This window comes from Bubalus bubalis, chromosome 6, assembly GCF_019923935.1.
Source record: "Bubalus bubalis isolate 160015118507 breed Murrah chromosome 6, NDDB_SH_1, whole genome shotgun sequence".
Taxonomy (NCBI): domain Eukaryota; kingdom Metazoa; phylum Chordata; class Mammalia; order Artiodactyla; family Bovidae; genus Bubalus; species Bubalus bubalis.
The window spans coordinates 48,895,334-48,965,508 of record NC_059162.1 but is presented as its reverse complement, the minus strand read 5'-3'; the positions used below and the strand labels follow the sequence as shown (position 1 = coordinate 48,965,508).

Here is a 70,175-nt window from a genome sequence, read left to right as displayed (position 1 = left end):
AAGCCTTCCGCGAATAAAGATTTTGGATAGGCTCTGAGGGCTTCCTGAATGCTTGTATTTTTATGTTTAATTATACTATGGACTAGAAGAAAAATCTTCTGTGAAGTTGGACATCAGCTCCTCACCCCAACCACTGTCATCCTCTTCCTTCTCCTCCTCTTTGGTCTATTCCCTGGGAGATCACGCTGAGAAATAGATTAATAAGAAAGAAGGTGTTTGACATGAGTGCTCAGGCCCCACACCTGTGAGGGAATAAAGGCAGCAGGACCGGGCAGAGGTAGAGACCAGACTGCAGCACCGTCATCACACGTATCTCAGTTCAGCCCAGCAGGAAGTGCTTCTCTCTCTCTCAACATCAAGGTAACGGTCTCAGGAAAGGTCTGTGATTGGTGCAGGTTGGGTCATCGCCCACTCCTTGGGTCCAATCACTGTGGCCAGGAGATGAATGATTATGATTGGCCAATCCCCTGTCACGTGGCCACCACCAATAGGAGGGTGATGGAAAAGCTTGCTAAACAGGCAAAATCAGCCCCTACCACTTACCTCTAAAGCTATCTACCTTTCAAAGTTACCGAAAAGATTAGGGAAGACATACGTAAGAGCCTAAAAGAAGACAATCAATGGTCACTGCGGTTTCCTCCATCAGCATCAATCAGTTCAGTTCAGTTCAGTCGCTCAGTCGTGTCCGACTCTTTGCGACCCCATGAATCACAGCACGCCAGGTCTCCCTGTCCATCACCAACAGTGCCAATACAAACCACACTTCTTCTAAAGTCTCTAGGCAAACAGGTGCTGATAAAATCAACATTGACTCCAACCTCAGCCCCAAATTTGAACTTCTCTTGAACTTTTCTGAAGATCTGAGGATGTTTAGCAAATACTTTCCTCCGGCGTATTTAATCTTTGTGCGTCTTTGTACTTTCTGAGCCAGAACGGGCCTGGATCACCAGAACCATCATAAGGACGCTTATCTCCCTGACAGCTTAAATGGTCTGAAAGTATTTCCCGTAAGAGACAGTCACCAGTGTTTTTCTAACCTTTCGTACAGCCAGAGCGTTTGGATGAAGTGGAGAAATTCCTGTCTCTGAACTGTCTTGCAAGGTCTCTTTCCAATGATGGATCCTTTATGTTCTTCCCAACCCGCAAAATGATAAGCCTCTCCAGAGCCTCGTGATGATGGAGGACAGAGTTCTGGGCCATTGGTGGCAAGCCCATCAGCCCAACTCCCCTGTTACAGGGCTGCACTGCAGCCAACTGGATGGAGGTGGATGTCTAGACACTTCCCAAACGTCTGGACACCCTGCCCTCTGTGTCCTTAACATGCTGTTCCCTCTGTGGAGAACATGCTCTTCCCACTTCCTACCCGAATAACCCACCTCTCAAAATTCCTCCCATTTTTCAAGGTCCACCTCAATGCTATCTCCTTCAGAAAGTATGTCCTACCCCTTCAGCCATCTGTGGTCTTGACTACCTTTTAATCTCTGTATGGAATATATATTGTGCCTTATGCTGTGTTGCCTTAAATAATAATTCAGTTAAAGGACATTTATCAAGGACATTATCAATTTACTATGTGCCGTGCCAGACACTGGAGACAGAGAAAGTCTGTCTATAGTCTGTTTAGTTGCTAGGTCATGTACGACTCTTTTGCAACCCCATAGGCTATAGGCCACCAGGCTCCTCTGTCCATGGGATTTCCCAGACAAGAATACTGGAGTGGGTTGTCATTTCCTTCTCCAGGGTATCTTCTTGATGCAGGGATTGAACCTGCATCTCCTGCACTGAAGGCAGATCCTTTACCACTGAGCCACCAGGGAAGCCTCGAAATGCATGAGATAATATTAACCCAGCCAACATGAGGCTCTTAGAAGACAGTTAGTACCTATTTCAAATGATGAATTTCGAGGATATTGGCTCTTCCTAGTTCATTCTTTAGCTAATTCATTCACTACCTGCTCCAAGCTTGGGTGTCCTCAACTACAAAGCAAAAAGCTTTGTACTATAAGGTCACAGAAGATCTTTTCTCATTCAACAATGGGTCTCATTTATATGCTGTCGTCACTTTGCTAGCACTTCAGTGGTCAGTCTGCTCCTTTATTATCATCCAGAAACACAGTGTCCTTCTAAGTTTCATAGAATTGAAGGCAGAAGTTTGGAATTAATCCATGAGTAGCATATCTTTATTAGTTGAACATGGTCAGCACTGTGGTCAAGTTGATAACAAGCCGCACCCTCTGTCTAGAACATAATCTTGTCAGTAAAATGGGATGCTTGGAGTAAGCCCCTGCCAACTCTGATGTTCAGTGATTCACAGGCATTCTCTCTCTTGCTCCCACAAAGAGCACATCATGTCCTACAAGGATGTGGCCACCAAGCCACCTGCAAGTGAGAAACAGATACTCAGCTATGCCCACCCTCACCCCAGGGTGAGCTGAATTTTGAAGAGGCTGTGACTGAGTCCAGAGGGCTTGAATTTTAGTCACTTGTCCCCATTCTCTGTATAAGTTGTTGTGGGAACCAGGTGAGCAAATTAAATCTCCAGAGAGGAAAGGGTAGTCGCTAACACTACCTGATGGAAAAGCTCCCCCTCCTCACCTCATGTGCCAGCTCTCTTCCCCTGTGCGCTGCTTCTGGTCCCAGCCACGTGTCCAATTATGGAAGGAACTATGGTCTGCCTGCACCACTTTGACCTACCCCAGACTCGGCACACTTGTTAGCCAGGTACCCATCACTCAAAAAACTTGATGTAAGATGAGAAATCAGTCAGTGAATTCAAATTTTTTCAGATAGAGAAGAAGCTTTTCTAATCTCCTCCTAGCCCACTATATTAACCATGAGTGCAAAACAGAGCTGTTGGTTAGTTTATGAGGAGTTTGCAGTCAGTTTTGGCATGTGGAATAAATATTGGTATTTGGTGAAAGATAATAAATATGTAGAGATATTCAGCATGTAGATTGCTCTGCAGTGTCTATATCTTCTTGTTCCCTTTGAAGAAACCAGAATCGAAAATTGTAGATGAGATACTATGGCTGGAGTCTATGTAAGAGAAACAATACAAGTGCCAATCAAAAGGCCCCATACTCAAAAAAAAAAAAAAAAGCCTTAAGCCAATATTAAAACATTGGCTAATATTGTAGCTTGTAAGTTAAAATACAGCACAAATGATACATTGAAATCAGTTACTTTTCAAGTAGCAGACCTAATAATATAGATGTAGAGTGTTCCGTCTGGGGCTCAAATATTTGATCAAGTTTTTCAGTTTATAGTTTATATTCAGATCATAGGGTGTTTCCATTGTGTTTGTTTTTATTATTATAAAAATTTTTAAGCATGTATAAAAGTAGAGAGAACAGTAAACTTCAATATTTCATCATCCAAACTGTGCTCTCCATGCTTCATCTATTTCTTCTTTTTCCCTTTTTGTCATGCTGCTGCTGCTGCTGCTGCTGCTAAGTCAGTTGTGTCCGACTCTGTGTGACCCCATAGACAGCAGCCCACCAGGCTCCTCCGTCCCTGGGATTCTCCAGGCAAGAACACTGGAGTGGGTTGCCATTTCCTTCGCCAATGCATGAAAGTGAAAAGTGAAAGTGAAGTCGTTCAGTCATGTCCGACTCTTCGCAATCCCATGGACTGCAGCCCACCAGGCTCCTCTATCCCTGGGATTCTCCAGGCAAGAATACTGGAGTGGGTTGCCATTTCCTTCTCCAATGAATGAAAGTGAAAAGTGAAAGGGAAGTCGCTCAGTCGTGTCCGACTCTTAGCGACCCCATGGACTGCAGCCTACCAGGCTCCTCCGTCCATGGGATTTTCCAGGCAAGAGTACTGGAGTGGGGTGCCATTGCCTTCTCCGCCCTTTTTGTTATATTTTAAAGTAAATTTTAGATATTATGTCATTTTATCCCCACTTACTTTAATACCATTTTCTTTAGAAATGTTTAGAACTTTTTCTTGTCTAACCACATCACAGTCATCATATAGAACATAATTAGAAACAATTCTTTGCTGTCATCTGACACTTTGTACATACTCAATTTTCTCAAAATACCCACCAAATGTCTTTTTAGTATTTGTTTAAATCCTGGTACAGATACAATGCCCACATTACATTTGGTTGTTATGTCTCACGTGTTTTTAAATTTAGAACAGTATTTCCTCACTTTTCCCCCCTGCTATTAACTTGTTGAAGAATCCCAGCTTTTATAAAGAGTGATGTGTAAAGTTCAGCAAAGAGCAACTGACAAGGTGTTAGTGGTGAGCAGTCTCAAAAAAACAGCAGATGAACCCCCAGTTTTTCAGGGTGGTCAGGACGCTGATGCTGTCATGGCTCAGGGAAAAGTTTCCACTCCTCTGGCTGCCAAGAGCAGGAGACTAGGTTGAAAGATGAAAGGTTTAAAGTTCTAAAACAGATTTGAACTCTCAAAAAAACAAAAGGTCAAGCCATCAAGGAAATGCAAATGAAAACCATGATGAAATACAACTTCACACCCACAAAGATGGCAATAATCAGAAAAAGAAAATAAACAATGCTTGTTGAGGATGTGAAGAAATTCAAATCTTCATAAACTGCTGGAAAGAATGCAAAATGTTGTGCTGAAATGGTACACTGGGAAAGTCTGGTAGTTCCTCAAAAAATTAAACAGAGTTCACCATATGACTTAGCAATTCCACTCCTAGGAATATACTCAAGAGAACTGAAAATGCATGTCTACACAAAAATCTGTTCATGAATATTCATTGCATATAATTCACAATAGCTCAAAGGTAGAAACAATCCAAATGTCCATGATGAATGGCTAAGTTAACATGGTACAACCGCACAATGAAATGTTTTTCACCAAAAAAGTGAAGCACTTTTACATTCTACAACATGGGTGAGCCTGAAAACTATTGTGCTAAAGTGAAAGAAGCCAGCCAGAAAAAACACATACTATACGATTCCATTTATAGAAAATATTCAGAATCAACTGAGTAGATAAGAGAAAGAAAGAAGATTAGTGGTTGCCTAGGTCTGGCTGGGGGTGGGGTGGGAAAGGTTATAAAGGGGTGACAGCTAAGGTGTGTGGGATTGCTTTTGGGGATGATGAAAATTTTCAGAATTAGAGTGTGGTGATAACTGCACAACCCTGTGAAATGACTGAAAGTCATTGAATTGTACACCTTAAATGGTACATGACATGGTAGATCTCAACAACGCTGTTATATGGTTACATCTCAACAACGCTGTTAAAATATACACACGCAAAAGTTCAGGGGTTGGTTATCAGCTGGCTTGGAGCAGGGACAAGGACCCTTCCTGGGTAAGGCCACTTCTCCAGATGCAGGGGGCTGCCTGCTTTACCACTTTTGGCAAGTGTGACTCAGCCCCACGGGGCCTCCCTGCCGGCCCCCAGCAGGCTTCTGAAGCGGATCCGTCCCGGGTTATGAACCAGACAACCTCTTGACCCTGCTTTCAGTAATACCACAAATGGAAGCCCAAGAGGAACCTAAAGGACATTCATTTTTGCTTTCACCCACCTGATTTTGCTCCAAGCTGACCATTTCCTCTCAAGCCTGCACACATTCTTGGAAGACAGCAAGACCAGATGCAGGTCTGGATGCTAAACCCTCAGTGGAGGAGGGGGTGGTGGGGAGAGGTTGCCCATCAGCCCCGCCACCATGGCAGCCTCCTTGCCCCCAAGACCTGGAGGCTGAAAGCAGGCTTTCCAGGCAGTGGGTGAGATGAAGATTTCCTTTCCACATGGTTTCAGAGTGAGGCTCCGTGTGATTGGAGGGGCTGTTGAGTAATACCCAGAATGAGGTTATGGCCAGGGAACAGTGGGATGTTGGTACAGAAGTCTTCCTGCCTGACTGAAATTCTCTCCAGGCTGTTTAAAGTGCTGGTCTTGTCAGATGTGGACATCTGCCCCGGCCCACGCATCTCCAATTATCCCTCCAGCCACAGGATCCTTTGCCCATTTTGGCAAAGGCACAGGCCTCAGGAGAAGGATTTGGGCCCATGGAAATTGCAGAGGACCTGAGTCTGCCGAAAGGCCTCTGGGTCTGCTGGTAATAGAGAAAGCTCCACAGAGGGAAGTGCACCGTGGGTGGGCCGGGTTCCCATGAGGCCAGGAGCAGTCTCCTGGCCACCCACAGCCATGACGGCCCCACCTTTCCCTTCTTGCTCCCATTGCTCGCAATTTCCGGTTCCACTTCGAGGAAAAGCGGCCACAGGCCACAACCGTTCTGAGCAGCTCCAAGGGAACAGGTCAATAAACAGAAGACAAACATCAATAAGAAAGAGTGCAACTTACAAAGCACATGTTTCCAGGGAGAAGAATCCAGGAAAAACAGTCAAAGGTTATCTGGAGCCCTCATCCTATATGCTAAGGAAGTGCCCTCTTAACCCTGGGGGAGCAGACACTCCATTCCCTATTCTTCTCATTTCTAGCCCTGTGACTCCAGGAGCCTTCATGCCTAGCACCCAGGAGCTTGTCTCTCTGTACCTCTCGCCCCCAACATTTGTCCTCTGTCCCTTCCATCTCACCTTCTTCTTCCATATAGTACCCAAGCCCTGCAGCCAGGCAGGTGGGAGTTAGAATCCTTGCCAGGTGACGGTGGGCAAATCTCTTGACCCCTGTGCTTCCCTTTTATGTCTGCATGTCCTGGGAGTAATAATAGCTCTCTTTGTGGAGCTATGGTGAGGGTTAATGAGGAAATGTGTGCACTCAGCCCAGAGCAAGTGCAGGAATTTTTTTTAAAAATTCTCTTTTCTCTCTCCTTTTCCCTTTTTTTCATTCTTTCCACTGTCTTTCCTTCCTTTTCCTGAAGTTAACTTTTCTAGGCTTAAACCTCCATCTCAGCCCCAGTGGTATGCTGGGTGATCTCCACTCCCAGCTGGTTTGCAGGCTCCCCGATGTTGTAAAGAGCAATATTGCATAGGAACATGGAATGTTAGGTCCATGAACCAAGTCAAATTGGAAGTAGTCAAACAGGAGATGGCAAGAGTGAACGTCGACATTCTAGGAATCAGCGAACTAAAATGGACTGGAATGGGTGAATTTAACTCAGATGACCATTATATCTACTACTGCGGGCAGGAATCCCTTAGAAGAAATGGAGTAGCCGTCATGGTCAACAAAAGAGTCTGAAATGCAGTACTTGGATGCAATCTCAAAAACGACAGAATGATCTCTGTTCATTTCCAAGGCAAACCATTCAATATCACAGTAATTCAAGTCTATGCCCCAACCAGTAATGCTGAAGAAGCTGAAGTTGAACGGTTCTATGAAGGCTTACAAGACCTTTTAGAACTAACACACAAAAAAAGTGTCCTTTTCATTATAGGGGACTACAATGCAAAAGTAGGAAGTCAAGAAATACCTGGGGTAACAGGCAAATTTGGCCTCGGAATATGGAATGAAGCAGGGCAAAGGCTAATAGAGTTTTGCCAAGAAAATGCACTGGTCATAGCAAACACCCTCTTCCAACAACACAAGAGAAGACTCTACACATGGACATCACCACATGGTCAACACTGAAATCAGATTGATTATATTCTTTGCAGCTGAAGATGGAGAAGCTCTATACAGTCAGCAAAAACAAAATTGGGAGCTGACTGACATGATCTGGCTCAGATCATGAGCTCCTTATTGGCAAATTCAGCCTTAAATTGAAGAAAGTAGGGAAAACCACTAGACTATTCAGGTATGACCTAAATCAAATCCCTTATGATTATACAGTGGAAGTGAGAAATAGATTTAAGGGACTAGATCTGATAGATAGAGTGCCTGATGAACTATGGAATGAGGTTCATGACATTGTACAGGAGACAGGGATCAAGACCATCCCCATGGAAAAGAAATGCAAAAAAGCAAAATGGCTGTCTGGGGAGGTCTTACAAATAGCTGTGAAAAGAAGAGAAGTGAAAAGCAAAGGAGAAAATGAAAGATAGAAGCATCTGAATGCAGAGTTCCAAACAATAGCAAGGAGAGATAAGATAAGCCTTCCTCAGCGATCATCGCAAAGAAATAGAGGAAAATAACAGAATGGGAAAGACTAGAGATCTCTTCAAGAAAATCAGAGATACCAAGGGAACATTTCATGCAAAGATGGGCTTGATAAAGGACAGAAATGGTATGGACCTAACAGAAGCAGAAGATATTAAGAAGAGGTGGCAAGAATACACAGAAGAACTGTACAAAAAAGATCTTCACGACCCAGATAATCACGATGGTGTGATCACTGACCTAGAGCCAGACATCCTGGAATGTGAAGTCAAGTGGGCCTTAGAAAGCATCACTACAAGCAAAGCGAGTGAAGGTGATGGAATTCCAGTGGAGCTCTTTCAGATCCTGAAAGATGATGCTGTGAAAGTGCTACACTCAATATACCAGCAAATTTGGAAAACTCAGCAGTGGGCACCAGACTGGAAAAGGTCAGTTTTCATTCCAATCCCAAAGAAAGGCAATGCCAAAGAATGCTCAAACTACTGCACAATTGCACTCATCTCACACGCTAGTAAAGTAATGCTTAAAATTCTCCACCAGGCTTCAGCAATACGTGAACTGTGAACTTCCAGATGTTCAAGCTGTTGTTAGAAAAGGCAGAGGAACCAGAGATCAAATTGCCAACATCCGCTGGATCATGGAAAAAGCAAGAGAGTTCCAGAAAAACATCTATTTCTGCTTTACTGACTATGCCAAAGCCTTTGACTGTGGATCACAATAAATTGTGGAAAATTCTGAAAGAGATGGGAATACCACACCACCTGACCTGCCTCTTGAGAAATTTGTATGCAGGTCAGGAAGCAACAGTTAGAACTGGACATGGAACAACAGACTGGTTCCAAATAGGAAAAGGAGTATGTCAAGGCTGTATATTGTCACCCTGCTTATTTAACTTACATGCAGAGTACATCATGAGAAATGCTGGGCTGGAAGAAGCACAAGCTGGAATCAAGATTGATGCGAGAAATATCGATAACCTCAGATATGCAGATGACACCACCCTTATGGCAGAAAGTGAAGAGGAATTAAGAATCCTCTTGATGAAAGTGAAAGAGGAGAGTGAAAAAGTTGGCTTAAAGCTCAACATTCAGAAAACGAAGATCATGGCATCTGGTCCCATCACTTCATCATGGGAAATAGATGGGGAAACAGTGGAAACAGTGTCAGACTTTATTTTGGGGGGCTCCAAAATCACTGCAGATGGTGATTGCAGCCATGAAATTAAAAGATGCTTAGTCCTTGGAAAGAAAGTTATGACCAACCTAGATAGCATATTCAAAAGCAGAGACATTACTTTGCCAACAAAGGTCCATCTAGTCATGGCTATGGTTTTTCCAGTGGTCATGTATGGATATGAAAGTTGGACTGTGAAGAAAGTTGAGCACTGAAGAATTGATGCTTTTGAACTGTGGTGTTGGAGAAGACTCTTGAGGGTCCCTTGGACTGCGAGGAGATCCAACCAGTCCATTCTAAAGGAGATCAGTGCTGGGTGTTCTTTGGAAGGACTGATGCTAAAGCTGAAACTCCAATACTTTGGCTACCTCATGCAAAGAGTTGACTCATTGGAAAAGGCTCTGATGCTGGGAGGGATTGGGGGCAGGAGGAGAAGGGGATGACAGAGGATGAGATGGCTGGATTTCATCACTGACTCGATGGGCAAGAGTTTGGGTGAACTCTGGGAGTTGGTGATGGAAAGGGAGGCCTGGGGGTCGCAAAGAGTCGGACATGACTCGGCGACTGAACTGAACAGAACTGTGCAACACATTTCTGCATCCTGTTGAGGGATCTGATCTTCCCCCAGTTCCCAGCTCTGCCCATCTCTGTAGCCTCCTGAAATGCTGTCTTGGGCTGGCCGTCACACAGGAAAGTGGTCCCTGCAGGGTTTAGCTCGTCATCAGCCCCACATTGTGACTTGCAGTAACTCCTACATTAGATGACATTCACTGTGTTAGATAAGGAAACAAGGGTCTCCTTTCAGTTCAGTTCAGTTGCTCAGTTGTATCTAACTCTTTGCAACCCCATGGACTGCAGCATGCCAGGCTTCCCTGTACAGCTAAAGCATCTCCTGTAGCTGCTGCCTCTCCAGGGCCTGAGCATTGTTCCCCAGAGCAGGCAGGAGGGATGCATTCCTGTGAGGGATGCAGCTCTACTTTGCTTCCTTTTCAACTTATTTGGGCCACAGCACTGTGCACCTGTGAGGTGTCCCATGACAATTACAGGGACCCAGTTTGGTCGCTCTGAAGCATCTGAGCAAGCATGAAGTTGGGGAGAGGGGGTCCTTTGGTCATCTGTAGAACTCCGTAAAGAATCCAGTCCTTCACTTTGGAGCCTGCACATCACAATGAACCAGCCAAGCCTTGTAATCTCCCCTCCCACAAGTAAGAAGCAGTATCCTAGGAGAAAGGGTGGTCATCCCCTTCCAGATGCCTAGAGAAAGCCCTGGCTCTGTAAGGAAGCACTCACCAGGTAGGTTTCATGCATGGAGGCTGCTGCCCGTCACCACGATGGCTCCTGTCTACTGACAGTAGCGACCAGTTGGGGGAAGGCAGTCTGCCCTGCCTTGGCACCACTTCTGTAGTGGTTGATGGAGGTTACCTTATTATACAAGGTTCTCCAGTGAGATAGAGCTGGTAGGATGAATGGATAAGATAGATGGATGGATAGATGGATAGGTAGAAGGATAGATAGACAGATAAATTATAGATAAAGTAGGGGAGGAAAAATAATTGTTTTCCTTCTACCCTTCTAAATGCTCAGTGGGGTCTCTGTAACAAAATGGATTAATAAGAGAAAAATAGAAGTTTATTTAACATGTATATCTCACGGGAGACACCCAGGAAAAAATGAGAAACTTGCAAAGAGGTATGTTAGAATTCTGGTTCAAATACCATCTTCAGCTAAATCAAAGAAACAAGGGTGTAGGGGAGTCAGTTACATAGGAGATGAGGAAAAGTGTAAAAGTACAGTTTGTTATACAGGCTTTAACTGATGTCTTCTCCAATGATAAGTCTCTAATAATTTGTCACCCTTCTCTTTCAGGAAAAGAGAAGGAAACACCCTCACAGAGTCTTTTTTTTAATGAATGTAAATTTCCCTTACAGAAGAGTAACTTATATTGTGTTTTGATGGCTTCTCCTGTGTTTACTGTTTCTCAGAACAATCAGCTCAAAATAATCTCTATGCCAAGGGTGTTTTTTGGGGTGGCCTATTCTGGTCTCCTATAATAGGTAGATAGAAATTTATTTATAAGGGTTAGCTCATGAGATTACAGAGGCTGACAAGTCCCAAGATCTGTGGGATGAGTCAGCAGTCTGGAGACTAAGGAGAGGTGATGGTGTCATTCCTGGCAGGCTCAAGACTCAGAAAGAGCCAGTGTTTCAGTTCAAGTCTAAAGGCAGAGGGGGAAGATCAGTATCCCAATTTGAAGGCAGTCAGGCAGGAAAGAATTTTCTTTTACCTAGAGGAGAGTCAGCTATTCACACCTTCAACTGATTGGATAGGGCCCACCCATATTAGGGAGGGCAATCTGCTTCACTCAGTCTAGTGATTCAATGTTAAGCTCACCCAAAAACACCTTTACATAAACAGCAAGAAGAATGTTTGGCCAATATCTTGGTACCCTGTGACCCAGCCAAGTTGACACATAAAATTAACTATCACACACCATTCTTTTGAGCTTCTAGAGCAGCTTTCTGCAAAATATGTGCTTCATGGAGCCCAGTCTTAAGAAATGCTCCACCAAAAAGAGAGAAAGGGGGAGGGTGAGAGACAGAGTGAGAGAAACACTGCATGGTCAAATACATTTAGAAAATATGATAGATTTCTCTCTACCCTTGCCCAGCTCCTCGTCAAGTCTTAAAGGGTAGTAGCAGATAAAGACAAGTGAGAAGTCCTGTAATCAAGACAACTGTTTAAAGGTGTTTGACCCAGTAGTTCCCAGAATGATGGAACACCATTTAGGAAATGCGGCTCCAACAGTGCTTTTGAGCTGGCTGGACATTTGCAGCACATGGGGAGCTTATTAAGTGCCAGTTCCCATACTCTCACTGGAGTGAGATCTGGAAGTCCTCATTCCTAAACACTCACCTTCCAGGATGAGGAAGCTGGGAGCTGCTCCATTTGTCATTCACCCCATTCACTTAGGTGGGTCCAGGGAAGGGGAACCACTTGCAGTGAGATCTCCTTCTCCTTGGCCTGACCCCCTGCTTTGGTGAGGATATTGTGGAGACCATCCCTTCCTGGAGTCACTCCTATTGTCCTCCTAACAGGCTTACTTTTGGAGCCTGTTCTAAGCCCCAGGGAAGCAGCAGGATTAAGGAGCATAATAAATGAAGGGGCTGGGTGCACACCCAAAGTGTGGCACACAGTCGTGGGTCTCAGGCCTCACCTGGCCCTCTGCGTCCTGCTCAGTCGCCAGAGCCTCTTTCTGTCTTGGGCGTGCAGCTGTGGTTAGCTGTCCTCACACACTGTGCCTGCCCTCACTGTTCCCTCTCCTCCGTTACTTGATGCCCATCTTTCTTCACTTGGATAACTCTCTCCAAAGTGCAGCCCAGTTACTGTCTTATAGAAGTTTTCTCAAATACCGGGTAGAGCCCAGTGCTCCTTGGTGCTCCCATAGCACTGCATGCAATCCCATTCTAGCATTTAGTGCATATGGGCTACATTCATGTGTTTATGAGTTCACTCCTTCTTGGACCCTAACTCTATTCCCCTCCCCTTTAAAACTGAGGGTGTGTGTATGAAAAATCTGAGTTCCCACTGCATGAACACTTTGGCTAAAAACTGGTGTTCTGCATCTAAACTGCCCACCTATTGCTGAGTTCTAAGTGGCATTTGCTAGTGCCTACAAATTCATGATTTCCAAACAACTCACTGTCCTGCCCTCCCCTTTGTGAAGGGTTAGAACATCTCCACCAGGCCTTCAGTTCTCTAAGTCAGACAGTGTATATTAAATGTCTTTGAACCCCCCAGAGCCTGTATATTATAGGCTTTCAGTAAACCTTGGTGGAAATTAACTAAACTGTTGATAACTTCTTAGGAGACAGATCTCATTTATTTGATTCATTATCTTCATGATTTCATAGGCAGAAACCTAAGCCAATGATGTTTCTTCTTTGCCAGACTTCCATATTAAGGACTCAGAGATTCACCAGGGGGAAGAAGGGATGGCAAGCTGTCTGGAAATCACAAATTCATAAGAACTCAGCAAGTACCTGGAAGGAATTAGGGACAGGAGGGGCAATCAGGATTAAGAAATGACAGTAGCTTATAGCCAAAATCATCATGAAATGAGACCTCATATTTTGCCTAAATAAAAACATTTTAATTTCAAGAAGAAAAATTTTCTAAGTTAAATATATATATATATATATATTGCTGGTTCAGTGCTCTTATTTCATGAGCAGCCTGGACATTTGAACAATATCATCAGTCAAGGCCCAACAGGAGACCAACAGCAGTTGTAATTGGAGCTGTAATTGTGACAGTAACTGAGGAAAGATCAACAAAGGGACCAATGACAAAGGTATGTGTGTGTGTGTGTGTGTGTGTGTGTGTGTGTGTGTGTGCTCAGTTGTATCTGACTCTTTGCAACCCCATAGACTGTAGCCCACCAGGCTCCTTTGTCCATGGGATTTTTTTCCAGGCTAGAATACTGGAGTGGGTTGCCAATTCCTCCTCCAGGGGATCTTCCCGACCCAAGGATCAAACCCATGTCTCCTGTACTGGCAGGCAGATTCTTTATCACTACGCCATCTGAGAGGCCCTTGACAAAGGTGAGAAGGGGTTAATTCTTGTCCAGTGAAACCAGTCAGGGATGATGAGGTGCCCAGAACCTAGCAACACTGGGAAGTTGCTCCTGCTCCTAGGCCTGAAAGGGTTACCAGAACCTGGGAATAACAGACTGCAGGGGGTTGCCCACAGGAGCCGAGAGGGAGCTGGAAGGAATAAAGACCCATCCTCACTCTCTGTCAGCCTTCTAGTCTTTTATGAGAACTCCTTGGCAAACCCAACCAGAGGACCAAGGACCAAGAAGCCTGTGGATACAAATCTCCAGCCTCCTGGGGCATAGAGCATGGTGGAAAGGAAGGAAAACCCATCTGAAAAGGCAAATGAGGATTATGCAGTGATCCCTTGATTAAAAAATAGTCACATTCCTTTACTTAATGTCCATATCATAGCAACTCAGAGCCCCAACTTCCCTCAAACTAGTCTCTTCTCAAGCCCTGAAGAGGGTACGTGTACTCAACTTCTCCAACTAGTAGTATACAACTCCTAGGCCCTTGCCTGCTGCTGGCTTTTAGCAACATCTGTGATATTGAATTATATTTGTTCTTTTTGAATCCTAAGAGAGGCTAAGAGAGAATAATTTTAGAGATTCTGGGAACTTCCTGATCACCTGATCTGTGATAGTCATGGATCCAGCTGTCTGCTGAGGCAAAACTATCTCCCATTGCCCTCACACACTGTGAATACAAAATACTAGATTTCCAGAGTACTGTAGAAAGAAGAGCTGCTTCTGGGTCATTTTACTGGACATTAAAATAGGAAACATGTCTTCATCTTATAGTCAGAGAATGGTGATATATCAGATGTCTAGGTTTTATATGAGAATTAAGGGAGAAATCTTTACTTTCAAAATTTTATGACCATTTTGGGTTAAGCTTAGGTCATTTCTTAATCTAAATGGCATTGCCTATCCTTAAATGGAACTGGAATTGTGATTTTTATGAGTTTTAGAGCCAGATTATCCACATCATCTATTATTACTAATCTTGTCTTGAACTGAAACACTACATGTTATTATAATAAACTAGTGAAATTTATTGGCACCCACCACCCCAGAGTGAGATAAATAGCTGTCTGAAAACATTTGGTGTGCCAAAAATTATAATTTTTGAAGGCTTACCACCAACATTTGAAGTCTTGAGCTCAGAACCCTGGTTTCGAGAATTCCAGTTATAGAATCACTGGCAACATTTCTCAGAACTAATTTGGTTGATGTGGGATATGTATCAATCAATGCCACCTCTTCCAATCAATACCTCCAACAGGATGTGGTGAAATTCTGTTTAATTTGTTTTCATAGCCAAGATGCCTCTTAGAATGTTTTCCCTGGGAGAGAGGGAGGAGGAGAGGAGATGCCAGATGCTTCTAACATCACCTACTGCTGGTCAGAAGCTCTTTGGGTATGAGAATATCAGGGGATTGTATTAAAATGTTTTTGCCTGCAAGTAACTGAAAATTTCAAGTCAAAAAGACTCACACAACAAGAAACATTTCTTGTTTTACATAACATAAAGCCCTGTGATAGGGTGGCTCCCAAGTTAGTGACATCACTAAGAACCCAGTTTCTCTCCATTTTTCTGCTTTGCCACCCTCTGCGCAAGTGTACTGCTTTGTCCTTATATTATTAGCTTGTGGGGATAAAATGGCAGCCACTGCTGTAAGTATCAAGTAAAAACACAAAAATGTCAAATAAAAGAAATACCCCTGTTTCTCTTTTAAGAAGGAGCTAATCTTCTCGGTTCTTACTGGTCTGAAGTGTATCACATGTTCAGGCTTACACTGTCTCTAGTAAGAGGAAGAGTAAGGGTCACTCGAAGTAGCTTAACTTCATCAAAACCCAGCCTCAGCAACCTGGGGATGGTCACAGCTCACCTGGAAGCACAGGGGCCTCACTAAGGAGTGGATACTGAATAGAACTGGGATTCAGTTAGGAAGGAGGGTGGTACCAGGCCCATGGGAGGAGGCAACCAACTGTGCCCACTGCAGACACCTAACCACATACCTGAGAAAGTGCCACGGGAAGGGTGGAAGGTGATGGGCGAGTCCGTACACTCAGGGCAGGATGCTTTTTTCAGGGGTGCTGCTGCCTGCTCCTCATTCTCCACACAGGTGAGAGGAGCTCTGTTTTAGGAAACTGTATGGGCAAGAAACAAAGGCAAACCTAGCGGATGTCCTTTCAGTATAAGCTTGCATGTGTAACATAATTTTGCATTTTTTATCTGCATAAACATCTTAAAGTATGTACCCAAAAGATGTATGTATTTTATCTGTATAAATATCTTTAAAGTATGGAGTTAAAAGGGCTTCCCAGGTGGCTCAGCAGTAAAGAATCTGCCTGCTAAAGCAGGAGACACGGGTTTGATCCCTGGGTTGGGAAGATCCCCTGGAGAAGGAAATGGCAACCCACTCCAGTATTCTTGCCTGGGAATCTCATGGACAGAGGAGCCTGATGGGCTACAGTCCATGGGGTCACAAAGAGTTGGACACAGCTTTGCGACTAAACACCACCAGCAACATGGAGTTAAAAAGATGAAAGGGGTAGAATTCTCAGTGTCAAGCACTCTCTACCTGGGCTGTATCATTTCCTGGCATGGTCTTCTACAAACTCTGACTCATTAGACGACTATGTGTCAGACCACTTGTACTAATTCTTCATTGGGAAAGTGCGATCCCTGTACCTGTAAGGAAGCCAAGAGCTTTCAGGTGCCATTTTCATATCATCATAAACTATCTCCAGGAAAAAAAGCTATGTTTGCTTTTCTGGGTCACACCTAGTCCTGCTCTCGCTGTCGGCTGGAGGACTGTTATTTCATGAAGTCTAGACTTCTTATCCCGCCCCAAGTGCACACCTGCTCACCTGTGACTCAACCACGAGAGAGCCGCCCAGCAGCCACCTGGCCTCCCACTCCAGTCTGCCTTTTGAAAGTCACTTATAGCTCCCTTTTGCCCATTCTTATCTCTTCTATTGGGCTTTCCAGGTGGTGCTAGTGGTAAAGAACCCACCTGCCAATGCAGGAGACGTAAGAGATGCAGGTTTGATCTCTGGGTCAAGAAGACTCCTAGAGGAGGGCATGGCAACCCATGACTTAGCATGCACTCACGCATCCCTTCTATCACCCTGAAGTTGGACTTATCAACCTTGTGTTGCAATTTTTAGAGTGCGTGAGTGCTCAGTTACTTCAGTCATGTCTGACTCTTTGTGACCCCATGGACCACGCATCCCTTCTATCACCCTGAAGTTGGACTTATCAACCTTGTGTTGCAATTTTTAGAGTGCGTGAGTGCTCAGTTACTTCAGTCATGTCTGACTCTTTGTGACCCCATGGACTATAGCCTGCCAGGCTCCTCTAGGCTAGTAATTTTCCAGAAACACAAGTTATCAAGATGAGTGAATGATCTTGCCAGCTAAACTGCCAGTCCTTTCATGAGTAAAGTCAATATTTTCTCAACCAGGGGTCTATCGGCTGGATACCAAATCAACTCTACCTTGAAAAGGTCAAAAATGAAACACCTTAGCTGCATGTTGCTAAGGGGCACATTGTTGTTCATTAGAGGCCCTCCAGACGTCATTTGTTAAAGGATGAATCTACCAGTAGCATGTGGCCTGTTGGGGCAAAGTCCTGCTTATAGCTGGCTAACCTCCCTTGAAGACCCTAATAGGGCCTTTCCTTCTACAAAAAGGTCCTACTTTTCCAGGGAGGCAGTATGGTTTAGAGGTTAAGGGCTCCATGCTGGAGTTACTGCATTTAAGTCCCAGTTCTGCCACTTACGTGCCATAGGATCTTAGGGAAGTAATTTCATGTCTCTGCGAACGTGTTCTCATCTGTAGGATGGTACAATAGGTGTGTCTACTTCATATGCATGTTGTAATTGTGACATGTAAAGTGATTGGTATATACCATGCTCAATAAATGTCAGTGGTTAATTTCATTATTTTTTAAATGTTTATGTTCTTTAACCCAGAAATTCTGCTTCTAGGAATTTTTTCTAAGAAAGTAATTATAGATGTATTTTAAAAAACCCACTATTTCTTTAGCATATTTCATAACTTAAAAATCTAGGTACAATTTAAATATCCAAGGATGAGGAATTGGTTGAATAAATTATAATATATCCAAAAAAATGAAATACTATTCAATAATTAAATACCAATATATCTCTGGATATGACATGAAATGATGTTCAAGATAAAAGTGAAAGAGGAGAGTGAAAACGTTGGCTTAAAACTCAGCATTCAGGAAACTAAGATCATGGCATCTGGTCCCATCACTTCATGGCAAATAGATAGGGAAACAGTGGAAACAGTGGCAGACTTTATTTTGGGGGGCTCCAAAATCACTGCAGATGGTGACTGCAGCCATGAAATTCAAAGATGCTTACTCCTTGGAAGGAAACTTATGACCAACCTAGAGAGCATATGCAAAGCAGAGGCATTACTTTGCCAACAAATGTCCGTCTAGTCAAAGCTATGGTTTTTCCAGTAGTCATGTATGGATGTGAGAGTTGGACTATAAAGACAGCTGAGCGCCGAACAATTGATGATTTTGAACTGTGGTGTTGGAGAAGACTCTTGAGAGTCCCTTGGACAGCAAGAAGATCCAACTAGTCCATCCTAAAGGAAATAAATCCTGAATATTCATTGGAAGGACTGATGTTGACGTTGAAACTCCAATACTTTGGCCACCTGATGTGAAGAACTGACTCATCTGAAAAGACCCTGATGCTGGGAAAGATTGAAGGCAGGAGAAGAAGGGGACAACAGAGGATGAGATGGTTGGATGGCATCATCGACTTAATGGACATGAGTTTGAATAAATTCCAGGAGTTGGTGATGGATAGGGAGGCCTGGCATGCTTCAGTCCATGGGGTCACAAAGAGTTGGACATGACTGAGTGACTGAACTGAACTGAACTGATGTTCATGAAATATGGTTAATAAGTGATAAAAAAACAAAAATATAAAATGATATAGTAGATATCATTTTATTAAAAAGTAGATACATTTTAAAAAATATAAAAAATAATGAGCATACATGCATGCAAGGAAAAGGGTATACCAAGGTGTTAATGGTTTTTAGGATTCTAGACTAGTTTTCCTTATATATGCTTTTAATTTATCTATAATTATAAATAATCCATGTAAAAATTCAAAGAATTCCAAACTGTGTTGTATTCTTCCTGTCCTGAGCATGACTGACTGACCCAAATCTGCTCAGGAAATTAGAGCAAGGCTGTTCTAAGAGTAGGTACCCGGTCAAGGGCAGCTCACCCATGGGCATATCCAGTGACCCATGAGGTGTGAGGGCCTCTGCCCAACACGGGGACAGTGAACATCTGACAGAACCACTCTCCTGGGATCTGGACGACAGAGTGAGGAATGGAGCGGGGGAAGTCTGGCAGTTGAAGAGAACAAACTTGGACCTGTGAGTTGGGCCAGAGGCTCTACAGGAAAGAGAAACCATGGGGAAAAGGAGCAAAGGGGATTTCCATTGCGGCCTTTGGCTCCTCATGGCTTACTGGTTCTTGGACCAGCTTTAGTTCACAGCTGTCTTTAAAATCAATCTCAGTTCTGAGAGTATTTTTGAGTGAGTTCCTGTGTCTCGCAGCAAAAACATCTGAATGACCAGTTCCCCTACTACTTCCCAAATGGATCATGCATTTCTTTAGAGCAGACAGCATATCTTCTACACCATGCACATATAGCTCAAGTCTGGGCAGAGTTTTCACTAAAGTCATTTCAGTCATGTCCTATTCTGCAACCCCAGGGACTGTAGCCTGCCAGGCTCCTCTGCCCATGGGGATTCTCCAGGCAAGAATACTGGAGTGGGTTACCATGCCCTTCTCCAGGGATCTTCCCAACCCAGGGATCAAATCCATGTCTCTTTTGTCTCCTGCATTGGTAGGCAGGTTTTTTACCACTAGAACCATGCAGAGTTTAGTTGTTCATTTAATGCTTCATGTATTCATTTCCACACTCAACAAATACGTAATGTGTGTTTATGATGTGCTAGGTACACTTCTGAGCTCTAGGGATATAAGGATACAACAATAAACAAAATAGACAAAAAAATCTCTGCCCCCTGAATTGGTAAGATATAATAAATGAAATACATATAATTATGTTTTAGGTTATGAAAAGTGCTCATGTGAAAAATAAATCAGGAGAGGGAGCACTAAGGTGGAGAGATGGGAGGAAGAAGGAGTTGTAAATAACATAGTCAGAGAAGAGAAAAACATGGGAACAAAGTCCTAAAGGAGATAAAGGAGAACAAAGTCCTAAAGGAGGCATGCCATACAATTATTTGGGGGAAGAGCATTCCAGGCAGAGAAAACAGCAAGTGCAAATGCCCTGAGGCAGAGAGAGCCTGGTGTGTTTGAGAAAGATCAGTGACACCAATGTACTGGAGCAGAGCAAGCAAGGAGGAGAGAAAGGCTCTTGGAAATGGATCCATGCCTAAAACATGACGGGACCAGAGGGCAAGGGAGGTGTGAGGAAAGCAGAGGTTGTTCCTGAGAGGGATGTGTTGAGGTGAAGCCTAGACCGCCAATCTAAGATTGGAGAGTCAAACCTGAGCCCTTACTTTGGGTCCTACCTTTGGGTAGGAGAGGAGGTCAGCGAGGGAAGAGAGGGGCTGGATCACACGGTTGGGTCATGGAGGGTGCAGAGGACCCTGGCTTCTACTTCTAGAGATGTGAGGAGACACAGGAAGCTTTTGAGCAGAATAGAGGCATGTTTAACTCGGGTTTAACAGATTACCCAGGCTGCTATGAGGGCCTGGAGGGAGGCCAGGATATCTGCGCAACACCAGGGAAATGATGGGCATACAGATGAGGGTGGGAGTTATAGCTGTGGTGAGAAGAGGCAAAGCCACATTCTAAATGTGATTTGAAGGTGGGTCATCGCAACAAACATGATATCCTAAAGAGATATGGCCCAAAACAAAGGCTCTGGCTCCAGTTCCAGGTTTAGGTCGAAGGTCAACATGTCCCTCCCAGGAACAACCATTATCTGTTCTCGTATGACTCATTTTGGTTTTGGACAACAGGGCATTTCCACAGGTCTCTGCCTGGATGAATCTTCTTTCTCAAATGATGCCCAACTTTCCTCCCTTCTGACTGCTCACCACCTATTGTCAAATAATTGAAAGAACCTCATTGTCCTTTTTGTGATCTTATCAAGTCTGGCAAATTCAGATGAAGTAGCAAAATTCCCCTTTAAAATTAATTTACACATTTTTGTTGAAGATGATAAAACAGATTCTGCATAGCCTTGGAAGTGAGCAGGGCAGGGAGACACCAAGGAATGCTCAAGGCCAGTGTTCCTAGAGAAAAGTTGCCCCTGGGTTGAAAGCTGAGAATCAACTCAGGGGGGTGATGACGGTACCTTCTGTGTCCTGAATCACTGCTGAGGCATATCAAACAGTGCTCTGTGGCCTCCAAGACTTAACATGCCTCCAAATACAGCTAATAAGTTACTGGGAAGAGTGTTAGCCCCTTGATAAACATCTCACTGAGGCTGAACAACATAACTTCTGGAAATTAATAACCAGATCTCCTCCCACAGCTTCACCTCCCACGAACAGAACACTGCTCATCAAGAGAGCGCAGACAGGTTTGAAACATACATTGTCCCCATCTTTCCAGCTATAAACAAAAGATGAATTAATAACCCAGGAGACAATTATGCTCAGAATCATGCCAGGAATGGGGCTGTTAAGTTTCTGAGTCAAACAGTACCAGAGCTAATGTCTGCCAATGCGTGTGGCTTAATTGCTCAAAGTCATTTTCAAGGAGCTGTACCAGAGGCTGACAGGCTTTGCTGGAATTATCGGAATTTTTTCAGGCTCTGTCTTGCTGGCCTACCTCATGCAGAAGTCAGATGAAATGTCAGAGGTGCAACTGCCTAAACTCCAAGTTACAAATTTCCTGCCCTGCCTGTGCTCATGGCGTTTCTCTGAAGTCCTTTGACTTTGGGATCAAATGATCTGGTTTTGAAATTTAACTTCACCACTTCTAGTTGTATGGCCTTTAACAAGAGACTTAATTAGCATCATTCAACAATATTTATTGAATACCTACTGTGTTCCAAGTACTGTAAACACTGATGAGTACACAGTTCTTAGAACCTTGATTTCCTCATATGTTGATACCATTCATATCCCCTTCTTTGAGAATAAGCTTAGCAGAGAGCAGGGTTAGTGAGAAGATTAAGTGAGATGTTTGCTAAGCAAGACATTTCCTTCCTGGAGAAGGAAATGGCAACCCATTCCAGTATTCTTGCCTGGAGAATCTCATGGACGGAGGAGCTTGGTGGGCTACAGTCCACGGGTCGACTGAGCGACTTCACTTTCACTTTCACTTTGCTAAGCAGTCAGCACAGGGTAAGTACACAGAGAATGATGTTCATTATTGTAATTTTAAGGGTGTATTCATGGGACTTATCTGCTGGTCCAGTGGCTAAGATTCTGAGCTCTCAATGCAGGGGGCCGGGGTTTGATCCTTGGTCAGGGAACTAGATTCTACATGGTGCAACTAAGAACGGGTATAGCCAAATAAATAAATATTTTTCTTTTCTTTTTTTAAAATTATTCTCCAGAAAGTATTAATATTTTACAGGGGGATTAAGAAAACCTGGTCCTCTTTGAGAATGTAATCAGAAGTCCACTCCAGAATTTCACACTCTTTTGAAGCAGTCTTTCACTGGTCCTTGCCCATGTTTCCAGGATGATTAATTTCATGGCAGCCTGATTGGACCATGGGTCCTCAAATATTTGGTCAGACATTTTCTGGGTGTTTCTGTGAGCGTATAAGCCAAGTAAAGCAGATTTCCCTCTTCCATGCTTGTGGGCCCAAACATTAACTGAAGCCCTGAATGAACAAGAAGGCTGATCGTCCCCTGAGTAGGAGAGAATCCTTTCCTGTCTGAGTGCTTTCAGAATAGGACATCATTTTTTTTTTCCCCTGCCTTCAGACTTAAACGGAAACATAGGTCCTTCTGGGGTCTTGAGGCTACCATCCTTTGGACACAAACTACACCATCAGCATTCCTGATTCCTAGGCCTTTAGACTTGATTTGACTAACCCCCCAGCTCTCCCAGACCTCCAGCTCACTGACTCATCCAGCAGACCTAGGGACTTGCTGGCCTCATAACTGCGTGAGCTGTAAGAACTTATTAACTTTTGTATGGTGTTTGGTAGAGAACTCAGAAACAATAAGAAGTTACTACCCCAATTAACTGGGCTTTCCAGGTGGCATTAGCGGTAAAAAATCTGCCTGCCAATGCAGGAGACGCAAGAGACAAGGGTTTGATACCTGGGTCAGAAAGATCCCCTGGAGGAGGAAATGGCAACCCACTCCAGTATTCTTGCCTGGGAAATTCCATGGACAGAGGAGCCTGGCGGGCTACAGTCCATGGGGTTGCAAAGAATCTGACATGACGGAGCATCTGAGCCACTTAACTTAACCCAATTAACTAAGTTTGCTTTGAAATTTTTTTCCACTTTATTATTTTCAAGATAGCCTTAGCTTAAAAAATGTATATTTTCATCTCTTGATTTTCATAAAGTGGATAAAAATATCTTACTACTTCAGATTAAATAATTCTCTCCACAGTCAAACATGTATCAAAGAGAACTGCATTCCCTTGTTTCAGCCTCTTTTAACATACCTGCCTTTAACAAATGTGTGGATTAAGCACTGCATACAGTAAAATATTTCAGTATATTCTAGCCATGAATTGCCCAACACTTAATCAGGAAAGTAAATAGCACAGGGATTAAAAAACCTCAAGCAATCTGGGTAAGTAGTTTTCATTGTACAGGATCCCTTTGCTAAGGCAGCATTGCTTATACATCACAGATGATTCTAGGGTCCACACATCCAGCTCTGGCCTCGGTGGTTTCCTGGTGTCAAGGACAGAATCCTCCTTGCATTATACAGTTTCATTGCCAGTGGGAAGAAAAACATTGTCTTGTTTTTCTTTTCTCCAATCACACCTAAACTCATGTCACATGCGACCTGTAGAAGCTGTGTCTCAGCTCAAAGAAAAGTACAGTGATGTCCCCCACATGCCTGCTGAAAATCTACCTGGATTGAGATGAGTGAAGGCCTTCCTCAACCTTCTCAATGCCTCGCCCACTTCCCCTCCAACCTCAGGGTCAGTCCCTGCTCCCAGTCTGCCTTCAGGGAGGTCTTGGTTGTAGCCAGTCCTGGGAGAAGGGTTGCTTTTTCCTGGGAGAGCTTTGGGAAGGCTAGCTGAGGCCTGGATGGCCCTCGTCCAAGTGAACATATGGTACCCAGAGTCATCTTTTGATGACCTTTGCTCAGGGAGGAGGCGGGATGTGAACAGTCCCCAGATCCTCCTTCTTTGGCTCTATGATGTGCTATCTTATGATTTCCAGATGTTTTTTTTCCTAATAATAGTTGCTTGATCTGAAGTGAGAGTGAGTGTGCATTCCCTGAACACACAGTGGACATGAGGAAATAATCTAAAAAGAGTGGGAAAATAGAATATTTGCAATTAAATACATTTTTTTTTTGGCCTGGATGATTCTCATAGTTGATAATCCACCCATGATGGTGTACCTATTAAAAGGAACAAATAAAACTATCCTTATTTTCAGATAACATATGTTTATGTATAAAATCCCAAAGAATCTTTTCTAAAAAGCCCAAAACAAACAAAAATGAAGCAAACAAACAAAAAAACCTTCTAGCACTAATAACTTAGCTAGGTGACAGGATACAAGGTCAATATTAAAATATCAATTGTATTTCCCATATATTGTCAATGACCATGTGGAAGCCAAAGCTAAAAAAATTATACCATTTACACTACATCCCTTCCCAAATAAAATATATGGACATAATTCTAACAAAACATGCATAGGACTTGTTTTCAAGAGATTATAAAATGCTGATGAAAGGAACTAAGGAAGATGTAAATAAATGGAAAAACATGCCATGTTAACAGTTTGGAAACCCAACCTAGTAAAGATGTCAATTCTCCCCTAGTTGATTTATAGGTTTTAACACAATTTCTATCAAAACCCCAGCAAAATTTTTATTGATTTAGACAAGATTATTATAAAATATATGTGGAAAGGCAAAGGAATTAGAATAGAAAATAATTTTAGAAAAGAAGAATAAAGTGGGAGGAATCACTCAGTTTTAAGATTTACTGTATAACTACAGTATTCAAGATAATGTGTCTTATGGAGGAATAAATACATAGATCAATGAAACAAAATAGAAAAGCCGGAGATAAATCCACACATGTACAGTCAACTGATTTTTGACAAAGGAGCAAAAGATACTCAATGGAGGAAGGGTAGGTTTTTTTTAAAAACAGATGAGGCAAACAATTGAATATCCATAGGCAAAAAAACAAAACAAAACGCAAACCACACACTTTATACAAAATTAATTCATAAAGGATCATAGATTTAAATGTAAAACTATACAACCTTTAGAAGAAAACATAAACAACCTTCGAGATCTAGGAAAAAGTGAAGAGTTCTTAAACATGACACTAAAAGTACAATCCATAAATGGAAACATTAAGTTACACTTCATCAAAATTAAAATCTTTTTTCTGTGAAAGATGCTGTAAAGAGGATGAAAAGACATGCTATAGACTAGCTATAGACATGCTATAGACTAGCAGAAAATACTTGCAAACCATACGTGTGGCAAAGGACTCTTGTCTAGAACATAAAGGACTTTCAAAACTCACTACAAAACAGGGGTTGGGGAGTTGGGGAGGGTGTGACTATAATGGTGAAGCACTGGGGATTCTTTGTGATGACAAAATGTTTTATATCTTGATTGAGGTGGTGGTTACACACATTTGCACATGTGAAAAGATTTCATAGACTCATATGTAAAGAAAGGAAATCTGAATAAGATCTGTGCCTTTTACTCATGTCAGTTTCCTGGCAGTGACATTGTCCTGCAGTTATGTAAATATTACCAATAGGGGAAACTGGGGGACAGTACACACAGCCTCTCTGTACCGTTTTCTGCAACATTCTTTGAATCTCTAATTATTTCCAAAGTAGAAGTCTTTAAAAATTGTTGCCTGGATGGTCCCCACCAGTAGATAATCCTCAGGATTACTGTGACTTTCCCACCATAGACAGCAGATCTTTACAGGAACGGACTGGGGCTTTTATCTCTTTATGACGTCCATATGCTGAACACAGACACGCTCAGTATGCTTCTAAATGACAGCTGTCCTTGACCTCCTTTGGTTCCCTCCTCCTACTGGGGTGTCTGCCTCCCTTGCCTTTACTTACAACTGCCTGAGATTTTCATCACCCAGTCCCAGAGGAGCTCCCCTTCTTCCAGATTCTTCAGATCTTGACGGCAACAGAAGGCTAGTCCAAATGAATTCTACACCTTCCACATGAGAGTAAGTTCTTTGAGGTAGACTCTCTTTCAGTCATGTGCACCCCTCTATCTCCGTCCCCTAGAACAGCGCCCAACACATAGTAGGGACTCCGGAAATATTTATGGACGGAGGGCCTGCCTATCCATTAAACAAATACAAAAAAGAAAGAGCAGAAACAATTTTGCATGCAAATTAAGGAGCAGGTCTACAGGTCTCTCCCCAGGAAGGAGGCAGCAACCTCTGTTACATATGTGTACCTTACATAAGGCCACCTAACACACATGCAAGGGCCACCCTGTGTGCAGCGATTACTCAGGATTCCTACAAATGCTGCAAAGAAGGGGCGCTGTGCAGTGCCCTCAGGTGAATTCTACTCAGAAGCATTTACTTAGCCCTACTGCCAACCACAGGGATTCAGAGGTGAGCAAAGCCTGCTTCCTGCCCTAAAGAAGCTCCTGGTACCACTGGGGGAGACAGACAGGCAAGCAGACCATTCCAGTAGGTAAGCCCAGGGTGCTAGGACAGTGAGCAGAGTGGAGTCCCAGTTGAACTCGGGGGTGACAAGGAATATTCCCCAACGCATCAGACAGATGGGGAGTTGGAAAGATAATCATTCCTGAGAGCATAGTGTCTCTCAGACTCTGGGCTAAATGCCTCATTGAGCCCCCTACTAACCCCAGAGGAAAGTTATTTCTTTCTACTCACCTGAATCTGGAGAACAAGTGGCATCAGGCAAGAAAGAGGAAGGAAAGGGTGCTCCCAGGTCAAGAGAGCAGGAGGTAGTGCTACATGATATCCGAGGCCTGTCAGTGCAGATGGCTTCTATCATTGGGTTAGAATTTGAGTGTGATTAAGGTGAGAATGCAATGGCACCCCACTCCAGTACTTTTGCCTGGAAAATCCCATGGAGGGAGGAGCCTGGTGGGCTGCAGTCCATGGGGTCGCTAGAGTCGGACACGACTGAGCGACTTCACTTTTACTTTTCACTTTCATGCATTGGAGAAGGAAATGGCAACCCACTCCAGTGTTCTTGCCTGGAGAATCCCAGGGACATGGAAGCCTGGTGGGCTGTCATCTATGGGGTCGCACAGAGTCGGACACGACTGAAGCGACTTAGCAGCAGCAGCAGCAGCAAGGTGAGAACGAGAACCAGGAATCACTGATGGGAGCCAGACCCTGGAAAGCTTCGTTTGATGCTCCCGTGAATGCCAACAGCCTTCAGACCAGGCCCTGTGGAAGCCTGGCATTCGAGGGACTGAGTCAAAATTGCTGCAAATGTTTGGTTCAACTTTTTTCTAAATGTTTTTAGGAGAATGTTGTAGCAGATGCTATAGCAAATACCTCCTGCTCCTTAACATTTCAGGCCATACCTGCATGCTCTAAAGTGCCAGCTCTTGCGCTGACCAAGAGCTTTTTCTGACCGCCTGGGTTCACTGAGCCTGGCCACAAGGCTGGTTGCCCACACCCCACAGACCTCAACAATGCAGTTGGTTATAAAATACCAGCTTTATTTCCCCTTGGGAGAAATAATAGTGGGCCACATGTCCTATGCTGGCTCCCAGAGTTCCCCAGTGAACTTACATTCTGTTTGTCCATGGTGGGATTTACAACATGATCTTCCCTTTATTGGCTGCCTTCCCTCCCCAGTCTCATGCCCCAGTCCATGCAGAAGTTTCCTGGGAGCACTTCCCAGATAAATAGCCGAATTTCAATCCTTATGTCAAGGTCTGTTTCTAGGGTAGCCCAAATTAAGACACACTCGTACACACACACACTCATACACACACACACAATTTCTGGTTGGAATAAAAGAAACTGGTAACAGTGAAGAAAAATACTGGGGAGAAGAACCCTGGTTGAGGATGAGGTAGCAGAAGATTTATTTGTCACTAAATACCCTTCTCTTACCTTTTGGCTTTTGGACCATGTCCATGGATTTTCTATTTAAAAAATAAAATACTTTTTTTTTTTTGAGAGTTGTGAGTTAAATTTTATTTGGGGCAAAATGAGGACTGTAGCCCAGGAGGCAGCATCTCAGGTATCTTTGAAAGACTGCTCCAAAGCAGCAGTGGGGGAAGGTCAATATATAAGGTTTTGGTGAATGGAGAGTTCAATACCATTAAGCACTCAGTTTACAAAAGGGTTTTCTGTTAGTCATGAGGCTCTGATGTCACCATGAAGGAATTTAGTGCTTCTCTAAATATGAGGAGATGCAAGGACTGAGATCATAAAATCTGTTCCTAAAAACCTCCAACAATCTAAAGACCTGTCCCACCAGATTCCCTGGAGCACAGAGTGCCTCACTCCACCCTGAACCCCCTCAGAGGGTGTTGAAGGTCAACAGCTACAGTAGCGTGGAGTTCAATCTCACAGAGGCAGATGGCAGATGCCTTTGCTGTTCAATTGTTGGCAATGCTCTTTGTAAGTGCCAATTTGTAGTTGATACGGCCCCCTTGTGGTCATAAATCAGACCATACCTTGGGGGGCATTTCATGACCATTCTCGCATTGCTGGGAAGGTTCGTTCCCAGTTCTGAAGGTTTTTGCTGATAGGCCACTCGATGTGCTAGGTCTTAATAGTCAAAGATCTCTGGACTTCTAGACATGGTCTTCTAATCATGGTCCAGGAAAGTATTACTTTTTGTTGCATCTTCCCATATCTAGAGTTACACTATTACAATCATTGATCATATATATATCAAGTCTAGTCATCATTATTTTCATTGGAGGCTCAGTCATACACTTGGTAATACAAGAAACAATAATCTTGTGAAACAGGCAAAATACAATAGTATAGTTAATGACATTAGTGGAATTAAAAGTAAATATTTTAGCCATGAGCCTCCCACACCAAACCAGTTTTTTAAAAGATCGTCAAGACTAGGGAATGGGTCACTTAGGCAGAAATATGATTTTTCATGTGGTTCATCAAGTGTGTTACATTAAAGGATGTATCAGGAATGAAAATGCAGCATTCACTTTGGATTGCAGCGCAGCCATCTCCCTGTGGTGCTGTAAGGTGTCAAGGACCTTGCAGTTGTATAGCACTGCCTTTCTCATCATAGAGATCTCAGAATTCAATACGCTAATAGCCCAGTTATTACCATTTAAAGCTTATGAAAGTTGTTAAGGCTTCGATATGGCCAATTATATCCTCCAACCTCAGTGAAGACACACACACACAAAAAGCTGCTAAATGGTCACACCAGTAGAATACAGAGCTTTGACCAATTGGGATCATACCAATGGTAGATTGGTTGGGGTTACCTCTAATTTGTTAATGTGTATGACCTTAAATTCATGGAAATCCAGGCTACACCTTTGTATCCATCCCTGTAGATATCAAGGCCATAAATTAGTGCCACAAATCCACTGAGTTCCATACCAATTTCTCTCTCTAAGGGTAATAATAGGCATAGTTCATAAAGCACCCAGCTTTGTCTCATAATATTACCAGGTTGGTCATTTTTAGTATGATTTAATTGTTCCCAACATAGAGGAGCTTTTAAATTTAAATGATCATAGTCTGGTGTTAAGCATATAGATCCATCCCATAATTGTGGGAGTTTTCCTTTTAATAGATGAGAGGTTAGTTTTTTGATTAAGACTTAGCTCTCATCACTCTGATTGAGTTTGAATGACCCTAAGAGAAAACTTAAATCTATGGTCAAGATAAGAGCAGGTATTATTAATTGGCCAGATGAGAGGATTTCATCTAGTAATATCATGAACAGACAGAACAGGACTGAACTCTCATCTGAAATAAATTTCCTAGGGCGTATCCAATCAGAGTCCTGAAAAAGGGAAATCCACCAAGGTAACCCAGAATTACTAGACACAGGTTATTGGCCACAAACTGAGATTTAAACTAGTGTAGAATCATGTCCATGATTGAAAACATTTGATTGATAGGCACAAGGAATCAAGAAAACATTGTAAATGATCATATGAATCAGGTCCAGCATCTTGGGCAAGCGGTCTACTTCTGATCTTGTCGTTTACTCACCCTAGTGTAGTGCAGCTTCCTCTTTGAGACTCATTTTAAAGTGAGTTTGAGGTCAGCAGGCCTCTCTATAGACCAGTCCAGCTTAGGGGCCTTTGGAAGTGGGAGTCAATTCAAGAGTCAATTTCCCTTCCTTTTCACTGTGCATGAGTCAGTTAACAGTATCTGACAGAAAGGTCCATCCATCCAGGTTGGAGACAGTTTCTTAAATTATGTCTCTTTCCAGTCTTGGTTGCAGGTCATGCCTGAGGCATCCAAGTTAGTCTGCTGAGGAGGCTGATGGCTGTACGGGGCCACTGCAAGGGGCTACTGCTGAAGAGGCTGATGGGTACAAGGGGCCATTGCTGGTACCAAAGCTCCAGTTCCTCGTGGAGTCCAGGCGAAGGAAGGAAGTCCATTCTGGGTCACTTCATTGTGCCATAACTGTCGACTAAAAAACATGTACAACTTGAGAGTTGTGAGTTAAGTTTTATTGGGGGCAAAATGAGGACTGCAGCCTGGGAGGCAGCATCTCAGATAGCTCTGAGAGACTGCTCCCTATTTTAAAAATAAAATACTTTTTAAAGAAAGCAACTGGTTCCAAATAGGAAAAGGAGTACATCAAGGCTGTTTATTGTCACCTTGCTTATTTAACTTATATGCAGAGTACATCATGAGAAACGCTGGGCTGGAGGAAGCACAAGCTGGAATCAAGATTGCTAGGAGAAATATCAATAACCTCAGATATGCAGATGACACCACCCTTATGGCAGAAAGTGAAGAGGAACTCAAAAGCCTCTTGATGAAAGTGAAAGTGGAGAGTGAAAAAGTTGGCTTAAAGCTCAACATTCAGAAAACGAAGATCATGGCATCCGGTCCCATCACTTCATGGGAAATAGATGGGGAAACAGTGTCAGACTTTATTTTTTTGGGCTCCAAAATCACTGCAGATGGTGACTGCAGCCATGAAATTAAAAGACGCTTACTCCTTGGAAGGAAAGTTATGACCAACCTAGATAGCATATTCAAAACCAGAGACATTACTTTGCCAACAAAGGTCCTTCTAGTCAAGGCTATGGTTTTTCCTGTGGTCATGTATGGATGTGAGAGTTGGACTGTGAAGAAGGCTGAGCACCAAAGAATTGATGCTTTTGAACTGTGGTGTTGGAGAGGACTCTTGAGAGTCCCTTGCACTGCAAGGAGATCCAACCAGTCCATTCTGAAGAAGATCAGCCCTGGGATTTCTTTGGAAGGAATGATGCTAAAGCTGAAACTCCAGTACTTTGGCCACCTGATGCGAAGAGTTAACTCATTGGAAAAGACTCTGATGCTGGGAGGGATTGGGGGCAGGAGGAGAAGGGGACGACAGAGGATGAGATGGCTGGATGGCATCACTGACTTGATGGACGTGAGTCTGAGTGAACTCCGGGAGTTGGTGATGGACAGGGAGGCCTGGCGTGCTGCGATTCATGGGGTCTCAAAGAGTCAGACATGACCAAGCAACTGAACTGAACTGAACTGAACTGAAAGAAAGCGACTCAAAATAAATACTTTGGTAGTGTAAGTTGCTCAGTCATGTCTGACTCTTTGTGACCCCACAGACTATAGCCTCCCAGGCTCCTCTGTCCATGGGATTCTTCAGGCAAGAATACTGTAGTGGATTATCATTTCCTTTTCCAGGGGATCTTCCCAACCCAGGGATCGAACCCAGGTCTCCTGCACTGCAGGCAGATTCTTTACCATTGAGCTACAGGGAAGTCCAATAAGTACTTTGCTGCTGCTGCTGCTGCTAAGTCGCTTCAGTCGTGTCCGACTCTGTGCGACCCCATTGACGGCAGCCCACCAGGTTCCCCCGTCCCTGGGATTCTCCAGGCAAGAACACTGGAGTGGGTTGCCATTTCCTTCTCCAATGCATGAAAGTGAAAAGTGAAAGTGAAGTTGTTCAGTCATGTCCGACTCTTAGCGACCCCATGGACTGCAGCCTAGCAGGCTCCTCTGTCCATGGAATTTTCCAGGCAAGAGTACTGGAGTGGGGTGCCATTGCCTTCTCCGAATAAGTACTTTAAAGAACTTTAAATCATTAAAAGTACAGTAAGTACTTTATATCATTAAATTACAATAAGTACTTTAAATAATAAAAAATTAACTGTTATTTTACATCAACATAGTCACACGTGCTTTATATCAAATACTACCATATTGGAGACCACCAATGCATTAATTTATGTCACTGGGCAAATGCTCTTTGATAGAGTGAGAATTGATCTTTTCTTATGGTTTGGTTCATGATTTTTAATATTTAATACAAGTGTCATTGATTAGAAAGACTGTATCTCTGTACAGGTGATCTCCTAAAATTCAGGCCAGTGTGTGTCCTCTTGCATCAATTTGCACAAATGCACAACCTCAGTAAACTGAATAACCAGATGCAGGCTGACAAGACCTAGTGATTACATTCACTCCCTGTGCATAATGGTCAGCTGTAGAGTCAGGATAACACTGCACGTGCACCTCTCCTGACTTTGAGCTACTTCTGATGGGACTTTCACGTTTAACATAAGCAATGAAAGCAGATACTGTTAATGATTCAATATTAGAATCAAAATTGTTCCTGCGCATTCCAGATCTCAGATTTGTTTAATTAAGAGTATCCCAAGTTGGCAAGGCAGGCTGTGTAAAAATAAAACATAAAAATGTTGCTAATTTTATTACTTATATCTTGAACCAAACTTTCTCAACACTAGGCAATAGAAAAAAATACAGGAATAAACTGATGCCAAGGATGATTTAAAACTGCAAGTGCATCATCATCAAAGAGTCTATAAATAATAAATGTGGAGAAAAGGGAACCTTCCTACACTATTCATGGGAATGTAAATTGGTGCAGCCACTATAGAGAACAGTACAGAGGTTCCTCAAAAAACTAAAAATAGAGTTGTCATATGATCCAGCAATCCCACCCCTGGGCATATATCCAGAAAAAACCAAAAACTCTAATTTGAAAAGATACATGCATCTCAGTATTCATAGCAGCACTACTTACAATAGTCAAGACATGAAAGCAACCTAAGAGTACATCAACAGATAAATGGATAAAGAATATTATACACACACACACACACATACACACACCTACAATGGAATATTAGTCTGTCCTAAGAAAGAATGAAATTATACCCTTTGCAGCACCATGGTTGGAGGTAGAGATTATCATAGTAAGTGAAATAAGTCAGATAAGGATAAAATACCATAAGATATCATTTATATACAGAATCTAAAAAAATGATACAAATGAACTTATTTATAAAACAGAAATAGACTCACAGACATAAAAACAAACTTACTGTTACCAAAGGGGAAAGGGGTGAGAGGAGGATAAATCAGGAGGTAGGGATTAACAGATCCCTAAATATAAAATAGATAACCAACAAGGATCTACTGAAGAGCATAGGAAAGTATATTCAGTATACTTTATATACTGAATATATAATAATTTTATATAATATATATAAAACCTTTAATATTTATATTTATTTTAATATATTTTAATATATTTTTATAATATATATTTATTATAAAATATATAATAATTTTAATAGAAAAGAATTTGAAATAGAATATCTATGTATATATGAATCACTTTGCTCTACACCTGAAATTAAACATTGTAAATCATCTACACTAAAATAAGTAAATAAATAAAAAGTATAAACTGCAAGTGTATCCATGACCGTGAATTTTCAAATATTTGTGCTTTTGAAATTAGCCTCATTATTCAGAGGGGCTGGCTTCATAACAAGCAAATGTTATAAACATAGCCTGTAAAGTACATGTCTACTAATAAAATAACTTTCCATCTATTTCTTCTATGGGTGTTCAGTGCAATATTTTAGTTGAAAAATGAGTTACATTTCCATGTTTGAACCTCTGGTGTGGAGGACGGCAACTAGTACAGACTGCTGCTTAGAACAGAGCTGTGGTTAGGTATGCGTGTTTCAGGCAGGCCACCCCCATCAACCGTGTGGAGAAGGGGTATCAGGGAGTGTGACCACAGCTCTCTGCCTCCTGGAAAACTACCCAGGAGGTAGCGGAAAGTCAGACTGGAGACTGATTTGCCACTGAAGCTTGACAGAGGGTGGTTGATATCTTGAGTGTGCGTGTGAGAGTCTGTCTCTCTGTGTGCTCAGTCGCTTCAGTCGTGTCCAACTCTTTGTGACCCCGTGGACTGTAGCCCACCAGACTCCTCTATCCATGGGATTCTCCAGGCAAGAATACTGGAGTGGATTGCCAGGCCCTTCTCCAGGGGATCTTTCTCCTGCATTGGAGGCAGATTCTTTACCACTTGAGCCATCAGGGATGTCCCTAGGGAAAGCATATTAAATAAGCAGAGAAGTAATCAAGTGCAGGGCCCGAGAAGCAATGCCATGGCACCATCAAGCACTCTCTCCGCAGACACAGGCGCTGAATTCACAGCCAGACCGGAAAACGCCTCCAGGACTTGCATTCTGAATATGGCAACTGTGCTATAAATGCTTCTTGGTTGATTTATTCCCAAAGGCAAAAGATTGCATTACAACTAATCCCACTGAAACAAATTTACCAAAGTTTCAATATCATATCCAAACTTGCTCAAATGTCTCCATCTAGACCGAGATAACAATTGGCACTTTAAGAAAAATTATTATGATTTTTTTAATTGGGAAAGGTCTACGTACATTGGCTACTTTTAAATGGGATCTTTTCTCATTAATGAAGGAAAAAGAGAAAAGGAAAGGAGGGAGGGACCTAGGACCACCCCAAGCATAGGCCTCAGCTCCACTGCTCCACCACTGGGAAGTTAAGGAAACTGAGCTCCAGGGATCCTCGCCTGCAGTTCCAAAACTCTGTGCCTAATTTCATATTTGTGATTTCATAGCTTTTCTTAAGGCATGCCCACATTATATAGACTCCTAGGACCCCCAAACCAGAGCCAGCCTTTGCCACCAGCTGATTTTGAACCCCCTTTCTCCTGCTGTCACCTGCCAGGATTGCTCTCCACACCTCACCCTGCTCATTTCCCAACTCACTACTTTCCCCCAGCTGCTCCAGCCACTGGTCTCCTAATTCCTCGAGCGCATCAGGCGGTGGCCAGGCCTCAGGGTTTGTGCACTGGCTGTTCCCTCCTGCAGGATGTTCCCCTGCTCCCTCCCAGGTGCTCGCCGCCTTGGGGTTGTCTCAGGCACCACGTTCTCAATGGACCTCCCCATTGAACCTGCTCCTCCCTCCCCCTGCACTCACCCTCACCCTCCCCACCCAGTCAGCTTCCCACATCATTTGTCATCTGCTAACATGTATGGATGTGAGAGTTGGACTGTGAAGAAGGCTGAGCACCGAAGAATTGATGCCTTTGAACTGTGGTGTTGGAGAAGACTCTTAAGAGTCCCTTGGACTGGAAGGAGATCCAACCAGTCCATTCTGAAGGAGATCAGCCCTGGGATTTCTTTGGAGGGAATGATGCTGAAGCTGAAACTCCAGTACTTTGGCCACCTCATGCGAAGAGTTGACTCATTGGAAAAGACTCTGATGCTGGGAGGGATTGGGGGCAGGAGGAGAAGGGGACGACAGAGGATGAGATGGCTGGATGGCATCACTGACTCGATGGACATGAGTCTGAGTGAACTCTGGGAGTTGTTGATGGACAGGGAGGCCTGGCATGCTGCGATTCATGGGGTCGCAAAGAGTTGGACACGACTGAGCGACTGAACTGAACTGAACACACTTCACCCTGAAGAAGGAAATGACAACTCTCTCCAGTATTCTTGCATGGAGAATTCCATGGACAGAGGAGTCTGGTGGGCTATGGTGCATAGGGTCACAAAAAAGTTGGACACACTAAACAACACACTTCGTAATCTAGTTCTTTACCTTTTCTTTTCTGTCCCCCATTGTCCCCACATTAGAATGGAAGTTCCATGAGGGAAGGGAAATTCAAAGTCGGTTTTGTTCACTGGTGCATTCCTAGCACCTAGTACAGAGTGCACAGGAGTCACTCAGTTAACATTTATCTCATAAATGCATGTAGGGCCTGAGGCAAGCACCCTGCCTGCTGCAGCTGGGGGCTGGCTCTGGCCAAATGAAAGGAAAGCTGCTTCTCAGAGGTGACTTGGTTTTGCGGGCTGGGCCAGGTGTCTGACCTACGGGCTGAGGCCACGGGCACCACTATATCCTGTCCCTGCCTGTCTGCCTCAGGAGGATCGTGGAGCCCTGGACAGTGCTGCCACCTAAGAGTGAGCGCTTCCCAGAAACGCTGAGGCTGGGATGGGGAGGGCTGGAACGCGGCTGTCTCGTCAGGGCGGGGGACCGTGGGCCTCCATGAGGCCAGTCCTACGCCAGTGCAGAGATGTTTATTCAGAGCTGGTGCTAATTTCCTGCCTTCGCACATCTGGCAGACACCCACCAGCCTGACTGGGGGGTGCAGTGCTGGCGCTCCTGGGAATGAGAGCCTGGTGTCATTCTAACCCCGCCGGGGACACATCATTGAGTGGTATTTGATCCTGGCGCCGCGAACAGGGCGTTTGTCTATGAGGTACAGGGTGTGGGTGACACCGAGATGTCCACGGAGCCAGGGATCCCCAGCTAGTCGGGGCCCCTCCCGCTGCAGACAATGCTGATGACATCATGACGGTCGGGGATTTATATAGCAGTTTAGGATTGCCAAAGCTCTTCGTCATAACCTCTTTCGTGTCATGGTCATCCAAACCTGGTAGAAGCAGAGACCAGGAAACACCATCCTGCTTTCCACAGGAAGAACACGAGACTGAGTGGTTGGGGGTGCGGGGATCGCAGAGCCAGCGCGCGTCACGGCTGGACAGGCTGTGCCCTGTCCTGTGTGCTCAGTGCGCTCACGGGCCCGCGATACCCTGGGGTTCTCACTTGTGGCCATATTCCCCAAAACCTTCAAGGCGGCCGAGTGCAGACACTCATCCCCAGGGCTGCGTGAGGGGCAAGTCGCTTCATAGGCTGAATAGCAACGCTGGCCTCTCAACACCCACAGCACACCCCCAGCTATTCACCAGTCTCTCCCCGATGGCAGCAAAAGAACAAAACAAAACCACTTGTTGCTTTTTGGAAAATGGTAATCAACTGAGAGTCAGTGAAAATTGAAGACGCAATTACCGGAGTAATCTTGTGATGAGGAGGATCATAGCTGTGATGGCAGGCGCATGCGCAGCTGTCTTCTCTTCCGCACTTGCCAGGAGCCAGACTTGGTGCTACGCGCTTAACACATGTATCTCATTTATGGCTTCCAACTGCTCTGTGATGCAATAGTATTGTTACTCCCATTTAACTGAGGCCTTGAGGTGCATTCCTCGCTTAAAGCCTTACAACTAGTAAATGGTGAAGCCCAGACTCAAATTTTGAGTCTGTGGTAAAGCCCATGTTCTGAAAGTTTATGTTGTATGGCCCCTCAATGCACATGAACGCTAGAAGAGGCCCCTCTTCTAGCAGCCTGTGTATGCTCCCACACTTTGGAGTAACCTGCAGAGGAGAACAGTCTCAGACTACATCCTGTCTCTTTTCTCAGTTCATTCTGTGTCTCTCCTCCCATTCCCTCCCCCAACCCTTCCTCCTCTTATCTCAAGGTCTTCTTCTCTTACCTTTCAGACCAGGAAAATCAAAATTCTTCTCTCCTGACCATGCAGAACAGTCCATTCATTCAACAAATGTTTTGGGTGACTGTTTCATGTCAGGTCTTTCCTAGACACTGTGCACATGGAGTGAACAAAACTGATGTGAATCCCTGACTTAATGATGTGATCATGCTGGTGGAGAGATGGACAGAAAATACACAAGGGCAAGCCAGACAGGTACTGCTGAGAGGGAGAGAAGGCAAGGGAAAGTGGATGCAAGGATGGGGCTGCCCTTTAAGGTGAGGAGGAGGTCAGAGGAGGCCTCCCTGAAGAAAAGGCATTAGGACTGAGATTGTAATTCAGATAGGAGCAGGCTAACTGGAGGGGATGGCATGGGGTGCAAACTGGGAGCCAGAGATGAAGCCCTAGAAGGGACTGCGGACTCCCCACCGCCCCCACGATGGGCTAAGGTAAAGAGGTGGAGTTGCAGGTGCGCAAGGTCTCCTGGGCTCCAGGGCTCCTGGTGTCTGTGGGCAGCCGGGGAGTCGAGCACTTGCCTTTGGTGGGGGCAGCTTATTTGGGTATCTGAGCTGGGAGGAAGCCTTTGGAACTAATCTGAGCCTTATGTAATGTTAAGGTTGAAAAGCAGAAAACACCCTTTGAGGTTAAAATATAAATAACCCAAGGGGCCTCATACTGGCTGATCCTGGGCTCTAGAGAGAAGCCAGACAGATCAGAGCAGATATTTCAGGGAAAGTCCACTATATACCCAAATACTGACTTCACAGATCACCTTGAGAATTAAATGAGGTGATACGTGTAAAACCCTGTGCTTCATACCTATGACATTAGATATTCAATTTTCCTTTCCTTTTCTAACTAAAGAAGTTACCTCCTTTCTTAAGTCCTGAGCCCTGCATGGACCTTGAGGGCCTCAAAAGAAAAAAATAATGAAACTATATTGGATCCCCAACAGCTTGGAAGCTCAGCTCCACATCTGGGTCTTACCTTTCCTATAAATAGTGACCCCATGAGATTACCAATAAATTGTGCTCACTGAATAGCCTGGAAATAAATGGCTTCCTTCTTAAGGTTCTCCTGTAATGAGATTTCTCATATTTGAACCATGAGAAGAGGAAGTAGGGCCGTCTGAGTGGGGCTACAGAGAATTGAGAGCAGGCATCCCCCGCCCTTCCCATTCAAGGACATTGCTTCATCTCCCAAGTGAAATGCAGGCCAGGGAAGCCTCTGGGGGGCCCAGCAGCTGCCTTATAAGGACATTTGCCATGCCTGCCAGGTGTGTCATCCTGAAGTCCAAGAGCAGGCTGTGATGGCCCCAGTGAGTCAAGGCCTGGGTGGGTGAAACAGCCTCTGGAAGCCATGTAGGGGACAAGTGAGAATTTTCTTAATCTTCCCTCTTACATGTTTCCGTATGTTTTAAATTATTAGCTCATTAACCTTGGCAATCGAGGAAACAGAGAAAAAGATTTTTGAGTTTAAAAAACAGTCCTCATAAGCTTTCACTTCAGTAGTGGAGGAAAGTCTCTGCTTTTGGGGGAAGTCAGGTGGGGGCAGGGGGTAGCAATGAAATAAAGAAGATGTAGGTCTGTGGAGAAATCCCCTTGAGAATTAACACACAGCAGCCCCTTCAAGTGGGCTTCCCAGGGGGCTCAGTGGTAAAGAATCCACCTGCTAATGTAGGAGATGTAGGTTCGATCTCTGAGTTGGGAAGATCCCCTGGAGGAGGGCATGTCAACCCACTCTAGATTCTTGCCTGGGAAACCTTATGGCCAGAGGAGGCTAGCGGGGTACAGTCCAGGGGGTCGCAAGAGTCAGATATGACTCAGAGACTAAACTACCACCACCACAGCCCCTATAAGACAAGACAATATATACAGTGATGCAGAGCTGGCCTCAGCCCCATGGTGGCCCCAGCGAGACCCGGGCTCTTTCTGTTGTCTCCCAACAAAAGCCAGCCAGGGATGGGTGGAGCGCCCTCAGAGAATAGTGGGCCTTTTGAAGTACACTAAATCCGACACAAAGAGTTGGCCATGACTGAAGCAACTTAGCATGCGTGCACAAAGCAAACGAAGGTGCAGTAGGCCTGACCAGAGGTGGCGTAGTGTCATAGTTAAGAGACTGACTTTTGAAATCTTATAGGTCTTGGCTTTACCATTTTAGCTGGGTGGATTTGAGCAAGTTAATTAATCTTCCTAAGTCTTGACTGCCCCTTGTACCTGTGAAGTACCTGTTCATTTAGCAAATATCTACAAAGCATAGCAATGTTTTACATAAACTCATCAAATTTTCATAAATAGCCTGTGATGTAGACCCTATTATTATCCCCATTTTATAGGTGAGGGCAGTAACCTGCCAAGATCACATAGCCAGTCACTGGCAGAACTGGAATTTGACCCCAGATAGTGGGGCTCCGGGCTTCCCTAGTAGCTCAGCTGGTAAAGAATCTGCCTGCAATGCAGGAGATCTGGTTCAATTCCTGGTTTGGGAAGATTCCTTGGAAAAGGGATAGGCTAACCACTCCAGTATTCTTGGGCTTCCCTGGTGGCTTAGATGGTAAAGAATCAGCCTGCAATGTGGGAGACCTGGGTTCGATCCTTGAGTTGGGAAGAGCCCCTGGAGAAGGAAATGGCAACCCACTTTAGTATTCTTGCCTGGAGAATCCCCACGGACAGAGGAACCTGGCGAGCTACAATCCATAGTGTCACAAAGAGTCAGACACGACTGAGCAATTATGCGTTGCACAGCACAGTGGGGCTCCAGGATCTGTGCCCTTCAGCCCTAAGCTCTGCTGCTGAGAGTTTATTCAGCACATGATGGGGTTCTGGAGAATTCAGTGGACCCTGTAATGTAAGAGCTCTCACCACAGTGCTGTGCAGAAGCCAAATGCCACCTATTATTACCTCCGTTTATCTACATAAGGGGTGGGAGACTACCCAGAGCAGACTCTGAGAGGAAGATTCCAGGGCTGGTGGCTTAGCAAGACAGGCCCTGGAAGAAACTGATAGGAGAGTGAGGGAATCAGGCCTGGAAAGGTAGGGACCCTAGGTTGTGAGATTTCAGGCGAAGTCTCATGAGATACAACTTATAAACTGGTCCCCATCAAAGCCAGGAGCTGGACTTTGTGCTCATAAACTGTCAGCCCTGGCTAAAGGGGGCCCTGAAGAAATGGAAACTCCCAGGCACTTCTGGGCAGGCAGTGTAGTGACCAGGTGGCAATCTTCCAAAGAGGTTGGCTGGTATGGGGCCATTAAAAGAAAAGCAGCTCCCACCCACCACTGCAGCTGGTCCCTTGGCTGGAATTGACCTTCAACTTCTTCCTCCACCATTTCCCTCTCTCTCCACCAGCAGTTCTACCAGTCTAGGTGGCTTGTTTGCTGAAATGACACAAACTTTAATCCGTGAAGGATCTGAACCCTTGGTTGCCATGCTCTCATCAGGTATCACCCATCTTCAGCTAAAACCTGGCACCAAGGTATTCCCTCCAATAAATCCCCGAATTTCCAAACTATTCCTCCTTATCCCCAGGATGCAGCAGCAACCCTACCTCCTCATGATGATCAGGGTCATTTACTCTGCTACGCTGCATCTGTTCACTGTTCTCATATCTTTTACATCTGTAACCTTGGTGGCTCCATTCACAGGCCCACTGTACCAGCACTGGGAAGGCTGAGAGCAGGTCACGTCATCCTGTCCAGCTGGTTGCTGAGTCTCTGATTCTATAGTAGAGTCTTTCTGGTGGGCATTCATATATGATATAATAATCCCTACACTTTGGGACACCTTTGTGTGCTCTTCCCCCACATCACCTCATCCCCAATCTTCCAGTCTTATTGCATCCAGACCCTTGACCCAGCAGCCAAACCACCTGCCGCAGCTCAGGATTAAAGCCACGTCTCTGTCTTCACAAACAGGATGACTGCTACAGTGCCTGCAGCTCTGCCCACGGGGAGGATCTTCTCCTGCCCTCCTACTCTCTTCAGACTCTCCTGAGTGGAATTGTGATGCAGCACAGTCTGTTTTTAGCTCACACCAACGGATCCAGTCAGCTCTCCATGAGTCAGGGCTGGATTTTTTTCCCCTCCTTGGCCAACTGGTCACAGGAAACTCCTGACCATTGGTATGAGGTTATAGGGAAGTGTCAGTTCAACACAAGTAGAGAAGGAAATGGCAACCCACTCCAATATTCTTGCCTAGAGAATCCTGTGGAGAGAGGAGCCTGGGCTTGCTGTCTATGGGGTTGCACAGAGTCGGACACGACTGAAGCAACTTAGCAGCAGTAGCAGCAGCTGATATGTGAGTCTGTTCAACTTGGTCAGAGTATTCATGCCCTCTGGACCTGGACCTGCTCAGGCCCACTCCTAGCTGCATCATGACCTCTGTAGGATGAATTATGCTGGGCCTCTCCAGCCTTATGACTTGTGTGAATGACAGCCCTCAGTCTCTGAAGGGTAGTTCTGGATTCACATGTATTTGAGGACTTCTGGCAAGATGTTCAGTCTCTTCCCAGGTTTAGTACCCTGCCAAGGGCTTCTGTTTAAAAAGTGCATTATTTCTTGCAACAGATAGCATGTCCTTGCTCTAGAACGTAGGTATCTGCACTGCATCTCCTCTAATGCAGCTTGTCAGAGACATCGCACAGTGCTCTCCTTTACTGCAGGTACCTCCAGCACTGTGGGGTTTTCCAGTTCACGTGGCCCCGGAGGCAGGACACCTTATACTGCAGCTTAGACCTGCTGCAGAGCCCCGTCTTTCTCTGGGACCAAATCAAAATTGCCGGTCATGTGAAAGTCCTCTGATAAATGGATTGAAGCTGTTGTCACAAGTGCAATATATACTGCTTCCAGTACCTGAAGGACTTCCCAAGATCTGTGCCTGCTTCATGGTTGTAAAGAGGTGCAGATGTATTAACTGATCCTTTGCTTTGGAGAGAATGTTCAGCATAGTTCAGAATACTGGAGCCTAAAAACGTTACCATATAGCTGACCCCTGGAATCTCTGTAAGGTTTATTTCCAACACTCTAGAACACGTATATCATCTTACCAGGGCATCCAGAGATGCCACTTCCAGTTTATCAAGTCTTATCAACATAAAGACATCAATATTGTGGACCGAAGGGCAAAGCACTTATAGCTTTTTAAGAAGGGAGAAGGTTGAATTTTCAGGAGACATATTTAGATGAGCATGCCATCAATGCCAAGGAAAAATGTACAGTTGTATTAGTTAACCTTTTGTGATTGGATAGAAAAGAAATTAGTGGTCAATAGGAATTGGCAAGAGTTCTCTAAAAATAAGTCTGGCCAAGAGCACATGGGGCACAAAAGAGAAATTGGAAATCAGTTCCTTTTGTCTTGATAGTGAGTACAAAAGAATGATTGAGAGGAGAGTAGGTAGAAGAGATAAAATGCATGGATAAGATGTTTATTATTTATATGTTGTATTTACCCACACAATTCTTATTCATCAATAGTTGGAAATTAAATGTAATTTGTTCCCCTTTGTTGGTGTAGGAATGGACTATGAAAACGTTATCTTGTATTTCTTGGGACTTAGGGAAAGCTGGAGTCAAAAATGCAGGACAAATTCCATATGCGTGAAGTTTTGCCACCAGGGGCTAATCTACCAAGCCAAGATGCCTCATGATGAGAAATTATCCCACATTGCAACATGTTCCCCAAATGGCAGCAAAGATAAATCTCTCATATTGCTCTTTTAATCAACAGGATGAAAAACTTTCCCCCATTTTGGCAAATTTATTGTTTTTGCTATTACAAGAATAATACATCACACTGTTCATTGTAAATTTTTCAAAATATGAAATAAAATATGAAAAAGTAAAAGTGTTAGTCACTCAATTGTGTCTGACTGTTGTGACCCCATGGACTGTAGCCCACTGGGCTCCTTGTCCCTGGAGTTTTCCAGGCAAGAACACTGGAGTGAGTAGCCATTCCCTTCTTCAGGGGATTTTCCTGACCCAGAGATCAAATCCGGGTCTTCTGCATTGCAGGCAGATTCTTTACCAACTGAGCTATAGTGGCTCAAGATCAAAATAAAGTATGAAAGTCACTAAAAAGTCTAACTTGATCCAGTGATAATCACTGTTAATGGTTTCATAATACTCTCTTATTATTTTCTTGCTGAATGAAAGGAAGGGTGGGTAGGTAGATGGATAAAAAGCTTTATAATCTGTCTCTCTTACTTGATATATTGCAGGCATTTTTTCCTTATATTAATAAAAATATCATGTAGGGATGTGAGAGTTGCACCATAAAGAAGGCTGAATGCCAAAGAATCAAAGCTTTCGAACCTTGGTGCTGGAGAAGACTCTTGAGAGTCCCTTGAACAGCAAGGAGATCAAACTAGTTAATCCTAAAGGAAACCAACCCTGAATATTCATTGGAAGGATGAAACTGAAGCTGAAGCTCCAGCACTTTGGCCACCTGAAGTGAAGAGCTTACTTATTGGAAAAGACCTTGATGCTGGGAAAGACTGAGGGCAGGAGAAGGGGGCAATAAAGGATGAGACTGTTGGATGGCATCACTGACTTAATGGACATGAGTTTGAGCAAATTCCAGGAGACAGTGAAGGGCAGAGAAGCCTGGCATACTGCAATCCACGGGGTCAAAAAGAATTGGACACGACCTAGCAACTGAACAACAACAATAGAAATGCAAAGATATAGAGATTGCTTCTCTTCTAACAATTGCATAATATTCCATTATATGGCTGTTACCATAATTTATTTAACCAAATCACTATGACAAAAGATTGACTTATTTTCATTTTCAACTGTTTTATTATTAATGGTGCAATTAATATTCTTGCACATAAACTTTGTACTCTTATCCAGTTATTCCTAGAGGATAGAGTCCTTGGACTATTGGGTCAAAGATCCTGTAAATTCGAAATTTTGAATTTCTATTGCTTAATTGCTTTCAGAGTACATCATGAGAAATGCTGGACTGGAAGAAGCACAAGCTGGAATCAAGATTGCTGGGAGAAATATCAATAACCTCAGAGATGCAGATGACACCACCCTTACGGCAGAAAGTGAAGAGGAACTAAAAAGCCTCTTGATGAAAGTGAAAGAGGAGAGTATAAAAGTTGGCTTAAAGCTCAACATTCAGAAAGCTAAGATCATGGCATCTGATCTCTTCACTTCATGGGAAATAGAGGGTGAAACAGTGGAAACAGTGTCAGACTTTATTTTTGGGGGCTCCAAAATCGCTGCAGATGGTGATTGCAGCCATGAAATTAAAAGATGTTTACTCCTTGGAAGGAAAGTTATGACCAACCTAGATAGCATATTCAAAAGCAGAGATATTACTTTGCCCACAAAGGTCCATCTAGTCAAGGCTATGGTTTTTCCAGTGGTCATGTATGGATGTGAGAGTTGGACTCTGAAGAAAGCTGAGCACTGAAGAAATGATGCTTTTGAACTGTGGTGTTGGAGAAGACGCTTGAGAGTCCCTTGGACTGCAAGGAGATCCAACCAGTCCATCCTAAAGGAGACCAGTCCTGGGTGTTCATTGGAAGGACTGATGCTGAGGCTGAAACTCCAATACTTTGGCCACCTCATGTGAAGAGTCGACTCATTGGAAAAGACCCTGATGCTGGGAGGGATTGGGGGCAGGAGGAGAAAGGGACGACAGAGGATGAGATGGCTGGATGGCATCACCAACTCGATGGATGTGAGTTTGAGTGAACTCTGGGAGTTGGTGATGGGCAGGGAGGCCTGGCGTGCTGTGATTCATGGGGTCGCAAAGTGTCGGACATGACTGAATGACTGAACTGAACTGCACTGAATTGCTTTCAGGAAGGGTTCTATAAATTTATACTCCCACCAACAGTGCAAGAGAGTTCCTGTTTTTCCCACCTCCTAGAAACAGTAACTTTCATTGTTTACATGGAGGTCAAGCTCTGCCATATGTTTCATGGCCATTGGTATTGTTTCTTTTGTAAATTGTTTTCTAAATTATCTATTGTCTTTGGTCAACTTTTCTCTTAGGGAATTTCTCTTTTTATTACTGATTTCTAAGTACAGGTTACTTATTAGGGATATAATCTTTCTAATATAGGGAGATATTTTTAGAAAGCTATTTTAATGAAAGTTCCCGGTTACTGAGGAAAAGATATAATATTATGATTAAATAATTGGCCTTTCATATACTGAGATCCTCCTCAGCTCTAGGCATAGAAGATATGTACTTCACATAGGATATGGAAGATGCACGCAGAGGCACCTTCCCTGAACGCAAGGTGCTGATTGTTTAAAGTAAGAGATAAACCAAATAACAAATAAATAAATAGATGCCGCATCACATGAAATGTCATAAGAGAGTTACAGGCAAGGTTCAGTGAGGGCCCAGCAGGAGAGGGTTGGCTCTGGTCTGGAACAGCAGTAAAGTCTCCAGCTCTCTTCCCTGGTTATCCTGGTTGTCTACCATGATTGGCTTAAGCTGTTTGTATTTTTCTTTCTTCGTTTCTTTTTTTTTTTCAGTAAAGTATTTTTTTTTAATTGAAGTACAGTTGATTTACAATGCTGTGTTAGTTTCAAGTGTACAGCAAAGGGCTGTGTGTGTGTGTGTGTTTATGTATGTTCATGTGTGTGTAAGTGGCTTCAGTCATGTCTGACTCTTTGTGACCCTATGGACTGTAGCCTGCCAGAATCCTCTGCCCATGGGATTCGCTAGGCAAGAATACTTAAGTGGGTTGTCATGCCCTCCTCCCAGGGATCTTCCCAAGCTAGGGATTGAACCCACCTCTCTTTTATCTCCTGCATTGGCAGGCTGATTCTTTACCACTAGCTCCACCTGGTAAGCTTATATATATATATATGTATATATATATTCTTTTTCAAATTCTTTTCCCACACATGTTATTTTCTTATTGATTTGTCAGTGGGTTACTCAAATGTAATATCATTAGAAATGGCATCTTGGACTCTTCTGGGATGTTTTGAATTCAGAAATATGGTAGAGTGGGGTTGTTGGGAGAGAGAGCAATTTTCATTTAACAACTTCCCCTCTTCCATCCCCTATGTCTATCAGAGAATGCACAGGCCTGGAGTGAGGCTCCCACAAGAACCAAGTCCCAGACCACTGGAATAATACACCAAGCTCAACTTAGGAATGGTGCTTTACACTGAATGAGTTTAGGCTAAATCCCCAAAGCAACTGGCAGGCTTTGAGGATCTTCAGTAGAGGGGTAGAGGGGTTGTGCCTCCTATTCATGCTGTGAAAGTGCTTTAACTGCTATGTGGAGGGTGGGTTCAAGGAGAGCAAACTGGAAGGCAAGAAGGCAGAGCTGCTGTAGGATGGAGATGCAGGCCTGAACTGAGGCTCATCCATGGAGTGGAAAGATGTTGCAGAGGCGGGAACTGGTGACTATCTGCACATGGGGGATGGTGAGGGTTAGTGATGGTGCCGTTCACTGAGCTAGATGGCAGATGGGAAGAAGCAAGTGTGGGAGGAGTTTAGTCGAGAAGAAGTTCCTGTGGGATGCGGAATGAAGATACCCAGAAGGCAACCACATATGAGAGTCCACAGCCCATGGCCAACTCTCAGCTGGAACTCCAAAACTGGGATTAAAATATACACATCACTATTGGTGGTTCAGACAGTAAAGAATCTGCCTCCAAGTTGGAGACCCAGGTTCAATTCTCGGATCAGGAAGATCCCTTGGGGAAGGAAATGGCAGCCCACTACAGTGTTCTTGCCTGGAAAATCCCATGAACAGAAGAGCCTGGTGGGCTACAGTCCATGGGGTTGCAAAGAGTCGGACACAACTGAGTGACTTTCCCTTCACATATACAAAACAGATAACCAACAAGGATCTATTGTATAGCTTAGGGAACTATTCTCAATATTTTGTAATAACCTATAAGGGAAAAGAATCTGAAACTGTATATAATATACAATAGGTCCTCCCTGGTGGCTCAGTCAGAAAAGAATCTGCCTGCAATGCAGGAGACCAGGATTCTTTCCCTGGGTGGGGAAGATTGCCTGGAGAAGGAAATGCCAACCCACTCCACTGTTCTTGCCTGGAAAATCCCATGGGGAGGGGAGCCTGGCAGGCTACATACAGTCCATGGGGTCGCGAAGAGTCAGACACAACTGAGCAACAAAAACAGCAACAAAATGTGCTGTACACCTGAAACTAACATCAACTACACTTCAATAAAAATGTAAAATTTTTTAAATTTAAATGAAAAGTTAAAAAATAAAGCTATGAGGCTGCAGCCTGTCAGTGAGCACTGACGTCCTGGAATCACCCTCGCAGCGGCAGGATGAGCAGCAGAGGCGGCCCAGAACCCTAGGGAAACCCACAGAGGGAGCGGCCCGCTGGACGACCAAGGACCCCTGGATGGATGCCGCCGTATGCGTCAAAACAAACTGAAGACTTGTTCTCCAGCCCACTTAGTGAACTCAAGCTCAACACTTTAAAATACTGTCTCCAGGATTTCCATTCCCAGTTCAGTCAAACCACGTTTCTCACGTCTACGTAAATGGCTGAAGAAACCAACCTCAGGGTGCGTGGCGTCTCTGTCACCGGGCTCATTCAGTGACTTTTGCACAATCCCAACTAGCCTTCTATTTCTGGGGCTCTGCATTCTCACCATACATCCTCTTCATCTCATGCATAGCCCCGCGGAGAAATATTTCAACATAAGGAAGCATATAATGCGGAGGAAGAGAAAACACACCCTCTAAGTGCTGATGCTTTCGTTGAAATGAGGCGCATCCACCAGCTGCGCTGGGGCTGGGGCCAGTTGGGCAGACTGGGAACCAGATGGCAATGATTTGTCTGCCAGACAAGTGTGTCTGACCCTTGCCTCACAGAAAAGTAATTTTTAGCACTGATTAGGGAGGATTTGCTCTTGCTTTAACATGATCTATTTTTCCACTAGTCAAGACTCATTCAGCTGCCCTCCCAGAGCCCTTTCTTATACTCTGGTCTGAATCACACTTTGAGAAATTAATTATTCACCATCTTGTATCATCAGTTGTGCCCCCAAATACATTAGAAGTTCCCCGAGGGGGCCAGAGACCATGATATTACTTCTCATGGAGTCTCCAGGTACCCGAGGCTGGTCTGCATCCGTGGGAGGCCTTGGTGATGTATGGTGAATCAGGCAGTGTGAGCACTGGGGCCCACAGTCTTGTTCCTCACAAGCAGGGAAACTGAACCCCATGGAGGCTCAGCAGTGTGTCCACAGAGCTGAAGGAGCAACACCAAGATTCTCGAACAGGGCTGTGACTGGTCATGAGCACAGCCATGGCCAGCCCCTCTGCACTTATTAGCCATATGAGCTGGGGCGAGTTACCCTGCCTCTGTGTCTACTTCTACAAAACAGAATCTGTGGGAGAAGTAGAGCTCAGGCAAAGCGTGAAGATTGAGTGGGCAGATCCAGAGAAAGCCAAGAAGACCGTATCATTTCAACGAAGTATTTGCTACTTCTATGTATATAGCACAAGTTCACTGAACAAATACATTTTCAATTCATCTCTACCCAGAGTGAAGTTGGGAGTGGAGCTTCTTGTTCCCCAAGCATAGGACTGTTCCCTTCCAAACACAGGAGTCCATGTGCCTTACAGCACTGTCCAGGTTGCACCAAAACTGAAACATCAGGGCAGAGACCTGCGCCCAGGCCCTGAAACTGGGAGAGAAGTGTGAAGTTGAGCAATCAGAGGCAGAATGCACTGTGAAGGAGGCAGGGTAAGCCCACGAGGACCACGCCGGGTGCTGGTGGTGGGAGAGGAAGGACAGGTTGCCTCACTCCCCAGAGCCCCTCCCACTCCTTGAATCCAGGCTGTGTTCTCTTGTAATAGGGAAGAACACGTGTGACTCCATATTGGATCTGCTCCTTTTACTTTAGCCTTTGCATTCTGTTGCTTTTGCTACAAGTACAGAATGTTGCCTACAGCCTGAAATATATAGGATAGCCGGTTCTCAAGGATCTAACCTTCAAAGGTATAACACTTCATTCAGAAATAATATAATATATGAATGGTATAACCATTCATACAGAAATTAAAAGTGACAGAACAGAGAATAACATTTGTCTTGTTGGAGGTTTACAGGAATATTGTGATCTGACCTATGTAAACAGCAGCAAGAACAAAGGATTTCCATGCCAAGAAGTTTGTAGCAACCAACCACACCCCCTCCACTCTTAGTATAAAAGAAACCTGAATTCTAACTTCGATAAGAAGGTTCTTTGGGACACTAATCCACCATCTTCTGTTTGCTGACTTTCTGAATAAAGCCACTATTCCTTGCCCCAACAACTGGACTTACTGGCCTGTCTTGCAACGAGCAGTATGAGCGTAGACTAGAGAACACACTCAGTTACACCCCTCTGCTGAGTATATAAATAAATCCCCAAGATCTGTTTATGCCACCTCTGTGTGCTCTTATCCTCATGCCCCAGCCCTTCCTCCTATTTCCAGAACTTCAGCCACTAGCATATCCTTTCTCCCTTCCACCATCATTGCTGCTTTCATTATATAGGGTTTGTACTTATCTATTTGGTTTATTTATTGGTTGGTTTTAGAGTATGCTTCATTAGCACACAGTTTAAGAAAAAACTAGCAAACTAGACCGTATTTGCTAAGGGGTGAATATTTAGGTGATACACTACAAAGAGCAGGGCTTCCCAGGTGCCCCTAGTGGTAAAGAACCCACCTGCCAATGCAGGAGACGTGGGATTAATCTCTGGGTCAGGAAGATCCCCTGGAGAAGGAAATGGCAGTCCACTCCAGTATTCTTGCCTGGAAAATCCCATGGACAGAGGAGCCTGTGGGCTAACAGTCCATGGGGTCACAAAGAGTCAGACACGACTGAGCAACTTAGCATGCATGCTAAAAAGAGCACCCATACTACCCAAGGCACCGTCGCAAGCACCACACACATATCAACTCAGAGTCAATCTTTTAAACAGCCTCATCGGCCTTCATTCTGTCATAATCTTCACAACACATTTAAAGAAAGTGAGCACAGAGAGATATGCAGAAAGTGAGTAGAGGAACCAAGAAGTGAATGCACACCTTCTGTCCTCAGAATCCATGTTCTTACCACTGCACTATGCTGCCTTGTAAAAAAACAAACAAAAACATGTGGGAATGATTGTTTCAGAAGTAAGCATAGTACTTACCTTTAGGGGAGGAAAGAGATATCAGAGAGGGATGAAGGGGAGTTGGCCAAGGTCCCCTCATGGCTTAGGTGGTGGTTGCATGCATGCTCAGTCCATCAGTCGTGTCTGACTCTTTGCAACCCTATGCACATTAGCCCACCAGGCTTGTCTGTCCATGGGATTTACCAGGCAAGAATACTGGAGTGGGTTGCCATTTCCTTCTTCAGGGGATCTTCCTGACCAGGGATCAAACCCACATCTCCTGCGTCTCAAGCATTGGCAGGTGGATTCTTTACCACTGAGCCACCTGGGAATCCCAGGTGGTGGTTACATAGGATTCGTTTTGTAATGATTTGTTGAGTTGCAGCTGCCTCTTATGTAACACACACTACTGAGAGCTGGAGGAAGGAGTGCACTGAGCTTGCAGCTGTGGTTTCTAACTTACATGGGTGGAAAGCTAGAAGCTATATCTCAGGATTTGCTTCTCAGCCCAGTCCTCCCACAGCACGTTGGGGTCCCCTGCTTCATGCTGTGGGCACTGTGGCACAGCCTCCTGGGCACCAAAGGAGCCAGCCTGCCTGAGAGGCTCATGTGATTGAAAAAACTGCTATCCTGGGCTCCCTCATCCTGGGGCATGAAGGCAGGGGAGGGGCTTCTTCCAAACTTCCCTGGGAAGTCCTCCAGAATAATCCACCAGGAAGACCAGAGCAAGGCTCAGCCCAGGGCAGCCAGGGTCAAGGCCCGGCTGGGTCCGGAGGGAATGGGCCCCCAGTCCTCCACGTGCTCATCTTGCCTGACTGTGACCTCCCAGCCTTGACCCTCCTCTCCATGCCATCTGAGACCCCCACAGGCACAGACCCCTCAGACCTCTGCCCTCATCATTGCTCTCACTTACTCTTCACTGGCTGGTGGCAAAGAGCCATTGTCCACTGCTGCCCAGAACGAGGCTCCGGCTCTTTCATGGGATTTTCAGATAGTGAGGCAGGGGACTTGGGCCTCCAACCCTAATCCCGTTTGAAGTCAGTGGGACCCTGACAAGTCACAGTGTTCTTCTCATGGCCCGTGGTTCTCAACAGGGGGGCCCCCCCCGGTGTCATTTCTCCCGGGCGGAATGACTCGTCACTTTAGGGAGCGCCTGTGTCTGCAGCTTTGGATTCTGGCACTGGGACACTGATGATGACACCAGAATTCCCCTTCCATTCCAGACTTTAAAGTCCAGCCTGCTTCCTGGCTCCCCCTCACGGGTTCAGCCCTGTGAATTCAGCAAGGTCAGCACAGTCCCCGCCCCTCACGCACAGTCTGCTCACTCCCCCTGGGCCGGTACACTCACTCCCAGATCAGCCCTGCCTCCTGACTGCCTAACACTCTTTCCCCTGCCAGTGTCGGGGGGGTTGCAATATGGGACACACCATGTCAACTCTTCTATAAATTCTCTCATCTAATCCTTATTTAAATACAGCTCCTGGCACACAGGAGTGGGCCCATAAATATTTCTTGACTGGACACCTCCTCACAATGATCTTTTATGGGAGGTACTATTAATGTCTCCATTTCATAGATGAGAAATGAAGGCTCAGAGATGTTAAATAACCAACCCAAGGTCACAATGACTAGTGTCAAAGCTCAAATTCCAAGGGCATGTCTGTTCCTAGGTCTTACGTACTCATCCCATTGGTCTTCTTGGTCTTCTACAGTTCATTCGTTTATTTAACAAATATTATTTCAGTATCTACTATGTGCCAGGAACCATTCCAGTTTCTTGGACGCAGTAGAAAATAAAATAGAGAAAATTTCTGCTTTAAGGAGCTTACATTCTAATGAGGGACACAGACATAAAATATGATAAATAAGTAACATTTATAGTATGATTAATAGTGGTAGGAGCTGATGAAGAAATAAAGAAGGGAAAGAAAGAATGGGGTGTCATTTTAAATGGGGTGAGCAGGAAGGCTTCACAAAGAAGGGGTAGCTGAGTAAAGACCTGAAGGAGGTGAGGAAGATGCCTACTAAGAAACCCATGGGGAAGAGCACCAGGTTCAAAGGCCTGAGGCAAAGAGTATTCTTGGTGAGTCCCAGGAATAGTGAGGGATCCCATGTGCTGAGAGCAGGGTCACTGAGGGAGACGGCAGTGGGGCTCAGGGTAGCGGGGCCAGGTTGCATAGGGCCTTAAGCCATTGTACATAGTGGTGTGAACCCTGAGTGCCACGGAATTCATCAGAAGACTTTGAGGGGAGGCATGCCGTGTTCTGATGTGCTTTCAACAAGATGACTCTGCCTGTAGATTGAGACTTGAGGAAAAGCAAGGCCAACACATCAGACAGCTAGGAGGCTGCAGTGCTAACCCAGATAGGATATTATGGTGGTTTGATGGGGTGGCGGCAGTAGAGGCGATGGGAGACGGTTGATTCAGAATAGAGTTTGTAGATGGTGCTGCCAGGATTCCAGACCCCCATACCCAGTTGCCTGCTGGACACCTGCAAGTTCCCTGGCACCCCAGACTCATCATCTCCCCCCAAGAAACTGTCATCCCTGCTGTACTCTAGTCTCTGTTAATATCACTCCACCTAGACAGTGGTCCACCACCCTCAAGCTTCCACATGCAATCAGCCACCCTGTCCCATCCAATCTGCTCTCTCCCACCTCATTCCCACTCCTCTCCCTCCTCCAGTGCCGCGTCCCTCTGCCCGGACTCTCAAGTCTCCTTCCTCTGGCCTGGGCTCAGCAATCTCCACGTTATACCAGATGGATCTTTATGGGAAACAGACCACATCTGTTTAAAACTCTTCTAAGACTCTCTGTTGCCTGTTGAATAAAGACCAAATTCTCTGACCCAAAGCTGTCTAAAAGAAATAGATTGTGAGCCACACAGGTAGTTTGGCTTTTTCTAGTAGCCACACTTTTAAAAGTAAAGAAAAAACAGGTAAAATTAATTATAAATATTAATATGTGGTTTAACATGTAATCAACACAGAGATATTGAGATTTATATATAGTTATATATAAATAATACACACACACACAAAGTCTTTGAAATCCAGTGTATAGTTTACATTTACAGCACATCCCCATTTGGAACAGACACATTTCACACAATCAGTATCAATGTATGGGTACCAGATTAGACAGTCCAGTTCCAGCCTTTCAGCCAGAGCCTTCTCCCATGGTCTTTTCTTCCTCCTCTCCTTTCTGATCCTTGTCCCCATTCCACCTCCCCCTGCCACTTGTTCCTCTTGCTCTTGCAGATCCTACCAGCCTAGAGTACCCCAAACACACATGCTATTTCCCGACTCCCCACGCTTGCACATGAACACAGTGATGCACAGCAACAGGTCTGTACCTGCTCTCAAGAGCCAATTCTGCACATCTCTTCCCCACGTCCCATTCAGTGATGCCATATTAGTGGCTTGACATGAGCTATGGTGGGAGTATTTAATCACAGAGATTGGTAAACACTGTAAATCAGGCTTTTGGGGAGGATGGGGACCACTTGCTAAACATATCACTGCACATAATGCCCTTGTATAAATCCTCTTCCCGCACGCCTAGTTCATCTGACACACATCATCTAGTGCACTGTCTGTGGAGGTTTGCCCTCCTACTCGTCTTCAAGTTTGAAAAAGGAGTGTAGTTTTCTGTATCCAACTCTTAGCATATGAATTCCTCCCTCCTCCTCTGTTTCTCATTTCTCTGAATACCCTATCATAATTATCACAGTATATAAGAGACCATAAAGAGAAGAAGTTTATAAGTTTGAAAATGAAACCCATCTGGGAATGAATCCTGCGTCCTCTACTTACTGGTGACATAGCCTCAGGCAAGGTACTTAATTACAATGAACACTGATTTCCATACCTGAAAAGAGGTTTAAAAATGCATCACCACGAAATTATCGTGGCGATTAAATTATATAAATTGTTTAGTCTATTACCTGGCACATACCAGACACTCAAAAACATTTAGATATTATTAAGTCTTTCAGTATTTATCACTTGCATAAAGTACTTGCTCAAACACTTTTGTTAAAATAAATGTTGAATGAAATTTCAGAAATTCTTCAAGTCTAAATCAGAGAGCGTATGAGTCAGAATTCCAGCTGGAGACAGATGGTACATACACTTAAAGAGATGACTAAGACGGGTTTGTTAAAGGACTCTTTACAAAGGTCTGAGCAGGGCTAGGTTAAGTTCAGGCTTGGCAACAGTCCGTTACCATCTCTAGACATGAAGATGTGATGGGGGAGCGCTGCCCTGAACCCAGTGAGAACCATAGCTGTAGGAAAGGCCACCTTTTCCTACAACCTCCATGAAGGAACCTAGCAGGTGTCAACCATCGAGTTGGGGTTGGAGAGACAACCCACCTCAACTTCCTCCAGCTTATCTGGAGGACCCCCAGATGGTGCTTCCCACTGGCTAAACCCAGGTCAAGCCCAGGGCAAGGAGCCCTCACACAGCTCCTAAAGAGCAGCCTCTTGGGCAAGGTGGGCTGGAGGCTCAAAAGAAGACTCGAGAGAGGGCTTTTAAATGGATTGAAGCCCCTTCAGCCTGCAGGTGTCTGGTCTTGCTTATACACCAGAGATAATAACCAGTGAGACTGGGTCTTGAAGGATAGAATCTGATAGCAAGCATTCATATGGGCCAAGTTTGTTTTCTCAAATGTAAGAGGGTTGATTTCATTCTATAACCCTCACTTGGTTGGCACCTAACAATTCTTGGAGTCAGGAAGTCCTTCACTATATCTCACTTCAAAAAATTCCCATCACAACAGAAACATATTGTATTTAAAGAATTTTCTATAGATAGGGAAAAGAACTGGTGTGTAGATAGACTGATAGCCTCAACTGAAACATCACTATAGAAAAGCCTGGTGGGCTGCAGTCCTTGGGGTCACAAAAGAATCAGACACAGCGTAGCGACTAAACAACAAACAACAAAACAGTGCTTTTACCTTTGCAACAGATCATCACAGTCCTTTTAATTTTTCCTCTGTGGTCCTCTTTTCCAACTTTCTGGTCCCTCTGTAGAAAAGGCCTGTTGAATATCCTGCTGATTCAGAAGAACTGTTAAAATGTTCGTGTGATTATCTTTGCTGTTTTTGTCCACCTGGAAGAAGACGGTTTTCTTGGAAACGGCTGGGAGGAGATTGTAATCATTTCCTGGTTTTTATCGTGGAACCTCTTCGGCTTCTCCACAAACCCCTTATTCTGGAGAAAACAGTTATGGCCACATCAACTTCACTTCCCTGCCTGCCCTAAAATATGCTCTTCTGAGTCTTCCCTTCCCTGCTAACCATTTCTAAAAGTACCGGCTGAAGCCCATTCCACACAAAGGGGCCACAGGAGCGGGTAGGCAGTGAAGGATCCAGACTCATCCAGCATTCTGACTGCTTCAGTAGAACGTAAGCCCCACGAAGACAGGGGCCACATCTGCCTGCTCGCCTGTGTCCCCAGTGCCCAATCTACTGCCTGGCACGTACCAAGTGCTCAGTGTTTTTACACACTGAATAAATGAATGAATGCACACTGTGTGCCAAACACTCTCATGTACAAAATATGGAGATCTTGTTTTTCACATGTGCAAACTGAGAGTCCAATATTATTTAAAGTGTCAGCAGTGGGCAAAGCCTCAACATCAGACCTTCTGGCTTTTGTAGTCAAATGCACCCCACTTGCCATCTAAGATCCTTCCTTCAAACAAGCCACTTTGCTTCACCTTTGCTAGTCCCTTGGCCAAGCTTAATTTTTCAGTAAAAAGTCCTGGACCACAGGGGATGCCATGATCATGAGCTCCTCTCTCCACAGTTAATTAACCCATATGTGTTATTGTTGTTGTTTGGTTTGTTGCTAAGTCATGTCCAACTTTTTGTGACCCCGGGGACTGTAGCCCACCAGGCTCCTCTGTTCATGGGGATTTTCCAGGCAATAATACTGGAATGGGTTGCCATTTCCTTCTCCAGGGGATCTTCCCAACCCAGGAATTGAATCTGAGTCTCCTGATGGGCAGGCAGATTCTTTACCACTGAGCCACCAGGGAAGCCAGTGCAGGAGACTCGGGTTCAATTTTTGAGTCAGGAACATCCCTTTGAGGAGAAAATGACAACCCACTTCGGTATTCTTGCCTGGAAAATCCCATGGACAGAGGAGCCTGGTGGGCTCCTGTCCACAGGGTCGCAAAAGAGTCAGACACGACTTAGCAACTAAGCAAGAACAACCCATATGTGTTATTGTCTCTTTAACATTTGTCTTGGCCCAGGATCTTCCCCATCTAATCCTAAGATCTGCAGCCACTTTGGGGGAGATTCTGAGTATAGCCTAGAGGCTTCTCTTTGAGTAAACTACTGTTGAGATATCAGAAACCTTAGCTGCGCCAGAGCCACCACCTGCCAGTGGTGGGCTTCACGACCCAGTGGTCTGGCAGCTTCTGGGGTATCCCTGGTCTGGGTGGAAGCCTGTCTAGTTTCAGGCTCTCCTAGGGTACCACATCAAGCTGTAACCTGGCTCCAAACTGAGATTCCCCGGACTTTCTCCCTCCAAGCACCTCCATAGACTCCTGGACATCCCTGGCCTAAGAGCCCCAGGGAGTGGTGGCCCTCCACCCCCACCCGCCCCATGCAGTGCCTCACCGTCCAGGCTGTCTCCTCACCCACAGCCAGGGCTACCTGTACCAGGACTCCTGTAGCCTCTGCCTGCCCTGGCTGTGTTCTCTTTGGCAGAGCCACCTGCGGAGCTAGCAAACCCTTGAGTGAAAGGCATGCTTTCATCCGTTTGCAGTCCCTTCTCCTCCACTAAGAATCTTACAAAACTAACTCTTATGTGCTGGCCTCAGGACAGTGTCACATTTCAGAAGCACAGGACAACAGCTAAAATATAATTTTAAAGGAATTTCTTTCTTTCTCATTCCTCACTCAAGTCATTACAGAAGCTAGACAAAGACAGGAATTCGTGAACATGCACATTTTCGCTTCCATCTCCTTGGCTCACAGTTGCTCTGAGAGGCTGTCCTCCTATCCCTGAAGAAATCTCCTCTACCCTCTGCCTCCACCCCCATTCCCTTCCTCCCTGGGACCATGTTCTATGGCTCCATGTAGCTTCTCTCCCAGCAAAAGGATCTTTCCCAAGTTGGGGAGAAGTCAAGAGTACCCAGTTAAAGAATTCTTTCTAGATGCTGGGAGGGAGGGAGCAGTGAGTACGCGCACTGACATCAACTCTCGTCCATCAGTTCAACAGTTTTCAGAATAGGAATAGCCTCATGATTTCAATCTTAGCCACTAACCACTAGAAACATGTTTCTTTCTAATCTTTCTGATGTTTAAAGTGTCACGTTAATAATTACCATCCCTCCTTGGTGACAGAGCCAGCTGGCTGGTGAAAAACACCAACTCTGTGCTTGAAGCTGGCTCAGGAGTCCTAGTTGGTTGGTTGGTTTTATCTGGTAGAGGTGGGGAAAAGCTGCAGCCCTGCATCAGGGCTCTATCTTGTGTGGCATAGCCTGTTCACTCATTTATTCAATCAGCCACGATTTTCTATGCAGCCATTTTTAGTCCTGTTCTCTGCTACTAATACAAACAGAAGAGACAGAGATGAGTAAGTCTCAGCCCTCACCTTCAAGGAGGTGACTGATCCTCCTTGAAGGTGATTGATCTCACGATTGCTGCTTTAGCAGCAGTGATCTCATCAATCATAACACAGTTCCAAGGTGTTAAAGCAGACATAGAAGCAGGGCACCATGGGGTCCTTAGGACAGAACAACTCACTCTGATGTAGGACAGAGACTGATCAGTATAAGAAGTCTTCCCAGATGGCTCAGCAGGTAAAGAACCTGCCTGCAGTGTAGGAGATACAGGAGACGCAGGTTCGATCTCTGGGTCTAGAAGATCCCCTAGAGGAGGAAATGGCTACCCACTACAGTATCCTAATGATGGGAAAGATTGAGGGCAGGAGGATAAGGGGATGACAAGAGGATGAGTTGGTTGGATGGCATCACTGACTCAATGGACATGAGTTAGATCAGACTCCAGGAGATAGTGAAGGATGGGGAAGCCTGGCATGCTGCAGTTCATGGGGTCACAAAAAGTTGGACACAACTTAGCAACCGAACAACAACAACCAGTACTCTTGCCTGGGAAATCCCATGGACAGAGGAGCCTGGTGGGCTCCAGACCGTGGAGTCGCAAAGAGTCAGACACTACTGAGCAACTAAGCATGCAAGAAGCATGCTTATCACTTCAGAGGAAGTGATATTTGAGCTGAGTCAAAAGAGAAAAGTAGAAGCACTTCAGAGGAAGAATGAAATACAAGTATTTCAGGAAAAAGCCATGGAACAGGCAATGCCATAGTTGCATGAGAGGAGTGCTAAGTTTGGGGAAGGGTGAAAAGCTTAGAACAGTTGGAGGGCGTGTGAAGCAGAGTGTGGGAGGGGATACTGGGAAGTACGTGGAGGCAAGAATATGAAGGACTTTGGACAGTTTTACAAATATATTGGAGGAAAATAGAAAAAATGAAAAATTACCTGTACTCCTCATCCTTTAGCAAATGTTACAGAAAGTACTACACAATGGAAATTTCTTCTTTGCACATCCAAAATCATCATACCAAGGAAACCTCTGCTAATAGCTTAATAAATGTCCTCCCCATTTCCTAAATTTTGGCAGGTATTTTTATGTATTCAAATTTAAATCACATTTAAAAAAATCCTATACCTACTAACCTGCATTCCCTGCCAACCCCTCTAGTTAGTAACATAGGAGATATTTCTACACGTCAGTTTAAAAATAGGTCAACAAAATAGTTTATACAGAACTATTTTGTTGTTTTTAATGGGTAATGAGGAACCAGTAAAGGACCCTAAATTTGGGGGTGAGTAGATTGGATCTGTTTTATGTGGAGGCTGGATGAGAGAGAAGAGGCCAGGGAGCCCACTCAGGGAGGGTAAAGATGAGAACCCCACTGAAAAGCCCATAAGGATGAGATGCAAGAGAGGTTTCTGAGGAAAAATCAGCAAATTGGGATTTCCCTGGTGGTTCAGTGGTTAAGAATCTGTCTGCCAATGGAGGAGATGTGGCTTTGATCCCTTCTCTGGGAAGATCCCACATTCTGTGGAGCAACTAAGCCTGTGTACCACGGCTACTGAAGCCTGCGGGCCCTAGAGCCCGTGCTCCACAATAAGAGAAGCCTCCACAATGAGAAACCCCTACACCACAGCTAGAGAGTAGTCCCTGACTGTCACAGCTAGAGAGGGTTCACATGCAGCAACAAAGACCCCAAGCAACCCAAAAAATAAGCAAATAGAAATAAATTAATTAGTAAAACCATAAGCAGGTTGCAGTGACCAGTGTTGGCAGGGCTGTGAGAAAGCCTTGGTAAAGGTTCGCTGTGTGGTAGCACATCGTGTACTCAAAGTAGCTTCCGAAGAAACATTTTAAAAGGAGGATTCAAGGGCAGGAGCCAAGTGAGGCCCCAGGGAGCTGGAAATCTGGAAAACAGAAAACTATCATGGGTCAAAATCACTAACTCTTTCTAGAGTGAGAGTTTCTCATTCCAGTTTCTCTCTGAAGATCTACTTCAAAAAAACTCCATGTGTCTGCCTCTCTGTACACTTGTGCCTAGCTGCCCTAGGAGGCTCTGCAGAGCAGGCTGTACTGAAAACAGATCAGGGGTGCATGCGTGTGGGGGGTGGAGGGGCAGCAGGTGGTGGTTCTGAATTCCCTGGGCAATTTCAACACAGAGCAAAGGTAAAGAACCTTTACTGGGACTTTTTCCATGTCTCTGAGGTGCATTTCCAAATTCTCAGGGAAGGCTGTGATTGGCCCAGCCAGGTCAGGTGTTTACTCTGGTCCAGTCAACTGCGGCCATGGTGGAGCTCCAGGCAGAATAACTGTGATGGTAACTCAGCCTAAGGCAGAAGGAAGTGGAGGGGGAAGCAGGAGGGTGGATGCCAATCTTGGCACTGAGATTTTGCAGTTCCACACAGCACAAGCCAATCAGATTTTACGTTTACCTCTTGCCCCTTCCCCTGGGGACAAAGCCCAGGGCTGAGAGGACAGAGTCTTCTATGTCACTGACATGGGTCCCATTATGCCGTCTCCACCTGAAAAGACAAAAGGAACGATTTAAACAGCTCAGTCTGAATTGGGGCGGGGCTGGGGAGGGGTGGGAGGAGCAGGCAAGTAGAAGTGGAAACAAACAGCTGCGAAATGACATTTTGTTGCAATCAGCTTCTGTCATCAGAATGAGTAACCGCCAGTGAATGGTGGCTTCATATTTCCATCCAGGTTTGGAGGAGGAAGTGAGATGCGAAAGAGCTGATCATTGGGAGGAAGTTCTCAGAAACCAGCTGCCTTCTGTGCTTTCCTCCACATTCACCTGCATCGTGGGCCACTCCTCCTATCACCTAAGCATCTCCCTAGATGGAGATCGCATCCCGGCTTCCAGGAGAGGCATGGGAACTTGGCCCAACCACAAGAGATTTCTGTTAGCTGGTCCTCCAACTCAAAGTCAGACTCCTCCTGGGTCCTAAAATAATTACAGACCTCAAGACAGCCCAGGGATGGATTTGAAACCAGTGGCATCTTTATTTTTTCTGTTCTGCAAGGGTTTATCCTCTCTTCTAATATCCTACTCTTGACCTTTCAACCATGTTTCTATATTAATACTCCTGCCTGTTCCATAAACTATGGATAGATTTAAGTGATTTTCTTGAGTTTTGTTTTTCATTTCAGTTCAGTTCAGCCATTCAGTCATCTCCGACTCTTTGGGACCCTATGAATTGCAGCACGCCAGGCCTCCCTGTCCATCACCAACTCCCAGAGTTCACTCAAACTCACATCCATAGTGTCGGTGATGCCATCCAGCCATCTCATCCTCTGTCGTCCCCTTCTCCTCCTGCCCCCAATCCCTCCCGGCATCAGAATCTTTTCCAATGAGTCAACTCTTCACATGAGGTGGCCAAAGTACTGGAGTTTCAGCTTTAGCCTCATTCCTTCCAAAGAACACCCAGGGCTGATCTCCTTCAGAATGGACTGGTTGGATCTCCTGGCAGTCCAAGGGACTCTCAAGAGTCTTCTCCAACACCACGGTTCAAAAGCATCAATTCTTCGGCACTCAGCCTTCTTCACAGTCCAACTCTCACGTCTATACGTGACTACTGGAAAAACCATAGCCTTGACTAGACAGACCTTTATTGGCAAAGTAATGTCTCTGCTTTTTAATATGCTATCTAGGTTGGTCATAACTTTCCTTCCAAGGAGTAAGTGTCTTTTAATTTCATGGCTGCAGTCACCATCTGCAGTGATTTTGGAGCCCAAAAAAATAAAGTCTGACACTGTTTCCCCATCTATTTCCCATGAAGTGATGGGACCGGATGCCATGATCTTCGTTTTCTGAATGTTGAGCTTTAAGCCAACTTTTTCACTCTCCATTTTCACTGTCATCAAGAGGCTTTTGAGTTCCTCTTCACTTTCTGCCATAAGGGTGGTGTCATCTGCATATCTGAGGTTATTGATATATTTCCCGGCAATCTTGATTCCAGCTTGTGTTTCTTCCAGCCCAGCGTTTCTCATGATGTACTCTGCATTAGCAGATATGCAGATGACACCACCCTTATGGCAGAAAGTGAAGAGGAACTCAAAAGCCTCTTGATGAAAGTGAAAGTGGAGAGTGAAAAAGTTGGCTTAAAGCTCAACATTCAGAAAACGAAGATCATGGCATCCTGTCCCATCACTTCATGGCAAATAGATGGGGAAACAGTGGAAACAGCATCAGACTTTCTTTTTTTGGGTTCCAAAATCACTGTAGATGGTAACTGCAGCCATGAAATTAAAAGACACTTACTCCTTGGAAGGAAAGTTATAACCAACCTAGACAGCACATTCAAAAGCAGAGACATTACTTTGCCAACAAAGATTCATCTAGTCAAGGCTATGGTTTTTCCTGTGGTCATGTATAGATATGAGAGTTGGACTGTGAAGAAGGCTGAGCGCTGAAGAATTGATGCTTTTGAACTGTGATGTTGGAGAAGACTCTTGAGAGTCCCTTGGACTGCCAGGAGATCCAACCAGTCCATTCTGAAGGAGATCAGTCCTGGGATTTCTTTGGAAGGAATGATGCTAAAGCTGAAACTCCAGTACTTTGGCCACCTCATGTGAAGTGTTGACTCATTGGGAAAGACTCTGATGCCGGGAGGGATTGGGGGCAGGAGGAGAAGGGGACAGCAGAGTATGAGATGGCTGGCATCACTGACTCAATGGATGTGAGTCTGGGTGAAGTCCGGAAGTTGGTGATGGACAGGGACGCCTGGCGTGCTGTGATTCGAGGGGTTGCAAAGAGTCGGACACAACTGAGTGACTGAACTGAACTGAACTGAACTGAACTCTGCATTAAGTTAAATAAGCAAGGTGACAATATACAGTCTTGATGTACTCCTTTTCCTATTTGGAACCAGTCTGTTGTTCCATGTCCAGCTCTAACTATTGCTTCCCGACCTGCATATAGGTTTCTCAGGGGGCAGGCAGGTCAGGTGGTCTGCTATTCCCATCATTTTCAGAATTCCACAGTTTATTGTGATCCACACAGTCACAGGCTTTGGCATAGTCAATAAAGCAGAAATAGATGTTTTTCTGGAACTCTCTTGCTTTTTCCATAATCCAGCGGATGTTGGCAATTTGATCTCTGGTGCTTCTGCCTTTTCTAAAACCAGCTTGAACATCTGGAAGTTCATGGTTCACGTATTGCTGAAGCCTGGCTTGGAGAATTTTGAGCATTAGTTTGCTAGCACGTGAGATGAGTGCAAGTGTGTGGTAGTTCGAGCATTCTTTGGCATTGCCTTTCCTTGGGATTGGAATGAAAACTGACCTTTTCCAGTCGTGTGGCCACTGCTGAGTTTTCCAAATTTGCTGGCATATTGAGTGCAGCACTTTCACAGCATCATCTTTCAGGATTTGAAATAGCTCCACTGGAATTCCATCACCTCCACTAGCTTTGTTCGTAGTGACGCATTCTAAGGCCCAGTTGACTTCACATTCCAGGATGTCTGGCTCTAGGTCAGTGATCACACCATTGAGATTATCTTGGTTGTGAAGATCTTTTTTGTACAGTTCTTCTGTGTATTCTTGCTACCTCTTCTTAATATCTTCTGCTTCTGTAAGGTCCATACCATTTCTGTCCTTTATCAAGCCCATCTTTGCATGAAATGTTCCCTTGGTATCTCTGATTTTCTTGAAGAGATCTCTAGTCTTTCTCATTCTGTTGTTTCCTCTATTTCTTTGCATTGATCACTGAGGAAGGCTTTCTTATCCCTCCTTGCTATTGTTCGGAACTCTGCATTCAGATGCTTTTATCTTTCCTTTTCTCCTTCGCTTTTCGCTTCTCTTCTTTTCACAGCTATTTATAAGGCCTTCCCAGATAGCCATTTTGCTTTTTTGCATTTCTTTTCCATGGGGATGGTCTTGATCCCTGTCTCCTGTACAATGTCACGAGCCTCCATCCATAGTTCATCAGGCACTCTATCTATCAGATCTAGTCCCTTAAATCTATTTCTCACTTCCACTGTATAATCCTAGGGATTTGATTTAGGTCATCCCTGAATGGTCTAGTGGTTTTCCCTACTTTCTTCAATTTAAGTCTGAATTTGGCAATAAGAAGTTCATGATCTGAGCCACAGTCAGCTCCCAGTCTTGTTTTTGCTGACTGTATAGAGCTTCTCCATCTTTGGCTGCAAAGAATATAATCAATCTGATTTCAGTGTTGACCATGTGGTGATGTCCATGTGTAGAGTCTTCTCTTGTGTTGTTGGAAGAGGGTGTTTGTTATGACCAGTGCATTTTCTTGGCAAAACTCTATTAGTCTTTGCCCTGCTTCATTTCATACTCCAAGGAAAAATTTGCCTGTTACTCCAGGTGTTTCTTGACTTCCTACTTCTGCATTCCAGTCCCCTATAATGAAAAGGACACCTTTTTTGGGGTGTTAGTTCTAAAAGGTCTTGTAGGTCTTCATAGAACCATTCAACTTCAGCTTCTTCAGCATTACTGCTTGGGGCATAGACTTGGATTACTGTGATATTGGGTTTGCCTTGGAAGTGAACAGAGATCAATCTGTCATTTTTGAGATTGCATCCAAGTACTGCATTTCGGACTCTTTTGTTGACCATGATGGCTACTCCATTTCTTCCAAGGGATTCCTGCCCGCAGTAGTAGATATAATGGTCATCTGAGTTAAATTCACCCATTCCAGTCCATTTTAGTTTGCTGATTCCTAGAATGTCGATGTTCACTCTTGCCATCTCCTGTTTGACCACTTCCAGTTTGCCTTGATTCATGGACCTGACATTCCAGGTTCCTATGCAATATTGCTCTTTACAGCATCGGACCTTGCTTCTATCACCAGTCACATCCACAACTGGGTATTGTTTTTGCTTTGGCTCCATCCCTTCATTCTTTCTGGAGTTATTTCTCCACTGATCTCCAGTAACTTTTTGTGACTTACCGACCTGGGGAGTTCCTCTTTCAGTATCCTATCATTTTGCCTTTTCATACTGTTCATGGGGTTCTCAAGGCAAGAACACTGAAGTGGTGTGCCATTCCCTTCTCCAGTGGACCACATTCTGTCAGACCTCTCCACCATGTCCTGCCCGTCTTTGGTGGCCCCACAGGGCATGGCTTAGTTTCATTGAGTTAGACAAGGCTGTGGTCCATGTGATTAGATTGACTAGTTTTCTGTGATTATGGTTTGTGTGTCTGCCCTCTGATGCCCTCTCACAACACCTACCATCTTACCTGGGTTTCTCTTACCTTGGACGTGGGGTATCTCTTCACCGCTGCTCCAGCAAAGCGCAGCCGCTGCTCCTTACCTTGAACAAGGGGTATCTCCTCATGGCCACCCCTCCTGACCTTGAACATGGAGTGGCTTCTCTTGGCCCTCCTGCGCCCATGCAGAAGACCTTAAGACAAGTTCCAGTTTTGTTTTTACATCTCCGGAAAAGCTATATTGTTATGCCAAGACAGAGGACTTGGCTTAAGTCGCAGAAGACCTTAAGACAAGTCCCAGATTTGCCGATTAGTAGTTTTGTAACCTCAAGCAGATGACTTCAGTTCCCTCCTCCGTTCTCCCATGACTATGTTTATACTTCTATTATTATATGTATCACATCTCTGTGCTGCCTAGGAGATTCAGAACTTCTCAAGACCGAGCTGTTATCGGTCTGGGGGGAAATGGCAGTGCCTAGTACAGTGCCTGACACATAGTAGACGTTCCAAAAACTAAAACATAGCCTCTTGAAGTTTATAAATTGGAGTAATTATACCAAATTATAAATATTTAAAAGGCAATTCATGTAATTTATAAACTGTAAAGAATAATATGCATATCTAAAGGTTATAACAATGATATTATAGAAATCTGTATAGCTTTTAAAATTATGGTTCCATTAAATTAGTCCTTCTTCATATTTGAGAAATTTAGGGTAAGGGATTTGTAAGAAAAAGCTAACATTGCTCATTTACAGTGATTTTTATTAATCACATGACTTATTCAACTTCTAGTATAAACCTCTGTTCTCACATGTACTTTTTAAAATTCAATTAGTTACATTGTTTAAGGGTTGATATACTTGGTATGTGTGCCTGCTAGTTGCTTCAGTCCTGTCTTCAGTCGTGTCTGACTCTTTGTGACCCCATGGACTTTAGCCCACCAGGCTCCTCTGTCCATGGGATTCTCCACTGGAGTGGCTTGCTGTGCCCTCTTCTAGGGGATCTTCCCAACCCAGGGATCAAATCCAAGTTGTCTTCACTGCAGAGGCAGATTCTTTATTGCTGAGCCACTGGGGAAGGATGACAACTCTAAGCCAAGATTTCTAAACCTCTGCACTATTGACATTTTGGGTCAAATAACTCTTTGTTGGGGGTGGGGAGCTGTCCAGTGCATTTTAGGATATTTAGCAGCATTACAGCCCCTTCTACCCACTAAGTGCCAGAATCACCCTTCCCTCCTACTCAAGTAGCAACCCCAAAATGTCAAATGTCAAATGTCCCTCCTGGAAGGAGACAGGGACAAAATTGCCCTCCTCTCTTCCTTGTGAAGCACTACTGCTCTGAAGTTTTTACTTATCTTTTTTCTCTTGTATCTTTAAATATTAACTTTCTTAATATTTGAAATGTAGGAACTCAACTCTCTTAAGTGCTGCAGAATAAGGCCAGTCTGAGTCCTACTTGAAGCATTTTTCACTGACTTGGATTTGAAGGTACTCATGTCATGTCCTTCAGCGTATATGATGAGTCAGAGAGAATTTTCTAGCTTGCCAGAGAAATTCCCTCTTTCTTCCTTATTCCTCTTCCATACTCAGGGTTGGGACAGCCTTAATATCTAGCCTTTACACCAAGACGCTGAAGATCAATCCGACAATTCCATCACCATTTCTTCTAAGAAGTAAGTAGGCTTCTTACCCCTAGGAGCTGTGATGGCCTGGCTTCTTAGAGTTCCCCAAGCAGACACAGAATCAAGTTCCCTCTGTGAGCCTCACTGCACTAGAGGGACCTTGGGTCTGGAGCATGTGTACATTTGGATGTGGTCCCTTTATATTACCACAAACAACTCTCTCCTAAGTGCACTACACCTATTTTCCTTTTCACATATGTACCTTTGCTCCTTACCTCCCTCCCTTCCTCTGCATTTGGTGTCTCTGTGGACTCACCCCAGTTCACAGGCAATGACATAACCTTTCCATCCCCTTGATGCCTTGGGGGCAGTCCTCTCATTCAGACAAGATGTCTACTTTCTTCCCCATCTCCTGTCTACCTTCCTTTGAAGAACACAGTCTATGGTTCTGATTGACATTCATTTTCTCCAAAGTGTAGACACTGTTATTAATAGTCTCTGCTTGCTTGCTTATGAACCTGGTAACCGTGAATTTACCAAGTACAAATGCTCTGAGCACCTGTGATGCTGCCACTCACTCAACAAATGCCTCACTCACAGATGGAAAGGATGCTGTCTCATCTGTTGCAAACGACCCTGTGTGCCATGCACACAGTTTCCAGTCCTCTGAGAAACCATGTTCTTGAGGACAAGGAAGAATGAGACTCTGCCATCTGATTGAATTATGCTGCATTGGATGCTCAGTATCACGCACATAACAACATGTTTACAATTGCTTTTGGAGAGAGAGTTTGCTAACTCAAAATTATCTTTACAAATTAGTATAACCAGATACTTTTAAAAGTAATCATGTAAAGATGAATTGACATCTTAGAAGACAGGAGAGTAGCTAATTAGGAACTCATGAAGAGACAATTTGGAAAGGCTATTCACTGTATCCAGTATGTCTCAAAATAATCCTCTTTGCATTCACCGCCACCATCACCACCACCATTTGGAGCCTCTACATAGTGCCTGATGTACATTATGTCATTTAAACGTCACAATGATCCTGGTGAGGTTTTCTTGGAAATAACTATCTCCATCTCACAGATTAGAAGCTAAAACTCAGAGATGTTAATGTGAACGTGACCAAGGGCACACATTCCTTAAGTAGCAAACTTTGGATCCAATCCAAAGCCCAACAAAATGAGATGTTGGATGTCACTATTCAGAACAGGAATTTCTACAAAGCTCTGAAGCGGAGTAAAGACCTTCTTGTCTAATCCTGACAACTGTTACACTAAGAAGTCCTAAAAAATATCTCACGGTAAAGACTAGGATTCAGAAGATTTCTATCGCAATCCATACTTTACTATTTTCTAGTGGAATCATCCTGGACAACTGCCTTGTTGCTGAGCATCAGTTTTCTCATCAAAAAGAGAGATTAAGAGTTCTGTGAGTAATTATGGATTAATGTTTATTTTCTACAGAAATGTAGCTTGACCATAAGCATTTCCCAAGAGCTTCATCACCAAACCATGGGAAGAACCTGGCTTCCCTACTCCAGTCAAGTTGGTCGGCCACTGCTGAGGCTGTCCAAAGTCAGTGTGTTCTTTTTCCCATAGCATCCATGATGACACAGGGAGAGTGAGCATGTCAGGCCACAGGGACTGCCTCTCGGATAGGCTGACCACATTTGGAACACAGACAGAGCCTCTTCTGAGTAACCTCAAGGAAAGGAGGAGCTGACTCAAGGGCATGCCTCCAAGTGGCTGACCAGCACCCACGGGCTTCAGAACACTGTGGTTAGCCTCCGACTCTGGCAGGAGGGATGAGGCCCAACTCCCAAGTCGGTCATTTCCACAAAAGTAAACCAAGATGAGTCATGGGAGGATGAAGAAACCGCTAGAGACAACCTTGTGTCTGAGCCTCACTGTAAAGAATTAAAGCTGGAGACGCGAGAGCTCTAAGAACCTGGGCGGCTCATGTTTCCAGCGTAGTGAGTCAAAAAGTGAGACATGTGGCTGGATGAGAACGTGTGTGTGTGCGTGTTCACACTCACGTGCAATGCAGGAGAACCTCTGCGTATCCTCTGCCTCCACTTGGCTGGCCAGCTGCCACTGAACACTGTCCTTGCCCACTGGAAACATACATTGTTGTTGTGCATTGGAAATTTACACAATATTATTACTTGAGGGAGAGCAGGCTCTTTTTGATATTACAAAATTGCCCTTTCAAAAGTTTGGACCAATTCAATTTTCACTCTTGCCGAGTGTAACAGGGTCTCTTTTCTTCACCAGTTTCAACACTTGGTAACAGTATCATTATTTACATTTTTATTTTTAAAGTAATACCAACATGTGACGAAAATCACATTTAAAGAGTACATAACACTGTGAAAAATCTCCTTCTCCCCCACCTTACCTTGTTCCACTCCCTATGCTAACCAACTTCAGCCAATTTTGATTTTAGTTCTTCTGGTGGTTGCCGCAAAATACTAAATAGCATATTTATATCTCAATTTCCTGATTTATCAACTTTTAACAGTTCTGACTGTCTTCTGCACAGAGATTTGTGCTAACTTATCTTCTCACTATCTCTGTCTCTTCTTACCTTCATAATTTTAGACAATGTTTTCCTTAATGTGTCACCGTGTAAATGAACAAATAGTCAGTTCCTCTGCCTTTGCCCCACCCTTTCTCTCTATGCCTTCACCTCCTCTCTTCTCCCATCACCACCCAATTCCTTTTATGTTTATTGGGTTTGCAATAGTTATATTCTATTCTGAAACCAAATTTAAGCCTTTCATATTTTGTCTAAAAATTTACTCTAAAAATTGAGGCTCAATAGGTAGTTTTTATAATTCTGTAAATATATGAAAATTATTTACCAAAGAATCAAGTAAGGAAGAAAGTAACCCTAAGC

General features: G+C 44.3%; 1 long non-coding RNA gene across 1 annotated transcript; it reads right to left on the bottom strand.

Annotated features, from left to right (window-relative positions):
* Positions 1–30,560: 30,560 nt before the first annotated feature.
* On the bottom strand, positions 30,561–52,458 carry LOC112585619. Its single transcript, XR_006551794.1, has 2 exons — positions 50,930–52,458; positions 30,561–30,595 (listed from the first exon to the last, which is right to left on the bottom strand). It is a non-coding gene; the product is annotated as an uncharacterized LOC112585619 (long non-coding RNA).
* Between the last annotated feature and the right edge of the window lie 17,717 nt (positions 52,459–70,175).